The sequence below is a fragment of the Somniosus microcephalus genome, unplaced genomic scaffold (genome assembly GCF_052327205.1).
Source record: "Somniosus microcephalus isolate GS21.2 unplaced genomic scaffold, FLI_Smic_1.0 unresolved_chr1, whole genome shotgun sequence".
Classification (NCBI taxonomy): domain Eukaryota; kingdom Metazoa; phylum Chordata; class Chondrichthyes; order Squaliformes; family Somniosidae; genus Somniosus; species Somniosus microcephalus.
In genome coordinates this window covers 94731608-94803696 of record NW_028225179.1, presented here as the reverse complement: position 1 = coordinate 94803696, position 72089 = coordinate 94731608, and positions in this window count along the sequence as shown.

Sequence of the window (72089 nt, the reverse complement as noted above, 5' to 3'; positions counted from 1 at the left end):
CAAACTGACCAATCACACGAACTACCCCATCAACACAAAGTGACACATCAATACAAACTGAGGAATCACCCGAACTGACCAATAAACCCAAACTGATCAATCGAACCCAAACTGACCCATTCACAAAAAATGAACCATCATCTGCAATCTGACACATCACCCCAAATTGACACGTCACACCCAATCTGAACAATCAACCCCAAAATGACCCATCAACACAAATTGACAGGTCAATACAAAATGACTAATCAACCCAAAACTGACCCCTCAACAAAAAATGACCAATCACCCCCAAATGGACCCATCTCACCCATACAAACCAATCACCCCAATCTGAACAATCACCAGAAAATGAGCAATCACACCAAACTGACACAGCAAAATAAACTGATCTATCACCCCAAACTGACCCATCAACATAAACCGACCAATCAACCCCAAACTGACCAATCACCCCCAAGTTTACCTGTCACCACAAACCGACCACTCACCAGCAAACTGAACCATCAACACATAGTGGCAGATCATCACAAACTGACCAACACCCACAAAGTAAACCATCACCAAAAATTAATCATACAATCAAAACTTAAAAATGCAACAGAAACTGACCCATCAACACAAACTGACCAATCATCACAAAGCTGAACATTCTTCCCCAAACTGACCCATCATCCCCAAACTGAAACATCAACACAAACTGACCAATCACCCCCAAACTGACACAAGAATACAAACTGACCAATCAACCAAACTGACCCATGAACATTAAATGAACCATCAATACAAACTGAGGAATCACCCAAACTGATCCATCGCACACAAACTGACCCATCAACACAAACTGACTCATCATGTGCAATCTGACCCATCACCACAAACTGACGCATCACTCCCAAACTGACCTATCAACCCCCAAAATGACCCACCAACAAAAATTGACCCATCAACACAAACTGAAAAATCAACCGCAAACTGACCCATCAACAAAAACTGACCAATCACCCCCAAACGGACACATCTCCCCATTCTATCTAATCACACCAAACTGACTAATCACCAGAAAATGGCCAATCACACCAAACAGACACATCAGCACATACTGATCAATTTGCCCAAACTGACCCATCAACAGAAACCGACCAATAACCCCCAAACTGAACAATCACACCAGGTTAACCCATCACGACAAACTGACCAATCGCCACCAAACTGCCCCGTCAACACAAACTGAAAAATCGCCCCAAGCTGAACCATCTACAAAAACTGACCAATCACCCCACACTGACACATTAGCACAAGCTGACCAATCTCCCCAAACTGAGATAGCATCACAAACTGACCAATCACACGAACTGCCCCATCATCACAAACTGATGCATCAATATAAACTGAGGATTCACCCGAACTGACCAATTACCCCGAACTGATCAATCGCACCCAAACTGACACATTCACAAAAAATAACACATCATCTGCAATCTGAACCATCACCCCAAACTGACACATCACTCACAAACTGACCAATCAAACCCTAAAATGTCCCATCAACACAAACTGACAGATCAATACAAAATGACCAATCAACCCAAAACTGACCCCTCAACAAAAAATGACGAATCACTCCCAAACGGACCCACCTCACCCATACTAACCAATCACCCCAATCTGACCAATCACCAGAAAATGACAAATCACACCAAACTGATACATCAAAAAAAACTGATCAATCACCCCAAACTGACCCATCAACACAAACCGACCAATCAACCCCAAACTGACCAATCACCCCCAACTTTACCTGTCACCACAAACAGACCACTCAATAACAAACTGACCCTTCAACACAAACTGACTGATCATCACAAACTGACCAACACCCACAAAGTAAACCATCACCAAAAATTAATCATACAACCCAAACTGAAAAATCACCCCAAACTGACCCATCAACACAAATTGACCAATCATCAAAAAGCTGAACATTCTCCCCCAATCTGACCCATCATCCCCAAACTGAAACATCAAAACAAACTGACCAATCACCCCCAAACTGACACAAGAATACAAACTGACCAATCAACAAACTGACCCATCAACATAAACAGAACCATCAATACAAACTGAGCAATCACCCAAACTGATGAATCACACAAAAGTTGACCAATCAACAAAAACTGACCCATCATGCGCAATCTGACCATCACCCCAAACTGACGCATCACCCCAAAACTGACCTATCAACCCCCAAAGTGACAAGACAAAAATAAAAATTCCAATCACCCCCAAACGGACCCATATCCCCATTCTATCTAATCACCCCAACCTGAGCAATCAACAGAAAATTTTAAATCACGTCAAACATGCACAACAAATACTGATTAATCACCCCAAACTCACATCAACAGAAACCGACCAATAACCTCCAACTGACCAATCACCCCAAGTTAACGCATCACAACAAACTGACCAATCAACACCAAACTGACCCATCAACACAAACGGAACAATCATCGCAAAGTGACCAACAACTGCAAAGTAAACCATCACCAAAATTTGCCAAACACCCCAAACTGAACAAATACCCACAAACTGAACAATCGCCAGAAAATGACCAATCACCCCAAACTGAAACTTCAACACAAACTGATCAATCACCCCAAACTGACCCATCAACACAAACCGACCAACCAACCCCAAACTGATCAATCACCCCCAAGTTTACCTGTCACCACAAACAGACCACTCAACAGCAAACTGACCCATCAACACAAACTGACTGATCATCACAAACTGACCAACGCCCACAAAGTAAACCATCACCAAAAATTAATCAAAGAACCCAAACTGAAAAATCACCCCAAACTGACCCATCAATAAAAACTGTCCAATCACCACCAAAGGGACCCATCTCCCCATTCTAACTAGTCACCCCAAACTGATCAATCACCAGAAAATGGCCAATCACACCAAACAGACACATCAACACATACGGATCAATTACCCCAAACTGACCGATGAACAGAAAGCAACACAAAAAAACCAAACTGACCAATCACCCCAAGTTAACCCATCACGACAAACTGACAAACCACCAAACTAACCCATCAACACAAACTGAAAAATCGCCCCAAACTGAACCATCTACAAAAACTGACCAATCACCCCAAACTGACACATTAACACAAACTGAACAATCTCCCCAAACTGACATAACATCACAAACTGACCAATCATCCGAATTGCCCCATCAACACAAAGTGACCCATCAATACAAACTGACGAATCACCCGAACTGAACAATAACCCCAAACTGATCAATCACACCCAAACTGACCCACTAACAAAAAATGACCCATCATCTGCAAACAGACCCATCACCCCAAACTGAAAGGACACCCCCAAACTGAACAATCAACCCCCAAAATGACCCATCAACACAAACTGACACATCAATCAAAAATGAACAATGAACTCAAAACTGACCACTCAACAAAAAATGACCAATCACTCCCAAACGGACCCATCTCACCCATACTAACCAATCACCCCAATCTGAACAATCACCAGAAAATGACCAACCACTTCAATATGACACATCAAAAAAAACTAATCAATCACCCCAAACTGACCCATCAACACAAACCGACCAATCAACCCCAAACTGACCAATCACCCCCAAGTTTACCTGTCACCACAAACAGACCACTCAACAGCAAACTGACCATTCAACACAAACTGACTGATCATCACAAACTGACCAACACCCACAAGTAAAGCATCACCAAAAATTAATCATACAACCCAAACTGAAAAATCACCCCAAACTGACCCATCAATAAAAACTGTCCACTCACCACCAAAGGGACTCATCTCCCCATTCTATCTAGCCACCCCAAACTGACCAATCACCAGAAAATGGCCAATCACACCAAATTGACACATCAACACATACGGATCAATTACCCCAAACTGACCGATGAACAGAAAGCAACAAAAAAAAAAAAAACTGACCAAGCACCCCAAGTAAACCCATCACGACAAACTGACCAATCACCCCAAACTGACACATTAACACAAACTGAACAATCTCCCCAAACTGACATAACATCACAAACTGACCAATCACCCGAATTGCCCCATCAACACAAAGTGACCCATCAATACAAACTGACGAATCACCCGAACTGACCAATCAACCCAAACTGATCAATCACACCCAAACTGACCCACTAACAAAAAATGACCCATCATCTGCAAACTGACCCATCACCCCAAACTGAAACGACACCCCCAAACTGACCAATCAACCCCAAAATGACCCATCAACACAAACTGGCACATCAATACAAAATGACCAATGAACTCAAAACTGACCCCTCAACAAAAAATGACCAATCACTCCCAAACGGACCCATCTCACCCATACTAACCAATCACCCCAATCTGAACAATCACCAGAAAATGACCAATCACATCAAAATGACACATAAAAAAAACTGGTCAATCACCGCAAACTGACCTATCAACACAAACCGACCAATCAACCCCAAACTGACCAACACCCCCAAGTTTACCTGTCACCAATCATACAAACCAATCTGACCCATCAACATAAACTGACCCATCAGTAGAAACTGAGCCATCACCCAAACTGATGAATCACATACAAGTTGACCCATCAACAAAAACTGACCCATCATGTGCAATCTGACCCATCACCCCAAACTGACGCATCACCCCCAAACTGATCTATCAACCACCAAAGTTACCCATCAACAAAGATTGACCAATCAACACAAACGGACCAATCAACCCCAAACTGACCCATCAACAAAACTGTCCAATTACCCCCAAACGGAACCATCTCCCCATTCTATCTAATTACCCCAACCTGACCAATCACCAGAAAATGGCCAATCACGCCAAACAGACACATCAACACATACTGATCAATCACCCCAAACTCACCATCAACAGAAAACGACCAAATACCCACAAACTGAACAATCACCACAAACTGACCAATCACCACAAACTGAAACTTCAACACAAACTGACCAATCACCCCAAACTGAACCATCAACACAAAATGAAAAGTCAGCCCCAAACTAACCCATCAACAAAAAGTGACCAATCACCCCCAGATGGACCCATCACCCCATACTAACCAGTCACCCAAAAATGACCACTCACCAGTAAATGACCAATCACGCCAAAGTGACACATCAACACAAACTGATCTATCACAGCAATCTGACTCAGCATCACAAACCGACCAATCAGCCCAAAACTGAACCTCACCACCAAACAGACCCATCAACACAAACTGACGAATCTCCCAATCTGACCCATCATCCCAAACTGACCAATCACACCAAACTGACCAATCAGCACAAAATGACACATCAACACAAGCTGACCAATCACACCCAAACTGATCCATGAACACAAAGTGGCCCATCAACACAAACTGACCAATCACCCCAAACTGAACAATAACCCCCAAACTGACCAATCACGCCCAAACTGAACAATCACCTCAAACTGACCTATCACCACAAAGTGACCAATCAACACCAAACTGACCAATCAACCAAACCGACCCATCACCCCCAAAATGAACAATCACACCCAAACTGACCCATCAACACAAACCAACAGTCAACAACAAACAGATCAATCACCCCCAAGTATACCTGTCACCACAAACAGACCACTCAACAGCAAACTGACCCATCAACACAAACTGACTGATCATCACAAACTGACCAACACCCACAAAGTAAACCATCACCAAAAATTAATCATACAACCTAAACTGAAAAATCACCCCAAACTGACCCATCAACTCAAACTGACCAATCACCACAAAGCTGAACATTCTCCCCGAAACTGACCCCTCATCCCCAAACTGAAACTTCAAAACAAACTGACCAATCACCCCCAAACTGAAACAAGAAAACAAACTGACCAATCACCCATACTGACCCATCAACATAACCTGACCCATCAATAGAACATTTGCCATCACCCAAACTGATGAATCACATACAAGTTGAACCATCAACATAAACTGACCCATCATGCGCAATCTGACCCATCATCCCAAACTGACGCATCACCCCCAAACTGACCTATCAATCCCCTAAGGGACCCATCAGCAAAGATTGACCCATCAACACAAACTGACCAATCAACCCCAAACTGACCCATCAACAAAAACTGTTCAATCACCCCCAAACGGACCAATCTCCCCATTCTATCTAATTACCCTAACCTGGCCAATCACCAGAAAATGGCCAATCACGCCAAACAGTCACATCAACATATACTGATCAATCACCCCAAACTCAACCATCAACAGAAACCGAGCAATAACCCCCAAACTGACCAATCACCCCAAGTTAACGCATCACAACTAACTGACCAATCAGCACCAAACTGACCCATCAACACCAACGGACCATTCATTGCAAAGTGACCAACATCCGCAAAGTAAACAATCACTAAAATTTACCAAACACCCCAAACTGAACAATTACCCACAAACTGAACAATCACCACCAACTGGCCAATCACCCCAAACTGAAACTTCAACACAAACTGACCAATCAACCCAAAATAACGCATCACCAAAAAAGAGAAATCACCACAAACTGACCCACCAAACAAACTGACCCATCACCATAAACTGAAGAATCAACCAAACTGACACATCACCCCCAAAATCACAAATCACCCCCCAATCTGACCCATTAACACAAACTGACACTCTACCCCCAGATTTGCCATCAGTCCGAACTCTGCAATCACCCTAAACTGACTTATCAAGAAAAACAGACCAATCACACCTAACTTAACAATCAACACAAACTGCCCAGTCAACCCAATCTCATCCATCAACACAAACTGACCCATCACCCCCAAACTGGCCCATCACCCGCAATCTGACCAATCACCCCAAACTGACCCATCAACACAAACTGACCAATCAACCCAAACTGATCCATCAACATAAACTGACCAATCATCCAGAGCTGACCCATCAACACAAACAGACCCATCAACACAAACTGACGAATCACCCAATCTGACCCATCACCCCAAACTGACCAATCACCCCAAACTGACCAATCAGCACAAAATGCCCCATCACCCCAAAGTGACCAATCATCCCAAACTGACACATCAACACAAGATGGCCAATCACACCCAAACTGAACAATCACCCCAAACTGACCCATCAACACAAACTGACCTATCACCCCAAACTTTTCCATCAACACAAGCTGACCAATCACACACAACTGACTCTTCAAAACAAACAATACCATCACCCCCAAACTGTCCAAACAACACAAACTGACCAATCAGTCCCAAACTGACGCATCAACACAAACTGACCAATTACATACAAACTGTCCAATCACCCCAAACGTACCAATCACCACCAAAATAAATAAACACCCCAAACTTTCCAATCACCAAAAAATGACCAATCACCCAATCTGAACCATCAACACAAACTGACCCATCAACACCAATTGACCATTCACCCCAGTCTGATCCATCACCCCAAAGGAACCGATCACCCAAACTGACCCACCAACATAAACTGACCAATCAACCCCAAACTGACCAATCACTGCCATCTGACCCATCAAAAAAAACTGATCATTCACCCACGAACTAACCAATCACCGCAAACTGACACATCAAAACAAACAGAATAATCACCCCAAACTGAACAAACATCCCCAAACTGACCAACCAACACAAACTGATCCATCAAAACATATTGGCCAGTCACCCACAAATTGACCAATGACGCCAAATTGCCAAATGATCCCCAAACTGTCACATCATCACAAACTGACCAACCACACCAAACTGACCGACGAACACAAACTGACCAATCAGCCCCAATCTGGTCAACCGCCCCCAACATGCGCTATCACCCCTAAACTGACAAATCAACACAAACTGACCAATCACCCCAAACTGTTCCAGCAGCACAAGCTGACCAATCACACACAACTGTCTCATCAACACAAACAGAACAATGACCCGCAAACTGACCAATCACCCCAAACTGACCAATCACCCCAAACTGACCAATCATCTCAAACTGTCCAAACAACACAAACTGACCAATCATCCCCAAACTGACCAATCAACCCAAACTGATCCATCAACTCAAACTCAGCAATCACCCCAAACAGTTTCATCACCCCAAACTGAACAATCACCCCAAACTGACCCATCAACTCAAACTGCCCAATCACCCCAAAAGGACCAATCACCCCCAAAATAAATAAACACCCAAACTTTCCAATCACCAAAAAATGTCCAATAACCTAATCTGAAACTTCAGAACAAACTGACCCATCAACACAAACTGATCAATCACCCCAAACGGACCAATTACCCACAATGACCCATCAACATACACTTACCAATCAACCCCAAACTGACCAATCACCACAAACTGACCCATCAAAAAAAACTGAATAATCACCCCAAACTGAACTGTCATCTCCAAACTGACAAATCAACAAAAACTGATCCTTCAAAATAAACTGCCCAATCACCCACAAACTGGCCAATGACGCCAAACTGACCCATCAGCCCAAAATGACAAATCATTAAAAACTGACCTATCAGCCTAAACTGACCCATCATCAAAAACTGACTCATCAACACAAACTGACGAATCAACACCAAACTGACCAATCACCCCAAACTGACCCATCAACACAAACTGACCAATCGCCCCAAACTGTTCCATCAACACAAGCTGACCAATCACACTCAACTGACTCATCAACACAAACAGAACCATCACCCCCAAACTGAACAATCACCCCAAACTGACCAATAATCCCAAACAGACCAATCATCCCAAACTGCCCAAACAACACAAACTGACCAATCAGGCCCAAACTGACGCATCAACACAAACTGACCAATTACGTACAAACTGTCCAATCACCCCAAACTGACCAATCATCCCAAAATTACCATTCATCACAAACTTTCCAAACAACACAAACTGACCAATCATCCCCAAACTGACCAATCACCCCAAACTGACCCATCAACTCAAACTGATCAATCACCCCAAACTGTTCCATCAACACAACTTGAACAATCACACACAACTGACTCATCAACACAAACAGAACCATCACCCCCAAACTGACCAATCACCCCAAACTGACCAATAATCCCAAACAGACCAATCATCCCAAACTGTCCAAACAACACAAAATGACCAATCAGGCCCAAACTGATGCATCAACACAAACTGACCAATTACGTACAAACTGTCCAATCACCTCAAATGTACCACTCACCCCCAAAATAAAAAAACACCGCAATCTTTCCAATCACCAAAAATTGACCAATCACCCAATCTGAACCATCAACACAAACTGACCCATCAACATCAACTGACCATTCACCCCAATCTGTTCCATCACCCCAAAGGGACCGATCACCCAAACTGACCCATTAACATAAACTGACCAATCACCCCCAAACTGACCAATCACTGCCATCTGACCCATCAAAACAAACTGATCATTCTCCACCAACCTGAACAATCACCGCAAACTGACCCATCAAAAAAAAGCAGAATAATCACCCCAAACTGAACTTTCATCCCCAAACTGACCAATGACGCCAAACTGACAAATGATCCCCAAACAGAAGAATCACCACAAACTGACCCATCAGCCTAAACTGACACATCAACAAAAACTGACCCATTAAAACAACTGAGCAATCAACCCCAAACTGAACAATCACCCCAAACTGACCCATCAACACAAACCGACCAATCACACCAAACTGATCCATCAACACAAGGTGACCAATCAAACACAATTGACTCATCAACACAAACAGAATAAACACCCCCAAACTGACCAATTACCAAAAACTGACCAATCAGCCCAAACTGACCAATCATCACATACTGTCCAAATAACCAAAACTGACCAATCATCCCCAAACTGACCCATCATCACAAACTGACCCATTAACACAAATTGAAAATCAGCCCAAACTCTCCCATCACTCCAAACTGACCAATCACTCCCAAACAGACCCACCAGCCTAAACTGAACTATCATCCCCAAACTGACCAATCAACACAAACTGATAAATCACCACCAAACTGACAAATTACCTACAAACTGCGCAATCACCCCAAACGGACCAATCCCCCCCATCTAAATAAAAACCCAAACTTTCCAATCACCAAAAAATGACTAATTACCCTTATCTGAACCATGAACACAATTTGACCATTCATCCCAAACTGACGCATCACCCCAAACTGACCAATCACCCAAACTGACCCATCATCACAAACTGACCAAGCACGCCAAACAGAAGAATCATCCCAAACAGACCCATCAACACAAACTGACCAATAAACCCCAAACTGACCAATCACTGCAAACTGACCCATCAGGAAAACTGACCAATCATCAACAAACTGACCAAACCCCACAAGCTTCCCAATCACCCCAAACTGTCACATCATCACAAACTGACCAATCACACCAAACTGAATGATGAACACAAACTGACCAATCAGCCCCAATCTGATCAATCGCCCTCAAAATGCGCTATCACCCCTAAACTGACAAATCACAACAAACTGACCAATCACCCCAAACTGTTCCAGCAACACAAGCTGACCAAGCACACAAAACTGTCTCATCAACACAAACGGAACAATCACCCCCAAACTGACCAATCACCACAAACTGACCAATCATCCCAAACTTACGAATCACCCCAAACTGACCAACCATCACAAACTGTCCAAACAACACAAACTGACCAATCATCACCAAACTGACCAATCACCCCAACTTGATCCATCAACTCAAACTGATCAATCACACCAAACAGTTTCATCAACACAAACTGATCATTCACCCCAAACGGTTCCATCAACACAAACTGACCATTCACCCAAACTGTCCCATCACCCTAAACTGAACAATCACCCCAAACTGGCCCATCAACTCAAACTGCCAAATCACCCCCAAAAGACCAATCACGCCCAAAATAAATGAACATCCCAAACTTTCCAATCACCCAAAAAAGTCCAAGCACCCAATCTGAAACATCAAAACAAACTGACCCATCAACACAAACTGAACAATCACCCCGATCTGAGCCATCAGCACAAACTGACCATTCACCAAAAACTGATCCATCACCCCAAACTGAACAATCACCCACAATGACCCATCAACATAAACTTACCAATCACCCCAAACTGACCAATCACCACAAACTGACACATCAAAACAAACTGAATAATCACCCCAAACTGAACTGTCCTCTCCAAACTGACAAATCAACACAAACTGATCCACATAAACAAACTGTCCAATCACCCACAAACTGGCCAATGACGCCAAATTGACCTATCAGCCCAAACTGACACATCAATAAAAACTGACTCATCAACACAAACTGATGAATGAACACCAAACTGACCAATCACCCCAAACTGTTCCATCAACACAAGCTAACTAATCACACACAACTGACTCATCAACACAAACATAACCATCACCCCCAAACTGAACAATCATCCCAAACTGACCAATCATCCTAAAATGACCAATCATCACAAACTTTCTAAACAACTCAAACTGACCAATCAGGCCCAAACTGATGCATCAACAGAAACTGACCAATCACCCCAAACTGACCAATCACCCCAAACTGACCAATCACCCCAAACTGACCCATCAACCAAAACTGATCAATCACCCCAAACTGTTCCATCAACACAAAATGAACATTCACCCAAAACTGACCCATCACCCAAACTGACCAATCTCCCCAAACTGACCAATCATCCCAAACCGACCCATCAACTTAAACTGATCAATCACCCCAAACTGACCAATCACCCCAAACTGGCCTATCACCCCAAAATGACCAATCATCACAAACTGTCCAAACAACATAAAAGCGACCCATCAACTCAAAATGATCAATCACACCAAACTGTCTCATCAACACAAACAGAACAATCACCCCAAACTGACCAATCACCCCAAACTGACCAATCACCCCACCATGACGAATCATCACAAACTGTCTGAACAAAACAAACTGACCAACCATCCCCAAACTGACCAATCAACACAAACTTAACAATCACCACAAAATGACCAATTACCTACAAACTGCCCAATCACCCCAAATGGACCAATCACCCCCAAATAAAATAAACACACCAAACTTTCCAATCACCAAAAAATGACCAATCACCCAATCTGAACCATCAACACAAACAGACCCAACAACATAAACTGACCAATCGCCCCAATCTGAGCCATCAACACAAACTGACCAACGACACACAACTGTCACATCAACACATACAGAACAATCATCCCCAAACTGACAAATCACCACAAACTGAACAATCACCCGAAACTGGCCAATCACCCCAAAATGACCAATCACACCAAAGTGACCCATCAACTCAAACTGATCAATCACCCCAAACTGTTCCATCAACACAAACTGACCCATTAACACAAACTGAAAATCAGCCCAAACTCTCCCATCAATCTAAGCTGACCAATCACTCCCAAACAGACCCACCAGCCCAAACTGAACTATCATCCCCAAACTGACCAATCAACACAAACTGATCAATCACCACCAAACTGAACAATTACCTACAAACTGCGCAATCACCCCAAACGGACCAATCACCCCGATCTAATTAAAAACCCAAACTTTCCAATCACCAAAAAATGACTAATTACCCTTATCTGAACCATGAACACAAACTGACCATTCATCCCAAACTGACGCATCACCCCAAACTGACCTATCACCCAAACTGACCCATCAACACAAACTGACCAATCACCCCCAAACAGATCAATCACCCAAACTGGCCCATCATCACAAACTGACCAATCATGCCCAAACTGAACAATCATCCCAAACTGACCCATCAACACAAACTGACCAATCAACCCCAAATTGAACAATCGCTGCAAACTGAACCATCAGCAAAACTGACCAATCATCAACAAACTGACCAAACCCCACAAGCTTCCCAATCAACCCAAACTGTCACATCATCACAAACTGACCAATCACACCAAACTGAACGATGAACACCAACTGACCAATCAGCCCCAATCTGATCAATCGCCCTCAAAATGCGCTATCACCCCCAAAACTGACAAATCACAACAAACTGACCAATTACCCCAATCTGTTCCAGCAACACAAGCTGACCAAGCACACAAAACTGTCTCATCAACACAAACGGAACAATCACCCCCAAACTGACCAATCACCACAAATTGACCAATCATCCCAAACTGACCAATCGTCCCCAAAGTGACCAATCATCCCAACTTGATCCATCAACTCAAACTGACCAATCACCCTAAACTGACGAACCACCCCAAACTGACCAACCATCACAAACTCTCCAAACAACACAAACTGACCAATCATCCCCAAACTGACCAATCACCCCAACTTGATCCATCAACTCAAACTGATCAATCACACCAAACAGTTTCATCAACACAAACTGATCATTCACCCCAAACGGTTCCATCAACACAAACTGACCATTCGCCCAAACTGTCCCATCACCCTAAACTGAACAATCACCCCAAACTGACCCATCAACTCAAACTGCCAAATCACCCCAAAAGATCCAATCACGCCCAAAATAAATGAACATCCGAAACTTTCCAATCACCCAAAAATGTCCAAGTATCCAATCTGAAACATCAAAACAAACTGACCCATCAACACAAACTGAACAATCACCCCGATCTGAGACATCAGCACAAACTGACCATTCACCAAAAACTGATCCATCACCCCAAACTGACCAATCACCCACAATGACCCATCAACATAAACTTACCAATCACCCCAAACTGACCAATCACCACAAACTGACCCATCAAAACAAACTGAATAATCACCCCAAACTGAACTGTCCTCTCCAAACTGACAAATCAACACAAACTGATCCATCAAAACAAACTGTCCAATCACCCACAAACTGGCCAATGACGCCAAACTGACCTATCAGCCCAAACTGACACATCAAAAAAACTGACACATCAGCACAAACTGACGAATCAACACCAAACTAACCAATCACCCCAAACTGACCCATCAACACAAAATTACCAATCACCCCAAACTGTTCCATCAACACAAGCTAACTAATCACACACAACTGACTCATCACCACAAACAGAACCATCACCCCCAAACTGAACATTCATCCCAAACTGAACAATCATCCTAAGATGACCAATCATCACAAACGTTCCAAACAACTCAAACTGACCAATCAGGCCCAAACTGATGCATCAACAGAAACTGACCAATCACCCAAAACTGAGCCAACAACCCAAACTGACCAATCTCCCCAAGTCTAAACAATCACTTCCACTGACCAATCACCCCAAACTGACCAATCACCCCAAACTGACCCATTAACCAAAACTGACCAATCACCCCAAACTGACCAATCACCCCAAACTGACCCATCAACCAAAACTGATCAATCACCCCAAACTATTCCATCAACACAAACTGAACATTCACCCAAAACTGACACATCACCCAAACTGACCAATCTCCCCAAAACTGACCAATCACCCCAAACCGACCCATCAACTTAAACTGATCAATCACCCCAAACTGTTCCATCAACACAAACTGACCAATCTCACACAACTGACTCATCAACATAAACAGAACAATGACCAGCAAACTGATCAATCACACCAAACTGTTCCATCAACAAAATCTGACCATTCACCCATACTGACCCATCACCCCAAACTGAACAATCTCCCCAGTCTGAACAATCACACAAACTAACCAATCACCCCAAATTGACGATTCACCCCAAATAGACCAATCATCCCAAAATGACCAAACAACGCAAACTGACCAATCAACCCAAACAGACCAATCATCCCAAACTGACCAAACAACACAAACTGACCAATCAGGCCCAAACTGACGCATCAATACAAACAGTCCAATCACCCTGAACAGACCCATCATCACAAACTGAACAATCACATACAAACTGACCCACCAGCCCAAAATTAGCGATCATCCCCAAACTGACTCATCAACAAAAACTAACCCATCAGACGAATAAACTCCAAACTGAAAAATCACCCCAAACTGACCAATCAACACAAACTGACCAATCACCCCAAACTGTTCCATCAACACAAGCTGACCAATCACACACAACTGTCTCATCAACACAAATCGAACAATCACCCCTAACTGATCAATCACCCCAAACTGACCTATCACCCCAAAATGACCAATCATCACAAACTGTCCAAACAACATAAAACTGACCCATCAACTCAAACTGGTCAATCACACCAAACTGTCTCATCAACACAAATCGAACAATCACCCCAAACTGACCAATCACCCCAAACTGACCAATCACCCCACCATGACGAATCATCACAAACTGTCTGAACAAAACAAACTGACCAACCATCCCCAAACTGACCAATCAACACAAACTTAACAATCACCACAAAATGACCAATTACCTACAAACTGCCCAATCACCCCAAATGGACCAATCACCCCCAAATAAAATAAACACACCAAACTTTCCAATCACCAAAAAATGACCAATCACCCAATCTGAACCATCAACACAAACAGACCCAACAACATAAACTGACCAATCGCCCCAATCTGAGCCATCAACACAAACTGACCAACGACACACAACTGTCACATCAACACATACAGAACAATCATCCCCAAACAGACAAATCACCACAAACTGAACAATCACCCGAAACTGGCCAATCACCCCAAAATGACCAATCACACCAAAGTGACCCATCAACTCAAACTGATCAATCACCCCAAACTGTTCCATCAACACAAACTGACCCATTAACACAAACTGAAAATCAGCCCAAACTCTCCCATCACTCTAAGCTGACCAATCACTCCCAAACAGACCCACCAGCCCAAACTGAACTATCATCCCCAAACTGACCAATCAACACAAACTGATCAATCACCACCAAACTGAACAATTACCTACAAACTGCGCAATCACCCCAAACGGACCAATCACCCCCGATCTAATTAAAAACCCAAACTTTCCAATCACCAAAAAATGACTAATTACCCTTATCTGAACCATGAACACAAACTGACCATTCATCCCAAACTGACGCATCACCCCAAACTGACCTATCACCCAAACTGACCCATCAACACAAACTGACCAATCACCCCCAAACAGATCAATCACCCAAACTGGCCCATCATCAAAAACTGACCAATCATGCCCAAACTGAACAATCATCCCAAACTGACCCATCAACACAAACTGACCAATCAACCCCAAATTGAACAATCGCTGCAAACTGACCCATCAGCAAAACTGACCAATCATCAACAAACTGACCAAACCCCACAAGCTTCCCAATCAACCCAAACTGTCACATCATCACAAACTGACCAATCACACCAAACTGAACGATGAACACAAACTGACCAATCAGACCCAATCTGATCAATCGCCCTCAAAATGCACTATCACCCCCAAAACTGACAAATCACAACAAACTGACCAATTACCCCAATCTGTTCCAGCAACACAAGCTGACCAAGCACACAAAACTGTCATCAACACAAACGGAACAATCACCCCCAAACTGACCAATCACCACAAATTGACCAATCATCCCAAACTGACCAATCGTCCCCAAACTGACCAATCATCCCAACTTGATCCATCAACTCAAACTGACCAATCACCCCAAACTGACGAACCACCCCAAACTGACCAACCATCACAAACTGTCCAAACAACACAAACTGACCAATCATCCCCAAACTGACCAATCACCCCAACTTGATCCATCAACTCAAACTGATCATTCACCCCAAACGGTTCCATCAACACAAACTGACCATTCACCCAAACTGTCCCATCACCCTAAACTGAACAATCACCCCAAACTGACCCATCAACTCAAACTGCCAAATCACCCCAAAAGATCCAATCACGCCCAAAATAAATGAACATCCGAAACTTTCCAATCACCCAAAAATGTCCAAGTACCCAATCTGAAACATCAAAACAAACTGACCCATCAACACAAACTGAACAATCACCCCGATCTGAGACATCAGCACAAACTGATCATTCACCAAAAACTGATCCATCACCCCAAACTGACCAATCCCCCACAATGACCCATCAACATAAACTTACCAATCACCCCAAACTGACCAATCACCACAAACTGACCCATCAAAACAAACTGAATAATCACCCCAAACTGAACTGTCCTCTCCAAACTGACAAATCAACACAAACTGATCCATCAAAACAAACTGTCCAATCACCCACAAACTGGCCAATGACGCCAAACTGACCTATCAGCCCAAACTGACACATCAAAAAAACTGACACATCAGCACAAACTGACGAATCAACACCAAACTAACCAATCACCCCAAACTGACCCATCAACACAAAATTACCAATCACCCCAAACTGTTCCATCAACACAAGCTAACTAATCACACACAACTGACTCATCACCACAAACAGAACCATCACCCCCAAACTGAACAATCATCCCAAACTGACCAATCATCCTAAAATGACCAATCATCACAAACGTTCCAAACAACTCAAACTGACCAATCAGGCCCAAACTGATGCATCAACAGAAACTGACCAATCACCCAAAACTGAGCCAACAACCCAAACTGACCAATCTCCCCAAGTCTAAACAATCACTTCAACTGACCAATCACCCCAAACTGACCAATCACCCCAAACTGACCCATTAACCAAAACTGACCAATCACCCCAAACTGACCAATCACCCCAAACTGACCCATCAACCAAAACTGATCAATCACCCCAAACTATTCCATCAACACAAACTGAACATTCACCCAAAACTGACACATCACCCAAACTGACCAATCTCCCCAAAACTGACCAATCACCCCAAACCGACCCATCAACTTAAACTGATCAATCACCCCAAACTGTTCCATCAACACAAACTGACCAATCTCACACAACTGACTCATCAACATAAACAGAACAATGACCAGCAAACTGTTCCATCAACACAATCTGACCATTCACCCATACTGACCCATCACCCCAAACTGAACAATCTCCCCAGTCTGAACAATCACACAAACTAACCAATCACCCCAAATTGACGATTCACCCCAAATAGACCAATCATCCCAAAATGACCAAACAACACAAACTGACCAATCAACCCAAACAGACCAATCATCCCAAACTGACCAAACAACACAAACTGACCAATCAGGCCCAAACTGACGCATCAATACAAACAGTCCAATCACCCTGAACAGACCCATCATCACAAACTGAACAATCACATACAAACTGACCCACCAGCCCAAAATTACCGATCATCCCCAAACTGACTCATCAACAAAAACTAACCCATCAACACATCTGACGAATAAACTCCAAACTGAAAAATCACCCCAAACTGACCAATCAACACAAACTGACCAATCACCCCAAACTGTTCCATCAACACAAGCTGACCAATCACACACAACTGTCTCATCAACACAAATCGAACAATCACCCCTAACTGATCAATCACCCCAAACTGACCTATCACCCCAAAATGACCAATCATCACAAACTGTCCAAACAACATAAAACTGACCCATCAACTCAAACTGGTCAATCACACCAAACTGTCTCATCAACACAAACAGAACAATTACCCCAAACTGACCAATCACCCCAAACTGACCAATCACCCCACACTGACGAATCATCACAAACTGTCTGAACAAAACAAACTGACCAATCATCCCTAAACTGACCAATCAACACAAACTTACCAATCACCACAAACTGACCAATTACCTACAAACTGCCCAAACTCCCCAAATCGACAAATCACCCCCAAATTAAATAAACACACCAAACTTTCCAATCACCAAAAAATGACCAATCACCCCAATCTGAACCATCAACACAAACAGACCCATCAACATAAACTGACCAATCACCCCAATCTGAGCCATCAACACAAACTGACCAGTCACCCAAAATGACCCATCAACTTAAACTGACCAATCACCCACAAACTGACCAATGACGCCAAACTGACAAATCATCCCCAAACTGAAGAATCAAAACAAATTGACCTATCAGCTTTAACTGACCCATCATCAAAAACTGACTCATCAACACAAACTGACCAATCAACACCAAACTGACCAATCACCCCAAACTGACCCATCAACAAAAACTGACCAATCACCCCAAACTGTTCCATCAACAGAAGCTGACCAATCACACACAACTGACTCATCAACACAAACAGAACCATCACCCCCAAACTGGCCAAGCACTCCAAACAGACCACTAATCCCAAACTGACCAGTCATGCCAAACTGTCCAAACAACACAATCTGACCAATCAGGCCCAAACTGACGCATCAACACAAACTGACCAATTACGTACAAACTGCCCAATCACCCCAAACGTACCAATCACCCCCAAAATAAATAAACACCCCAAACTTTCCAATCACCAAAAAATTACCAATCATCCCAATCTGAACCATCAACACAAAATGACCCATCCACCCCAACTGAACATTCACCCCAAACTGATACATCACCCCAAAGAGACCGATCACCCGAACTGACCCATCATCATAAACTGACCAATCACCCGCAAGCTGACCAATCACTGCCATCTGACCCATCAAAACAAACTGGTCATTCACCCCCAAGCTGACCAATCACCGCAAACTGACCCATCAAAACAAACAGAATAATCACCCCAAACTGAACAATCTTCCCCAAACTGACCAACCAACAAAAACTGATCCATCAAAACAAACTGGCAAAACACCCACAAACTGTCCAATGACGCCAAACTGACAAATTATTACCAAACCGATGAATCAACACAAACTGACCCATCAGCCTAAATTGACCAATCAAAAAAAACAGACCCATCAACACAAATGACCAATCAACCCCAAACTGAACAATCACCCCAAACTGACCCATCAAAACGAACTGACCAATCACCCCAAACTGTTCTATCAACACAAGCTGACCAATCACACACAAGTGACTCATCAACACAAACAGACCAATCACCCCGAAGCTGACCAATCACCACAAACTGACCAATCACCCCAAACTGAGCAATCATCACAAACTGTCCAAACAACATAAACTGACCAATCAGGCCCAAACTGACACATCAACACAAACTGACCAATTACCCCAAACAGACCCATCAAGTCAAACTGACCAATCACTCCCAAACTGAGCCATCATCACAAACTCACCCACTAACTCAAACTGAAAATCACTCCAAACTGACCAGTCGTGGCAAACTGACCAATCACTCCCAAACTGACCCACCAGCCCAAACTGACCAATCAACACATACTGAGCAATCACCACCAAACTGACAAAATACCTACAAACTGCCCAATCATGCCAAACAGACCAATCAGCCCCAAACTAAATAAAAACCCAAACTTTCTAATCATCAAAAAATGACTAATCACCCGTATCTGAACCAACAACAAAAGCTCACACATCAACACAAATTGACTAATCACCCCATCTGAGCCATGAACACAAACTGACAATTCACCCCAAACTGATGCATCAGCCCAAACTGACCAATCACCCAAACTGACCCAACAACACAAACTGACCAATCAACCCCAAACTGAGCAATCACTGCAAACTGTCACATCATCACAAACTGACGAATCACCCAATCTGACCCATGAACACAAACTGACCAATCAGCCTCAATCTGATCAATCGCCCCCCAAAATGCACTATCACCCCTAAACTGACCAATCACCCAAAACTGTTCCATCAACACAAGCTGACCAAGGACACACAACTGTCACATCAACACAAACAGAACAATCACCCCCAAACTGACAAAACACCACAAACTGACCAATCACCCGAAACTGACCAATCACCCCAAACTGCCCAAACATCACATAACTGTCCAAACAGCGCAAACTGACCAATCATCCCCAAACTGACCAATCACACCAAAGTGACCCATCAACACAAATTGATCAATCACCCCAAACTGTTCCAACAACACAAACTGACCATTCACCCAAAACTGACACATCACCCCAAATTGAACAATCTCCCCCAGTCTGAACAAACACACCAAACTGACCAATTACCCCAAACTGACCAATCACCGCAAACTGACCCATCAACTCAAACTGATCAATCACCCCAAACTGTTCCATCAACAGAAACTGACAAATCTCACACAACTGACTCATCAACATAAACAGAACAATGACCCGCAAACTGATCAATCACCCCAAACTGTTCCATCAACAAAAACTGAACATTCACCCAAAACTGACCCATCACCCCAAACTGACCAATCACCCCCAGTCTGAACAAACACACCAAACAGACCAATCACCCAAAATTGACGATTCACCCTAAACAGACCAATCATCCCAAACTGACCAGTCATCCGAAACTGACCAAACAATACAAACTGACCAATCACCCCAAACAGACCAATCATCCCAAACTGACCAAACAACACAAGCTGACCGATCAGGCCCAAACTAATGCATCAACACAAACAGTCCAATCACCCCGAACAGACCCATCAATCCAAACTGACCAATCACATACAAACTGATGCACCAGCACAAACTGACAAATCATCCCCAACTGACCCATCAACAAAAACTGACCCATCTACACATCTGACCAATTAACCCCAAACTGAAAAATCACCCCAAACTGACCAATCAACACAAACTGACCAATCACCCCAAATTGTTCCATCAACAAAAGATGACCAATCACACACCACGGTCTCATCAACACAAACAGAACAATCACCCCAAACTGACGAATCACCACAAACTGACCAATCACCCCAAACTGACCAATCATCACAAACTTACCAATCACCACAAACTGACCAATTATCTAGAAACTGTCCAGTCACCCCAAAAGGACCAATCACCCCCAAACTTTCCAATCACCAAAAAATGTCCAATCACCCCAATCTGAACCATCAACACAAACAGACCCATCAACACAAACTGACCAATCACCCCAATCTGAGCCATCAACACAAACTGTCCAATCACCCAAAATGACCCATCAACATAAACTGACCAAACACCCCCAAACTGAACAATCACCACAAACTGACCCATGAAATCAAACTGAATATTCAACACAAACTGAACAGTCATCTCCAAACTGACCAATCAACACAAACTGATCCATCAAAACAAACTCTCCAATCATCCACAAACTGACCAATGGGGCCAAACTGACAAATCATCCCCAAAATGAGGAATCAACAGAAACTGGCCTATCAGCTTAAACTGACCCATCATCAAAAACAGACTCATCAACTAAAACTGAAAAATCAACACCAAAGTGACCAACCACTCCAAACTGACCCACCAACACAAACTGACCAATCACCCCAAACAGTTCCATCAACACAAGCTGACCAATCACACACAATTGACTCATCAAAACAAACAGAACCATCACCCCCAAAATAACCAATCACCCCAAATTGACCAGTCATCCCAAACAGACCAATCATCCCAAGTTGTCCAAACAACACAAGCTGACGAATGAGGCCCAAACTGACGCATCATCACAAACTGACCAATTAAGTACAAACTGCCCAATCACCCCAAACATCCCAATCCACCCCAAAATATATAAAGACCAAAAAACTTTCCAATCACCAAAAAATGACCAAATATCCCAATCTGAACCTTCAACACAAACTGACCCATCAACACCAACTGACCATTCACCCCAAACGGATCCATCACCCCAAAGAGACCGATCACCCAAACTGACACATCAACATAAACTGACCATTCACCCCCAAATTGAACAACCAATGAAATCTGTTCCATCAAAACAAACTGGCCAATCACCCACCAACTGACCAATGACGCCAAACTGACAATGATCCCCAAACCGACGAATCAACACAAACTGCCCCATCAGCCTATACTGACCCATCAACAAAAACTGACCCATCAACACAACTGACCAATCAACCCCAAACTGAACAATCACCCCAAACTGTCCCATCAACACAAACTGACCAATCACCCCAAACTGTTCCATCAACACAAGCTGACCAATCACACACAACTGACTCATCCACACAAACAGAGCAATCACCCCCAAACTGACCAATCACCCCAAACTGACAAATCAACAAAAACTGACCAATGAACCCCAAACCAATCCATCAACAAAAACTGACCAATCAGCCCCAAACTTGCCAAACACCCCAAAAATGACCAATCAACCCCAAAATGAACAATCACCCCATAACTGACAAAGCACAGCCAAACTGACCAATCAACACAAACTGACCAATCACCCCAAATTGCCCAATCACCCCAAACTGACTTATCACCTCAAACTGAGCAATCATTACAAACTGACCAAACAACACAAACTGACCAATGAGGCCCAAACTGATGCATTAACACAAACTGACCAATCACCCCAAACAGACACAGCAACACAAACTGACCAATGACCCCAATCTGAGACATCAACACAAACTGACCAATCACCCAAAATGACCCATCAACATAAACTGACCAATCACCCCCAAACTGACCAATCACCACAAACTGACCCATCAAATCAAACTGAACAATCATCCCCAAACTGACCAATCAACACAAACTGATTCATCAAAACAAACTCTCCAATCACCCAAAAATTGACCAATGACGCCAAACTGACAAATCATACGCAAACTGACGAATCAACTGAAACTGACCTATCAGCCTAAATTGACCCATCATCACAAACGGACTCATCAACACAAACTGACCAATCAACACCAAACTGAACAATAACCCCAAACTGACCCATGAACACAAATTGAATAATCACCCCAAACTGTTCCATCAACATAAGCTGACCAATCAGAGACAACTGACTCATCAACACAAACAGAACCATTACCCCCATACTAACCAATGACCCCAAATTTTACAATCATCCCAAAATTATCAATCATCCCAAATTGTCCAAATAACACAAACTGACCAATCAGGCCCAAGCGGATACATCATCACAAACAGACCAATTACGAACAAACTGCCCAATCACCCCAAAAGTACCAATCAACCCCAATATAAATAAACACCAAAAAACTTTCCAATCACCAAAAAATGAAAAATCATCCCAATCTGAACCGTCAACACAAACTGACCCATCAATACCAACTGACTATTCACCCCAAACTGATCCATCACCCCAAAGAGACCGATCACCCAAAATGACACATCAACATAAACTGACCATTCACCCCAAACTGACAAATCACCGCAAACTGACCCATCAAATCAAACAGAATAATCACCCCAAACTGAACATTCATCCCCAAACTGACCAACCAACACAAACTGATCCTTCGAAACAAACTGGCCAATCACCCACAAACTGACCAATGGTGCCAAATTAAAAATGGTCCCCAAACAGACGAATCAACACAAACTGCCCCATCAGCCTAACCTGACCCATCAACACAACTGGCCAATCAACCCCAAACTGAACAATCACACCAAACAGTTCCAGCAACACAAGCTGACCAATCACACAGAACTGAGGCATCAACACAAACAGAACAATCACCCCCAAACTGAACAATCACCCCAAATCGACCAGTCATCCCAAACTGACCAATCATTACAAACTGGCCAAACAACACAAACTGACCAAGCAGTCCCAAACAGATGCATCAACGCAAACTGACCAATTACCCCAAACAGACCCATCAAGTCAAACTGACCAATCAGACCCAAACTGACCAACCAGCCCAAATTGACCAATCATCCCCAAACTGACCCATCATCACAAACTGACCCATTAACACAAACTGAAAATCACCGCAAACTGACCAATCACTCCAAGCTGACCAACCACCACCAAACTGACCCATCAGCCCAAACTGACCAATCTTCCCCAAACTGACCCATCAACACAAACTGACACATTAACACAAACTGACTAATAACACCCAAACTGACCCACCAGCTCAAACTGACCAATAATCCCCATACTGACCAATCAACACAAAATGAGCAATCACCACCAAACTGACCAAATACCTACAAACTGCCCAGTCACCCAAAATGGACCAATCACCCCCAAGCTAAAGAAAACACAAACCTTCCAATCACCAAAGAATGACTAATCACCCTTATATGAGCCATGAACACAAACTGACCATTCGCCCCAAACTGACACATCACTCCAAACTGACCAATCACCCAAACTGATCCATCAACACAAACTGGCCAATCACCACCAAACTGACCAATCACCCAAACTGACCCATCAACACAAACTGACCAATCAACCCCAAACTGAACAATCATCCCAAACTGACCCATCAACACAAAATGACCAATCAACCCCAAACTGAACAATCACCGCAGACTGTCCCATCAATAAAACTGACCAATCATCAACAAACTGACCAATCCCAACAAACTGCCCAATCACCCCAAACTGTCACATCATCACAAACTGAACACTCACCACAAACTGACCCATGAACACAAACTGACCAATCAGCCCCAATCTGATCAATCGCCCCCAAAATAGCCTATCACCCCTAAACTGACCACGCACACCAAACGGACCAATCACCCTAAACTGACCAAGCAGCACAAAATGAACAATCGCCCCAACTGACCAATCACACCCAATATGAACAATCACAGCAAACTGACCAATTACCCCAACTGAGCAATCACCCCAAACTGACCCTTCAACCCAAGCTGATCAATCATACACAACTGACTCATCAACACAAACAGAACAATCACACACAAATTGAACAATCACCACAAACAGACCAATCACCGCAAACTGACCAATTATCCCAAACTGACCCATCAACACAAACTGATCAATCATCTCAAACTGACCCATCATCCCAAACTGACCAATCACCGCAAACTGACCCATCACTCCAAACTGAACAATCACACGAAACTGAACAATTAACACAAAATGACCAATCACCAGAACCCGACCAATCACCACAAACTGACAAATCAACACAAACTGACCAAACCACCCCAAACTGGCCCTTCAACATTAACTGACCATTCAGCCCCAAACTGACCAATCAACCCCAAAATGACCAATCGCCCCTAAACTGAAAATCACAGCAAACAGACCAATCACCCCAAACTAACCAGTCACACCAAACATACCCATCACCGCAAACTGATAATATCCCCCAGTCTGACCAATCTGCCCCAGTCTGATCAATCACCGCAAACTAATCAATCACCCCAAACACACCCAAAAACACAAAATGACCAACCAACCAAACTGTTCCATCAACACAAGCTGACCAATCTCACACAACAGACTCATCAACACAAACAGAACAATCACAGCAAAACTGACCAATCACCACAAACTGACCAATCACCACAAATTGACCAACACCCCAAACTGACCAATCACCCCAAACTGATCAATCATTACAAACTGACCAAACAACACAAACTGACCAATCAGGTCCAAACTGATGCATTAACACAAACTGACCAATCACCCCAAACAGAGCCATCAACAAAAACTGACCAATCACCCAAAATGACCCATCAACATAAACTAACCAATCACCACAAACTGACAAATCACCACAAACTGACCCATCAAAACAAACTGAATAATAACCCCAAACTGAACTGTCATCACCAAACTGACAAATCAACACAAACTGATCCATCAAAACAAACTTTCCAATCACCCACAAACTGGCCAATGACGCCAAACTGACAAATCTTCCCCAAACTGACGAATAAATACAAACTGACCTATCAGCCTAAACTGACCCATCATCAAAAACTGACTCATCAACACAAACTGACGAATCAACACCAAGTTGAACAATCACCACAAACTGACCCATCAACACAAACTGACCAATCACTCGAAACTGACCAATCATCCCAAACTGACCAATCATCCCAAACTGTCCAATCAACACAAACTGACGAATTAGGCCCAAACCAATGCATCAACACAAATTAACAAATCACCCAAAACTGACCCATCACCCCAAACTGACCAATGTCCCACAGTCTGAACAATCACACCAAACTGAACAATCACCCCAAACTGACCGATCACCCCAAACTGACCCATTAACAAAAACTGATCAATCACCCCAAACTGTTCCATCAACACAAACTGATCAATCACACACAACTGACTCATCAACATAAACAGAAGAATGAAACGCAAAATGACCAATCACCACAAACTGACCAATCACCCCAAATTGACGAATCATCCCAAACAGGCCAATCATCCCAAGCAGACCAATCATCACAAACTGACCAAACAACACAAACTGACCAATCAGGCCCAAACTGACGCATCAACACAAACAGTCCAATCACCCCGAGCAGACCCATCAACACAAACTGACCAATCACATACAAACTGACCCACCAGCCCAATTTATCAATCATCCCCAAACTAAGCCATCAACAAAAACTGGCTCATCAACACAACTGACCGATCAACCCCAAACTGAAAAATCACCCCAAACTGACCAATCAACACAAACTGACCAATCACCCCAAACTGTTCCATCAACACAAGCTGACCAATCACACACAACTGTCTCATCAACACAAACCGAACAATCACCCCCAAACTGACCAATCATCCCAACTGACCAATCATCCCAAACAGACCAATCATCACAAACTGTCCAAACAACACAAACTGACCAGTCATCCCCAAACTGACCAATCAACACAAACTTACCAATCACCAGAAACTGACCAATAATTACAAACTGCCCAATCACCCCAGAAGGACCAATCAACCAGAAAATAAATAAACACCCCAAATTTTCCAATCACCAAAAAATGACCAATCACCCCAATCTGAACCATCAACACAAACAGACCCATCAACACAAACTGACCAATCACCCCAATCTGAGCCATCAACACAAACTGAACAATCATCCAAAATGACCCATCAACATAAATTGACCAATCAGCCTAAACTGACCCATCATCAAAAACTGACTCATCAACACAAACTGAACAATCAACAACAAACGGACTAATCACCCCAAACTGACCAATCATTCGAAACTGACCAATCATCCAAAACTGTCCAAGCAAGACAAACTGACCAATCAGGCCCAAACAGACGCATCAACACAAACTGACCAATTACGTATAAACTGCCCAATCACCCCAAACGTACCAATCACCCCCAAAATAATTAAAAACCCCAAACATTCCAATCACCAAAAAATGACCAATCATCCCAATCTGAACCATCAGCACAAACGGACCGAGCAACACAAACTGACCATTCATCCCAAACAGATCCATCACCCCAAAGAGACCGATCATCCAAACTGACCCATCAACTTAAACTTACCAATCAGCCCCAAATTGACCAATCACTGCCATCTGACCCATCAAAAAAAACAGAATAATCACCCCAAACTGAACAATCATCCGCAAACTGACCAACCAACAAAAACTGATCCATCAAAACAAACTGGCCAATCACCCACAAACTGACCAATGACGCCAAACTGACAAATGATCCCCAAACCAAAGAATCACACAAAGTGACCCATCAGCCTAAGCTGACCCATCAACAAAAATAGACCCATCAACACAACTGACCAATCAACCCCAAACTGGACAATCAACCCAAACTGACCCATCAACACAAACTGACCAATCACCTCAAATATTTCCATCAACACAAGCTGACAAATCACACACAATTGAATCATCAACACAAACAGAACAATCACCCACAAACTGACTAATCACTACAAACTGACCAATCACCCCAAACAGACCAATCATCACAAACTGTCCAAACAACAGAAACTGACCAAAGAGGCCCAAACTGACGAATCAACACAAACTGACCAATTACCCCAAACAGATCCATCAAGGCAAACTGACTAATCACACCCAAACAGACCAACCAGCCCAAACAGACCAATCATCCCCAAACTGACCCATCATCAAAAACTGACCCATTAACACAAACTGAAAATCACCCCCAAACTGACCAATCACTCCAAACTGACCAATCACTCCCATACTTACCCAGCAGCCCAAATTGACCAATCATTCCCAAACTGAAACATCAACACAAACTGACCCATTAACACAAACTGACAAATAAAACCCAAATTGACCCACCAAAGAAAACTGACCAATCATTCCCAAACTGTCCAATCGACACAAACTGAGCAATCACCACCAAACTGACCCTTTACCTACAAACTGCCCAATCACCCCAAACAGACCAATCACCCTCAAACTAAATATAAATCCAAACATTCCAATAACCAAAAAATGACTAATCACCCTTATCTGAACAATCAACACAAACTGACACATCAAAAGAAACTGACAATCACCCTTATCTGAGTCATGAACACAAACTGACCATTCACCCCAAACTGACGCATCAACCGAAACTGACCAATCACCCAAACTGACCCATCAGCACAAACTGACCAATCACCCCCAAACTGACCATTCACCCAAATTGACCCATCAACACAAACTAACCAATCACCCCCAAACTGAACAATCATCCCAAACTGACCCATCAACACAAACTGACCAATCAACACCAAACTGATCAATCACCGCAAACTGATCATCAAAAAAACTGACCAATCATCAACAAACTGACAAATCCCCACAAACTGCCGTGTCACCCCAAACTGTCACATCAACACAAACTGACAAATCACCCCAAACTGACCCATGAACACAAACAGACCAATAAGCCCCAATCTGATCAATCGCCCCCAAAATGCTCTATCGCCCCTAAAAGGACCAATCACACCAAACTGACCAATCAACACAAAATGAACAATCACCCCAACTGACGAATCAACCCAAATATGAACAATCAGAGCAAACTGACCAATCACCCTGAACTGAGCAATCACCCCAAACTGACACTTCAACACAAGCTGACCAATCATACACAACTGACTCATCAACAAAAACAGAACAATCACAGCCAAACTGACGAATCACCACAAACTGACCAGTCACAACAAACTGACCAATCATCCCAAACTGACCCATCAACACAAATTGATCAATCATCCCAAACTGTCCCATCATCCCAAACTGAACAATCACCCAAACTGACCCATCAACACAAACTGAAAAATCAAACCCAAACTGACCAATCACCGCAAACTGACCCATCACTCCAAACTGAACAATCATCAACAAACTGAACAATCACTGCAAACGGACCCATCAACACAAACAGGCCAATCACACCAAACTGACCTATTAACACAAAATGACCAATCAACCCAAACGGACAAATCAACAAAAACTGACCAATCAACCCCAAATTGACTCTTCAACAAAAACTGACCAATCAGCCCCAAACTGGCCAATCACCCCAAAAATGAACAATCAGCCCCAAACTGAACAATCAACCCCAAAATGACCAATCACCCCTAAACTGACAAATCACGGCAAACTGACCAATCACCCCAAACTGACCAATAACCCCAAACAGACACATCACCGCAAACTGATAATCTCCCCGAGTCTGTCCAATCTCCCCCAGTCTGATCAATCACCCAAACTGACCAATCACCCCAAACTGACCCATCAACACAAACTGACCCACCAACCAAATAGTTCCATCAACACAAGCTGACCAATCTCACACAACTGACTCATCAACACAAACAGAACTATTACAGCCAAACTGACCAATCACCACAAACTGACCAATCACCCCAAACTGACCAATCACCTCAAGCTGACCAATGATTACAAACTGACCAAACAACAAAAACTGACCAATCAGGCCCAATCTGATGCATTAACACAAACTGACCAATCACCCCAAACAGACCCATCAACAGAAACTGAACAATCACATAAAAACTGACCCGCCAGCCCAAACTGACCAATCATCCCCAAACTGACACATCAACACAAACTGACCAATCATCCACAAACTGAACAATCAACACAAACTGACCAATCACCAGCAAACTGACCAATTACCTAGAAACGGTCCAATCACTCCAAATGGAGCAAGCACCCCCAAAATAAATAAATACCCCAAACTTTACAATCAACAAAAAATGACCAATCACCCCAATCTGAACCATCAACACAAACTGACCCATCAACACAACCTGCCAATTACCCCAATATGAGCCATCAACACAAACTGACCATTCACCCCAAACTGATCCATCACCCCAAACAGACCGATCAGCCAAACTGACCCATCAACATAAACAGACCAATCACCCAAAAACTGACAAATCACTGACATCTGACCCATAAAAACAAATTGACCATTCACCCCCAAACTGACCAATCACCGCAAACTGACCCATCAAAACAAACTGAATAATCACCCCATACTGAACAATCACTCATCAGCACAAACTGACCCATCCACACAAACTGACCAATCACCCCAAAGCGTCCCATCAACACAAGCTGACCAATCACACACAACTGACCCATCAATATAAATTTACCAATCACCCCCAAAATGACCAATCACCCCCAAACTGACCAATCAGCTCAAACTGACAAATCACCCCAGCTGTCCAATCACCCCAAACGGACTGATCAGCACAAACTGACCAATAACAACCAAAGCAGTTGCACCAGCCCAAACTGATAAATCGTCCCCAAATTGATCCATCCGCACAAACTGATCCATCAACACAAACTAGCAAATTACCCCAAACTTCTCCATGAAAACATATTGACGAATCACCCCAATCTGAACCATCAACACAAACTGACCTATCACCCCAAACTGACATACCACCCCAAACTCACCAATCACCCAAACAGACTCATCAACACAAACTGACAAATCACCCTCAAACTGACCAATCACACAAACTGAGCCAATCACCCGCAAACTGAACAATTAACACAAATTGACCCATCAGCACAAACTGACCAATCACCCCAAACTGACCAATCACCCCAAAGCGACCCATCAACAAAAACTGACCAATCACCCCAAAGCGTGCGATCAATACAAACTGACCAATCAACCCCAAACTGAACAATCACCCCCAAACTGACCAATCGCCCCCAATCAACTCCAGCTGACAAATCACCCCAACTGACCAATCACCCCAAACTGGCCCATCAGTACAAACTGACCAAAAAAAACCAAACTGCTCCACCAGCCCAAATTGATAAACCATCTCCAAGTTGATACATCCACACAAACTGACCCATCAACACAAACTGACCAAACACCCCAAACTGACCAATCATCCCAAACTCACCAATCACCCAAACTGACTCATCAACACAAACTGACCAATCACCCTCAAGCTGACCATTCACACACACTGAGCCAATCACCCCCAAACTGAATAATCAACACAAACTGACCCATCAGCACAAAGTGACCAATCACCCCAAACTGGCCAATCACTCAAACAGACCCATGAACAAAAACTGACCGATAACCCCATAGCATCCCATCAAGACAAGCTGACCAATCACACACAACTGACACTTCAATAGACACTGACCAATCACCCCCAAACTGACCAATCACCCAAAAACTAGCCAATCGCCCCCAATCAACTCAAACTGACAAATCACCCCAACTGACCAATCACCCCAAACTGACCCATCAACACAAACTGACCAAAAAACCCCAAACTGATCCACCAGCCCAAACTGATGAATCATCCCCAAATTTATACATCCACACAAACTGACCCATCAACAAAAACAGAACAATTACCCCAAACTTCTCATCACCTCAAACTCACCAATCACACAACCGACCAATAAACACACACTGACCAATCACCCCCAAACTGGCCAATCACCACAAACTGACCCATCACTCCAAGCTGAACAATCAATACCAATCTGAACAAACAGCGCAAACTGACCCATCAACACAAACTCATTCATGAAAACAAATTGATCAATCACCCCCAATCTGAACCATCAACACAAACTGACCAATCACCCAAAACTGGCCCATCACCACAAACTCACCAATCACCCAAACTGACCCATCAACACAAACTGTCCAATCACCTTCAAACTGACCAATCACACAAACTGACCCATCAGCACAAACTGACCAGTCACATTCAAACTGACCAAAAACTACAAACTGACCCATCACTACAAACTGACCAATCAACACCAAATTGAAAAGAAATCCCAAACTGACCAATCATCCCCAAACGGACCAATCAACACAAACTGACCCATCAGCACAAAGTGTACACTCACTCCAAAATGACCAATGACCCCAAACAGACCCAACAACACAAACTGACCAATCACCCCAAACAGTCCCATCACCCCAAATTGACCAATCACCCCAAACTGAAAAATCAACACAAAACTGACAAATCATCCCCCAACTGCCCAATCAACACATACTGACTCATCAGGCCAAACAGAACCATCAACAAAAACTGACCATTCATCCCCAAACTGTTTCATTAGCAAAAACTGACCAATCACCCCCAAACTGATCAATCACTGCAAACTGACACATCACTCCAGACTGACAATCATTAAAAAACTGACATATCACTGCGAACTGACCAATCAGCACAAACTGATCCATTAAAACACTGACCAACCACCGCAATCTGACCAATCAACACACTGACCAAGCACTCCAAACTGCCCAATCACCCAATCTGAACAATCAACACAAGCCTACCAATCAAGCCCAAACTGACACATCAACACAAACATACCAATCAACACAAACTGAACAATCAACCCAAACTGACCAATCATCCCAAAACTGATCAATCAACACAAACTGACCCATAAGCACAAACTGAACAATCACCCCAAACTGACCAATCAACCCAAACAGACCCACCAACAAAAACTGAAAAGACACCCAAACTGATAAATCAACACAAAACTGACCAACCATCCCCAAACTGAACAATCAACACAAACTGACCAATCATCACAAAACTGACCCATGAGCAAAAACTGACCAATCACCCCCAAACTGACCAATCACCACAAACTGACACATCACTCCAGACGGACCAATCATCAACAAACTGACTTATCACTGCGAACTGACCAATCAACACAAACTGATCCATCAAAACAAACAGACCTATCACCGCAATCTGACCAATCAAAGCACTGACCAATCACCCCAAACTGACCAATCACCCAAACTGACCAATCAACACAAGCTGACCAATCACCCCCAAACTGACGCATCACCACCAAACTAAGCCATCACTCCAAGTTGACCCATCAACTCCAACTGACCTATAACCCAAACTGGCCGAGCACCCCAAACTGACCAACCACCCAAACAGACCCATCAACACAAACTAACCAATCAACACAAACTGTACAATCACCCCAAACTGACCAATCACCCAAACTTACCCAACAACACAAACTGACCAATCGCCCCAAACTGTCCCATGACCCCAAACTGACCAATCACCCAAATTGACGCATCAGCACAAACTGACCAATCATCGCAAACTGACACACCAACACAAACTGACCAATCACCCCCAAACTGAACCAGCAGCCCAAACTGGTCAATCATCCCAAACTGACTAATCAACACAAAATTACCAATCACCCCCAAACTTCCCTATCACACACAAACTGATCAAACACATCCAAACTGACCAATCACCCTAACAGACCAATCAAAACAACCTACCCAAACACCCCAAACTAACCAAACACCCCAAACAGACAAATCACCACAAAATGACCAATTATCCCCATTCTGAACGATCAGCACAATCTGACTCAACTACACAAACTGACCAATCACCCCAAACTGACCAATCACCCAAACTGACCAATCAACACAAACTGACCAATCAGCACAAACTGACTCATCCACACAAACTGACCAATCACCCCCAAACTGAACCATCACCCACAAACTGAGCCAGCACTCCCAGCTGACACATCAACACAAACTGAACAATAACCAAAACTGACCCATCGACACAAACTGACCAATCACGCCCAAACTTGCCCTTCACTCCAAACTGAATGATCAACACAAACTGACCATTCAACCCCAAAATGATGCATCACCCCAAACTGAGCCATGCACACATTCTGACAAATCAGCCATAAACTATCCAATCACCTCCAAACTGACCAATCACAACAAACTGACCAATCACCCGAAATTGACCAATCACACCAATCTGACCAATCACCCCCAAACTAACCAATCACCCAAACTGACCAATCACACCAACTGACCCATCAACACAAATTGATCAATCACCCGAACTGACGCATCAACACAAACTGACCAATCACACAAACAGACCCATCAACACAAACTGACCATTCAACCCAAGCAGACCCATCACTCCAAACTTAACCATCAACACAAACTGACCAATCACCCCAAATTGACCCATCAACACAAACTGACTCATCAACACAAACTGACCAATTACCCCCAAACTAATCCATCACCCCAAACTGGCTAATTAACAAAAACTGACGAATCACCCCCAAACTGACCCATCAACACAAACTGACCATTCACACACAAACTGACCCATCACCCCAAACTGACCCATCATCGCAAACTGACACATCACTCCAAAGTGACCAATCACCAGCAACTGACCCAACAAAACAAATTGTCCAATCACCCCAAAATGATCACTCAGCCACACTGCCAATCTCCGCCAAATCAACCAAACACCCCAAACTGACCAGTCACCAGTAAATGACCGATCAGCCCTATCTGAACCATCAACAGAAACTGACCAATTTTCCCAAATGACCCATGACCTCAAACTGACCAATCACCCCAAAATGACCCATCAGCACCAACTGACCCATCAACACAAACTGCCCAATCACCCAGGCTGACCCATCAAAACAAACTGACTCATCACCACAAACTGTCCAATCATCGCAAACTGACCAATTAACATAAACTGACCAATCACTCCAAAATGACCCATCAACACAAACTGTCCAATCACCCCAAACTGATCAATCACACCCAAACTGACCAATCACATTAAACTGATCAATCGCCCCAAGCTGACCAGTTAACATAAAAAGACCAATATCCCTGAAACTGAACAATCAACCACAAACTTACCAATCACATCCAAACTGACCAATCGCATCAAACTGACCAATCACTCCAAACTGACCAATCACACCAAACTGAACAATCACCCCCATACTGACCAATCACACAAACTGATGAATCACCCCAAACCAATCAAAAAACTCAAACTTACCAATCATCAAAAAAGACTGATCAACCCCTATCTGAACCATGTAGACAAACTGCACAACCACCCCAAAGAGACCCATCACCGCAAACTGATCAATCATCAAAAATAACAATCACCCCAAAATGTCCCATCGCCACAAACTGAACAATCGCCCCTAATTTGACCCATCCAAACAAACTGACCAATGATCCACAAACTGAGCCTTCACCCTAAACTGACACATCAACAAAAACTGAAGAATCACCCCAAACTGACCCATCACTGAAAACTGGCCAATCACTGCAAATTGAACCATCACCCCGAACTGACCATTCACCCAAACTGACCCTTCAACACAAACTGACCAATCACTCCAAACTGACCAATCAACAGAAACTGACCAATCACCCCCAAACTGGGAGTGGGCCTTTGGCATAACGGTAGCATCCCCGCCGCTGGGCCAGAAGGCGTAGGGTTTCGAACCCCGCTCCAGACAGTCCAATCAAGTGGAGTCGGAGCTCTGGCTCTAAATTCTGTGTTGACATCCAGCGGGATACTTGCGTCCATGGGTGTGGGTGATCCCCCCTCGTATGGGTTGTGGGAGCCCATAAAACCTTCCCGCCATAGGACTAACCACCCTAATGGCTGGTACGAAGATGGTTATGGTCATGGAAGGAGCGTTAATCGTGGCCAGAAATCCTTCCACCACTTCATACAGTTCCCCCAAAAAAACAGTATGAAGACACGTACGACGACGACCCCCAAACTGACACATCACCTTAAACTGACACATCAACACAAACTGTCCAATCAACCAAACTGACTCATCAGCACAAACTGACCATTCACCGCAAACTGACCCATTTTCACAAACTGATGAATCATCCTCAAACTGATAAATCACCCAATCTGACTCATCAAAGCAAACTGACCATCAACTCAAACTGACCCATCAACACAAACGGACCAATCACCCTCAAAATGCAGCATCACAGCAAACTGACCCATCAACACAAACTGATAAATCACCCCCAAACTGACCCATCACTCCAAACTGAAAAATCACCAACAAACTGACCAATCAGCCCAAACTGATCCATCAAAACAAAATGATCAATCACCCCAAACTGCCCCATCAACACAATCTGAACAATAACCCAAATCTGAACTATCACCCCAAAAAGACCCATCAACACAAACTGATCAATCACATCCAACTGACCAAATACAAACTGACCAATCGCTCCAAACTGACCAATCAACATAAAATGACCAATTACCCCCAAACTAATCAATCACCCAAAACTGACAAGTCAATAGAAACTGAACAATCTCAACAAACTGACCAATCAACACAAACTGACCAAACACCCCCAAACTGAACCATCAACAAAAACTGAACAATCACCCCCAAACTGACCCATCACTGCAAACTGACTAATCTCTGCAAACTGACCCATCAAGCAAAACTGAGGAATCCCCCAAACTGAAACATAACCACAAATTGACCAATCAACACAAACTGACCAATCACCCCCAAACTGAAGCATAACTCCAAACTGTCCCATCAACACAAACTGACCAACCAACCCAAACTGACCCATCAACACAAATTGGCCAATCACCCCACTCTGACCAATCAGCTCAAAATGAACCATCAACACAAACTGTACATTTACTGTAAACAGACCCATCAACACAAACTGACTGATCACACAAACTAACACAGCAACACAAATTGGCCAATCGCCCCTATATGACAAATCACCCCAAACTGACCCCATCAACACAAACTGACCAATCACCCCCAAAATGATGCATCACTGCAAACTGACCCATCAACACAAACTGAAAAATCACCCCCAAACTGACCCATCACTCGAAACTGACAAATCACCAACAAACTGAGCAAACAGCCCAAACTGATCCATCAAAACAAAATGACACAATCACCCCAATCTGCCACATCAACACAAACTGAACAATCACCCCAATCTGAATAATCACCCCAAAAAACCCATCAACACATACTGACAATCATATCCAAATCCCCACTCAAAACAAACTGACCAATCGCCCCAAACTGACCAATCAACATAAAATGACCAGTCACCCCCAAGCTGATCAATCAACCAAAAACTGACCAATCACACCAAACTAACCAATCACAACAAACTGACCAATCAACACAAGCTGACTAATCACAACCAAACTGAACAATCAGCCACAAACTGACCAATCACATCCGATCTGACCCATCAAAACAAACAAAAGCATCACCCCAAACTGACAAATCACCAAAAATTACCAATCACCCCAAACTGTCGGATCACCACAAACTGACCAATCGCATTCAATCTGACCCATCAACACAAGCAGACCTGTCACACAAAAGACCCATCAAAAAAAACTGAACAATCATAAAATGACTAATTACCCCAAACTGACCCTTCAACACAAACTGACCAATCCTCAAACTGACCCATCACTGCAAACTGACCAATCACTGCAAACTAACCCATCAGCCAAAACTGACGAACCATCCAAACTGACCCACCAACAGAAACTGACCAATCATCAAAAACTGACCAATCACCCCAAATTGACGCATCTCTCCAAACTTTCCCATCGACACAAACTGACCAATCACCCCAAACAGACCCATCAACACAAATTAACCAATCATCACAAACTGCCCCATTAGCACAAACTGGCCAATCACCGCAATCTGATCTATCACCCCAAACTGACCCATCAACACAAACTGACCTTTCACATCAATCTGACCAATAAACACAAATTGACCAATCACCCCAAACTGAGCAATCAACCCCAAATTGAACATTCACCTCCAAACTGACCAATCACTCTAAACTGAACATTCGCCCCAAACTGACCAATCAACAAAAAATGACCAATCACCACCAATCTGAACAATCACCCAAAAACTGACCAACCACTCCAAACTGACCAATCACAACAACCTGACCAATCAGCCACAAACTGACCAATCGCAACCAATGTAACCCATCAAAACAAACTAAGCCATCACCCCAAACTGAACAATCACCAATAAATTAGCAGTAACACCAAACTGTCCCATCACCACAAACTGACCAACCGCATTCAATCTGACCCATCAACACAAACTGACAAATCTCCACAAACTGACACATCACAAAAAATGACCCTCCAATGCAAACTGACCAATCACCTCAAACTGACCTATCACCCCGAACTGACCGATCAGCACAAACTGACCAATAACCCCCAAACTGACCCATCACTGCAAACTGACCACTCACTGCAAACTGACCCTTCGCCACAAACTGACCAATCACATCCAATCTGACCCTTAAACACAAACTGACCATTCACCGCAAACTGACCCATCAACACAAACTGACTGATCACACAAACGGAGCGATCAACACAAACTCACCAATCGCCCCAAAATGACAAATCACCCCAAACTGACCCTATCAACACAAACTGAACAATCACCCCCAAACTGACCCATCACTGCAAACTGACCAATCACTGCAAACTGATCCATCCCCACAAACTGACGAATCACACAAACTGAGCCATCAACCCAAACTGACCCATCAACACAAACTGGCCAATCACACCAAACTGACCCATCAACACAAACTGAACAATTTCCACAAACTGACGCATCACTTGAAACTGACCCATCAACACAAACTGACAAATCATCCCAAATGACCCATGAACAAAACTGACCAAACACTGCAAAATGACCCATCAACACAAACTGACCATTCACCCCCAAACCGAGGCATCACTCCAAATTGACCCAGCAACAGAAATCGACCAATCAACCAAACTGACCCATCAAACAAACTGATCATTTACTGCAAACTGACCAATCAACCCAAACTGATGTATCACGACCAAACTGACCCATCACCCCAATCTGACCCATCAGCATAAACAGACGACTCATCCCAAACTGACGCATCACTCCAAACTGGCCCATCAACACAAACTGACCAATCTCAACAAACTGACCAATCAACATAAACTGACCAAAAACCACCAAACTTACCATTCACCCACAAACTGACAAATCGCATCCAATCTGATCCATCAACAGAAACTGACCCATCACCCCAAACTGAACAATCACCAAAAAATTACTTGTCACCCCAAACAGGCGCTTCACCACAAACTGACCAATCGCATCCAATCTGGCCCATCAACACAGACTGAACATTCACTGCAAACTGACCCATCAACACAAACTGGCGAATCACCCCAAACTGACCAATCATCCCAAACTGACCCACCAACAAAAACTAGCCAATAACCCCCAAACTGACCTTTCACTGCAAACTGACTAATCACTGCAAACTGAACAATCACCCCAAACTGACTAATCGCATTCAATGTGACCCATCGACACAAATCGACCAATCACCCCAAACTGACCCATCCACACAAATTGACTAATCACCCCAAAACTGACCCACCAACACAAACTGACCAATAATCACAAACTTGCCCATCAACACAAACTGGCCAATCATCCCAATCTAAACAATCCCACCAAAATGAACCATCAACACAAACTGACCAATAACCCCCAAACTGACCCATCACTGCAAACTGACCATTCATCGCAAACTGACCCATCAACAAAAATTGACCGATCACACAAACTGATACATCAACACAAAATGAACAATTGCCATAAACAGACCAATCAACAAAAAATGACCAATCACCCAAAACTGATCAATCACCCAAAAACTGACCACTCACACTAAACTAACCAATCACAATATACTGACAAATCACCCCAAACTGACCCATCGACACCATCTGAACAATTACACCCAAACTGACCCATGACTGCAAACTGACCAACCTCTGCAAACTGACCCATCACCCAAAACTGACGAATCACCCAAGCTGACCCATCAACACAAACTGACCCTTCAGCACAAACTGACCATTCACCGCAAACTGACACAGCAGCACAAACTGACCGATCACACAAACTGACACATCAACACAAACAGACCAATGGCCCCAAATTGACAAATCACCCCAAACTGTCCGCATCAACACAAACTGAAAAACCACCCCCAAACTGACCCATCACTCCAAACTGACAAATCAGCAACAAACTGAGCAATCAGCCCAAACTGATCCATGAAAAAAATGTCCAATCACCCAAAACGGCCCTATCAAAAGAAAGTAACAATCACCCCAATCTGACCAATCACCGCAAAAAGACCCATCAACACAAACTGACCCATCACTCCAAACAGACCAATCAACCCAAACTGGCACGTCTCCACAAACTGAACAATCGCATCCAATCTGACCCATCAACACAGACTCACCATTCACTGCAAACTGAAAAATCAAAAGAAACTGACCAATCACACTAACTGACCCATCAACAAAAACTGACCAATCACCTCAAACTGACCCATCACCCCAAAATGAACCATCAAAAAAAACTAACCAATCACAGCAAACTGACCAATCAACACAAACTGACCAATCACCCCAAACTGAGCAATAATCCCCAAATTGAACATTCACCTCCAAACTGAACAATCACACTAAACTGACCATTCGCCCCAACCTGACCAATCAACAAAAAATGACCAATCACCCCCAAACTGAACAATCACCCAAAAACGGACCAATCACTCCAAACTGACCAATCACAACAACCTGACCAATCAGCCACAAACTGACCAATCGCATCCAATGTGACCCATCAAAACAAACTAAGCCATCACCCCAAACTGACCAATCACCAAAAAAGTACCAATTACACCAAACTGTCCCATCACCACAAACTGACCAATCGCATTCAATCTCACCCAGCCACACAAACTGATAAATCTCCACAAACTGACCCATCAATGACCCTGCAACACAAACTCACCAATCACCCCAAACTGACCTATCACCCGAACTGACCGATCAGCACAAACTGACCAATAACCCACAGCTGACCCATCACTGCAAACTGACCACTCACTGCAAACTGACCCTTCACCACAAGCTGACCAATCGCATCCAATCTGAACATTCATCGCAAACTGACCATTCACCGCAAACTGACCCATCAACACACACTGACTGATCACACAAACTGACCCATCAACACAAACTCACCAATCGCCCCAAATTGACAAATCACCCCAAACTGACCCCATTAACACAAACTGACCAATCAGCCCCAAACTGACCCATCACTGCTAACTGACCACTCACTGCAACCTGATCCAACCCCCCAAACTGACGAATCACCCAAACTGAGCCATCAACCCAAACTGGCCAAACAACATAAACTGACCAATCACCCCCAAACTGATGCAGCACACCAAACTGAACAATCAACACAAACTGACCAATCACCCCAAACTGACCCATCAACACAAACTGACCAATCACACCAAAGTGAAACATCAACACAAACTGACCAATCTCCACAAACTGAGCCATCAACATATACTGTCCAATCATGCCAAGATGACGCATCACTTGAAACTGACCCATCAACACAAACTGACAAATCATCCCAAATAACCCATGAACAAAACTGACCAATCACTGCAAAATGACCCATCAACACAAACTGACCATTCACCCCAAACCGAGGCATCACTCCAAATTGACCCATCAACACAAATCGAACAATCAACCAAACTGACCCATCAACACAAACTGAACATTCACTGCAAACTGACCAATCAACACAAACTGATGAATCACGACCAATCTACTCAGCCTCTCCTCATATGTCCAACCCCTCATCCCCGGGATTAACCGAGTGAACCTTCTTTGTACTGACTCGAGAGCAAGTATGTATTTTCTTAAGTTTGGAGACCAAAACTGTATGCAGTATTCCAGGTGTGGTCTCACCAATACCTTGTACACCTGAAGCAATACATCCCTATTTTTATATTCTATCCCCCTAGCAATCAAAGCCAACATTCCATTGGCCTTCTTAATCACTTGCTGCGCCTGCACACTAACCTGACCAATCATCAAAAAATGACCAATCACCCGAATCTGAAGCAACACAAACTGACCAATCACCCTCAAACAGACCCATCACACCAAACTGAAAAATCACCCATTTGACGCATCAAATCAAACTGACCATTCACCACAAACTGAACCATCACCGCAAACTGAACCATCAACACAAACTGACCAATCACACCAAATTGACCCATCAACACAAACTGGCCAACCACCCACAAACTGACCAATAACCCACAATTTTACCAATCAGTCCAATCTGACCAATCACTGCCAAAATGGCCAATTACCCCAAACAGAACAATTACCCCCAAATTATCCAAACACCCCAAACTGACCATTCACCAAAAATGACAAATCACACCAATCTGAACCATCAACACATACTGACCAATCACCATAAAATTAAAAATAACCCCAACCTGAACCTTCAACACAAACTGCCCCATCAACACATACAGACCAATCACCCCCAACCTGACCCAACACAAACTGACAAATCACCCCAATCTGACCCATCACCCCAAACTGAAAAATCAGCCAAATTGACGCATCAACACAAACTGACCAATCACCCCCAAACTGAACAATAATCCCAAACTAAAACATCATTCCAAACTGAACCAATAAAAACCAAACTGATCAATCACTGCAAACTGACCCATCAAAACAAACTTAGCAATCACCCCAAATTGACCCATCAGCACAAATCGACCAATCACTTAAACTGACCCATCAACAGAAACTGACCATTCACTGCAAACTGACACATCAACACAAATTGATCAATCTCCACAAACAGAGCCATCATTCCAAACTGACCCATCATCACTAACTGACCAATCACCACAAACTGACGCATCAACACAAACTGACTATTCACCACAAACTGCCCTGTGGTGTATGTGCCTTTAAGAGCCCCAGGTGTGCGTAATGCCGGTAATTGCCACTTGGGCTATATAAGGCTGTGTATTGTGTATATCCTTTAGAAACCCCCCCCAGACTTGCTTAGTAAATACCTATGAACCAACTCCTGTCTTCAGTGTCTTTATCTACACACGGACACAACAGTGGCGACGAAGTGGAAACGGACTTACCTGCAATTCGGCAGCACCTCAAGGACATCGATTCCTCCAGCGTCCAGAAGACTCAAGGAAGTAAGAGAAACTGTGGTTTCACCAGCTGGCATAGCTGGTGAAAGGTACTGCGCTAATCCTTCCTGGGCATCAGACTGGAGCTCCAGCGGCGGGCTCTACAGCTGAGACAGGCAGCGAAATCGGAGGCAAGCAATAACGGACTGGGAGGGTGCACTCGAGAGACGGCCGGCGCGGCAAGCAGGTCAGCGTTTAGACCTCCGTCGGGAACGAGTCTCCAACAGTGAATAAACGGAAACCACAGTAAAACAGCGTTGTTATCGGTACCAGCGGCGGGGAAGGCGCAGGAAGTGCCATATCGTTGCTACAGAGAGAAAAAAAAAGCGCGGGAAGCGCCATATCTTTTCTGAAATGCCTAAATCTGGTAATTTTGAGGCTTTTGATGGCGAAATAGAAGATTGGACCACATACGTGGAAAGAGTAGAGGTTTATTGCACTGCAAATGGAATAACAGATGAAAAAAAAGCTTCAGTACTTCTGAACTTAATGGGCGCGAAGACATACGGGCTGTTATGAAATTTAATCACTCCAGCCAAACCAAAGGACAAGACTTTTAAAGAAATTGTTGATACCCTGCAGGAGCATTTAAACCCAACACCACTGCTGATAGCGGAACGATTCACGTTCTTCAAGAGAAATCAACACAAGAATGAAAGTAACGCTGATTACCTAACCGAATTAAGAAAGCTATCAAAGTACTGCCAATTCGGAGCAGGACTATCGGATTATCTTCGAGACAAATTTGTTTGCGGTCTCTTAAGTGAAGGAACACAAAAAAGACTGCTTTCTGAAAAAGATTTAACATTGGACAAAGCTTTCAGTATGGCTGTATCATACGAAGCAGCAGCAAAAGGAGCTGCAGAGATACAACAAGAGACACAGGACTTCGGCACCCATAACATGACACAGGAGTTCGGAAGATGTTATCGCTGCGGCAGATCCACCCATAACCAGAGGGACTGCTGGTTCAAGGGCAAAGCATGCAGGCAATGTGGTAAGATTGGACACATTGCACGGGTATGCCAATCTGGACAAAATAAATCCACTGACAGAAAACAAAAAATCAATAAAGAAAAGTACAGGAAGGTACAAATGATGACGGACAATAGCTCCGAAGACCAGAATAGCGATAGCGACTCCGGAAACAAGAGACAAAGCTGTCTCAAATTACATAATGTACTTGCCAAAGAGGATTACCAAACCATTTGGGTTACCCTCACAATAGCATGGTCCCCAGTTAAAATGGAGCTAGATACAGGATCAGCTCTAACCGTAATAAATCAACGAGATTACGAGAGGCTATTTTCGCATATACCTCTAAAAGACACATCCATTATCTTAAAAACATATACGGGGCAGAAAGTCTACCCCAAAGGAAAAATAAGGGTGCCTGTGGTATACAACGGCAAAGAAATATAAAAGTTGTATTTATACATTCTACAAGATGGTGGTCCACCGTTGTTGGGACGTGAATGGATAAGGAAGATACGTTTAGACTGGCACTCCATTCAGGCACTGACGGTGACCATTAAGGAAAGAAACAATGATGACATCATACCTGAACGATTAAAAGACATCTTGGCCAACGCCAAAGAAGTGTGTCAAGAGAAACTAGGAACCTTGAAAGGCATCACCGCCTCAATAAAAGTGGAAGATACAGAAATTCCAAAAATTTTTAAGGCAAAACCGGTGCCATACGCAATACGTCCAGCAGTCGAGGCAGAGCTGAAGAATTTGGAAAAGGCAGGCGTATTATCCAAAATAGATTGGAGCGAATGGGCAACACCCATCGTTCCAGTCATGAAAAAAACATTGAAAAATAACTCTGAGGAACAGAAAAAAATTCGCATCTGTGGGGACTTTAAGGTGACTGTAAACCCGGTCCTTCACACGGTACAGTATCCTCTTCCGAAGATAGAAGATATTTTCGCCTCACTATCCGGAGGGAAACGTTTCACAAAAATTGACTTGGCACAGGCATATCTACAGATGGAGGTTGAGGAGACCTCTAAAAAGTATCTCACAATAAACACACACAAAGGCCTGTACCAGTACAATCGACTGGTTTTTGGAGTAGCATCAGCTCCAGCTATCTGGCAAAGAGCTATGGAGCAAGTCCTGCAAGGGATTCCGGGGACTCAATGCTACCTAGACGACATCCTTATAACAGGAGAAAACGACAACGAGCACCTTGCCAATTTGGAGCAGGTGCTCACTAGGCTGAAAGAACGGGGCCTACGAGCAAATCGCCCCAAGTGCGAATTTTTCCAAAATCAGATATCATATTGTGGCAACATAATTAATAAGGAAGGGTTGCATAAGTCACCTGAAAAAATTGAAGCAGTTATAAAAGCCCCAGCATCTAAAAATGTTTCACAATTAAGGTAATTCCTGGGATTAATAAATTACTATCATAAATTTTTACCGAACTTATCAACTATTCTACACCCTCTTAATGATCTTCTACAGACAGGAGTGATTTGGATAAGAAACGAAGATTGTAAACGTGCCTTCCAGAAATGTAAAGACTTAATCACATCCGAGAAAATTTTGGCTCATTACAACCCATCACTACCAATCAGACTGGTGTGCGATGCATCCCCTTACGGCATAGGAGTGGTATTGCCCCATAGATTCCCTGATGGCTCGGAACGGCCGATAGCTTTTGCGTCACGCTCATTGAACTCAGCTGAGCGTAACTATGCCCAGATAGACAGGGAAGCACTCAGCCTAGTATGGGGAGTGAAGAAATTCAACCACTACCTACACGGACAAAAATTTACCTTGCTGACTGACCATCAACCCCTCATCTCCATATTCAACCGAAAAAAAGGTGTCCCCATTATGACGGCACAAAGACTACAGAGGTGGTCCCTTTTTCTAGGGGCACACCAATACAACATTGAATACAAAGGGTCAAAACAGCATGGGAATGCTGACGGTTTATCACGCCTACCGTTGCCAACGATAGAAGAGGCACCTACAGTAGACCCAGTAGAGATATTCCACTCTACCATAGTGGAATGTCTACCGGTGACAAATTCTGCCATTCAAAGGGAGACAAGAAATGACCCTACTCTCTCACGGGTCTACGATTTAACAGTGAAGGGATGGCCAGCACATGGCGAACCACTGTTGCCAGCATTCTCGCAAAGAAGAGAACAGCTGTCAGTGTGCCGAGGAACCTTGATGTGTGGATCCAGAGTGGTGATTCCACCCAAACTCCAGGATAAAGTGCTAAAGGAGCTTCACGAGGGGCATCTGGGTGGAGTGAAAATGAAGAACCTAGCTAGGGCGTTTGTATGGTGGCCAGGTATCGATGGAGACATCGAAGACATGACCAAGAGCTGCCTAGGATGCCAGAAGGTCCAAAATGCCCCGCCACAGGCCCCTCTACATCCATGGGAGTGGCCCTCATCTCCCTGGCAAAGGGTGCACATCGACTTTGCTGGTCCATTTATGGACTCAATGTTCTTAATCGCAGTTGATGCACACTCCAAGTGGCCGGGGGTAATAAAGATATCCTCCACCACCACGGAAAAAACCATCACAGTATTAAGGACCATATTTGCCAGGAATGGGCTGCCGGAGCAGATATGTTCTGATAATGGACCGCAATTTGTGTCCGAAGATTTCAGAAAGTTCTTAAAGAACAATGGGGTAAAGCACTACACGTCCGCCCCATACCATCCCGCCACCAATGGATTGGCTGAAAGGTTTGTCCAGACCTTCAAGAAGGCTATCAAGGCCATGGGTAATGAAGACATAAAACTTCAGCACAAGGTGAATAACTTCTTATTTGCATATAGGAATGCAACGCATATGGTTACTAACCAAACTCCCGCCATGATGTTCTACAATAGAAACCTAAGATGCTGGCTGGATTTGGTCAAGCCCAACATCCGAAGGGACGTGGAGAACCGGCAGTTTCAGGGCATGAATGAAAGGCCAACTAGGGCCTTCCAGATAGGCCAAGCGGTTTTGGCCCGGGACTACCGTACCGAGAAATGGCAGCCTGGAACTATCTGCACACGATTAGGACCACGGATGTATACCGTGGACATCGGAGACAGCATAACAAGGCGCCATGCTGACCAAATCATCAAGTCATCCGAAAAGGGACAACCTACACCACCACTACACCACCACTACACCATCTAATGATGAAGTAGAGATACCCATATCTACCTCCGATCCGGTGATACTGGAGCCCGATGAACCCGACACTGGCCTTCAAGCCGAATCAGCCTTGCCAGAAGAACCTACTACACCACCAGAAACTATTACACCCCGAGGCGTTATCCGGACCGAGTCAGGAAGCCTCCTGAGAGACTAACTTATAATTAATTAATACAGCAATGTATATTATTTTGCATATAACATGTAATTAATAATTACTTAAAATATGATGTACTAGTTAGTTAGAAGGGGAGGAATTGTGGTGTATGTGCCTTTAAGAGCCCCAGGTGTGCGTAATGCCGGTAATTGCCACTTGGGCTATATAAGCCTGTGTATTGTGTATATCCTTTAGAAACCCCCCCCAGACTTGCTTAGTAAATGCTTATGAACCAACTCCTGTCTTCAGTGTCTTTATCTACACACGGACACAACAAATCAACACAAATTGACGAATCACCCCCAAACTGAACAATCACCCCAAAATGACCCATCAACACAAACTGACGAATCATCCCAAACTGATGCATCTCTCCAAATTTACACATCAAAACAATCTGACCAATCAGCCAAACTGATATCAACACAAACTATCCATTCACCACAAACTGTACCAGCAACACAAACTGACGAAACTCCCCCGAACTGACCAATCACCCCAAACTGACCTATCACCCAAACTGACACATCAACACAAATTGACCACACAAACCCAAACTGACACACCAGCCCAAACTGACCAGTCATCCAGATCTGACCAACAAACACAAACTGACCAATTATTCCCAAACTGACCAATCACTCACACATTGACCAATCACACTAAACTGACCAACCACTGCCAAGTTGACCAATCGCCACATACTGACCAATCACCCTAAAAACTAACCAAACACCCCAAACTGACCAATCATCAAAAAATAACCAAACACCCGAATCTGAAGCAACACAATCTGACCAATCACCCTCAAACCAGACCGATCACCCCAAACTGAAAAATCACCCAATTGACGCATCAAATCAAACTGACCATTCACCACAAACTAAACCATCAACGTAAACTGACCAATCACACCAAATTGACCCATCAACACAAACTGGCCAAACACCCAAGAACTGAACAATAACCCACAAAATTACCAATCAGACAAACTGCCCAACCACTGCCAAAATGACCAATCACCCCAAACAGACCAATCACACCCAAATTAACCAAACACCCCAAACTGACCATTCATCAAAAAATGACCAATCACCCCCAAACTGAACAATCACCAAAAAACTGACCAATCACACAAAACTGACCAATCACAACAAACTGTCCAACCAACACAAACAGACCAATCATCACCAAACTGACCAATCATCACCAAACTGACCAACCACATCCAATCTGACCCATCAAAACAAACTAAGCCATCACCCCAAACTGAACAATCACCAAATAATTTCCAATCACCAGAAACTGTCCCATCACCACAAACTGACCAATCGCATTCAATCTGACCTCTCAGCACAGACTTTCCAGACACCACAAACTGATCCATCAACAAAAACTGACCAATCACAATAAACTGACACACCAACAGAAACTGTCCAATAAACCCCAAGCAGACCCATCACTGCAAACTGACCAATCACTGCAAACTGAACCATCACCCTAAACTGACCAATCGCATTCAATGTGACCCATCAACAAAAACTGAACATTCACTGCAAACTGACCCATCAACACAAACTGACCAAACACACAAACTGATCCATCAACACAAACTGGCCAATCAGCTCAAATTGACCAATCACCCCAAAATGACCCATCAACAAAATCTGACCAATCAACCCAAACTGTCCAATCACCCCAAACTGACCCACCAACAAAAACGAGCCAATAACCCCCAAACTGACCTATCACTGCAAACTGACCAATCACAGCAAACTGAACCATCAGCATAAATTCACCAATCACCACAAACAGTCCCATCAATCCAGACTGATCCATCAACACTAACTGAACAATCACCACAAACTGACGCATCTTTCAAAACTGACCCATCAACACAAACTGACCAATCACCTCTACTGACCCATCAACACAAACTGACCAATCACCTCAAACTCTCCATCAACAAAAACTGACCAATCACCCCAAAATGACCCATGAACACAAACTGACCATTCACCGTAAACAGACCCATCAACACAAACTGAACAATCACCCCGAAAGAGACGCATCACTCCAAACTGACCCATCAACTAAAAGAGACCAATCACCCCAAACTGACCCATCAACACAAACTGACCAGTCACCCCAAACTGATCCATCAACACAAACTGACCAATCTCCGCAAACTGACCCATCAACATAAATTGACCAATCATCACAAACAGACCCATCAATCCAAAATGACCCATCAACACTAACTGACCAATCACCACAAACTGACGCATCACTCAAAACTGACCCATCAACACAAACTGACCAATCACCCAAACTGATCAATCACCCAAACTTACCCATCAACACAAACTGACGAATCACCCTCAAACTGACCCATCACCACAAAATGGCCCATCAACACAAACTGACGTATCAACACAAACTGACGCATTTCTGCACACTTACCCATCAACACAATCTGACCAATCACCCAAACTGATATCAACACAAACTGACAAATCACCGCAAACTGATACATCAACACAAATTGAACAATTACCACAAACTGACGCATCACTCCAAACTGACCCATCAACACAAACTGACCAATCACACAAACTGACCCATCTATACAAACTGACCAATCACACAAACTGACCATTCACCACAAACTGCCCCATCAACAGAAACTGACGAATCGCCCCCAAACTGATCCATCACCCCTAAATGACCCATCAACACAAACTGACAAATCATCCCATACTGACACATCACTCCAAACTGACCCATCAACACAATCTGACCAATCACCCAAACTGACATATCAACACAAACTGTCCAATCACTGCAAACTGAGACATCAAACAAACTGATCAATTAACCCAAATTGACGCATCACTCCAAACTGACCCATCAATACAAACTGACAAATCATCCAAACTGACCCATCAAACAAACTGACCAATCACCCAAACTGACCCATCAACACAAACTGACAAATCATCCCAAACTGACGCATCACTCCAAACTGACCCATCAACACAATCTGACCAATCACCCAAACTGACATATCAACACAAACTGTCCAATCACTGCAAACTGAGACATCAAACAAACTGATCAATTACCCCAAATTGACGCATCACTCCAAACTGACCCATCAATACAAACTGACAAATCATCCAAACTGACCCATCAAAACAAACTGACCAATCACCCAAACTGACCCATCAACACAAACTGACCATTCACCACAAAGTGCCCCATCATCACAAACTGACCAAACACCACCAAACTGATCAATCACCCACAAACTGACCAATCGCATCCAATCTGATCCATCAACATAAACTGACTCATCACTGCAAACTGACCAATCAACAAAAATTACCGATCACTGCAAAGTGTTGCATCACCACAAACTGACCAATCACATCCAATCTCATCCACAACACACCCACAACACACACTGTCCATTAACCACAAACTGACCCATCAACAAAAACTGACCAATCACCCCAAACTGACACATCACTGCAAACTGACCAATCACTGCAAACTGAACCATCACCCTAAACTGACCAATCGCATTCAATGTGACCCATCAACACAAACTGAACATTCACCGCAAACTGACCCATCAACACAAACTTACCAATCATCCCCTAACTGACCCATCACTGCAAACTAACCAATCACTGCAAACTGACCTATCACTCCAAACTGAGCAAACACAACAACTGACCAATCTACACAAACTAACCAATCAACACAAACTGCGCAATCACCCCCAAACTAAAGCATCACTCCAAACTGACCAATCAACACAACCTGACCAATCACAATAAACAGACCCATCAACACAAACTGAACAATCACCGCCAAAGAGAGGCATCACTCCAAACTGACCCATCAACTAAAACAGACCAACCACCCCAAACTGATCCATCAACACAAACTGTCCAATCACCGCAAACTGACCCATCAACACAAATTGACGAATCACCACAAACAGACCCACCACTCCAAACTGACCCAACAATACTACCTGACCAATCACCACAAAATGACGCATCACTCAAAGCTGACCCATCAACACAAACTGACCAATCACCCATACTGACCCATCAAAACAAACTGACCAATCACCCAAACTGACCATTCACCCAAACTTACCCATCAACACAAACTGACCATTCACCACAAACTGCCCCATCAACACAAACTGACGAATCACTCTCAAACTGACCCATCACCAGAAAATGACCCATCAACACAAACTGACGAATCATCCCAAACTGACGCATCTCTGCAAACTTACCCATCATCACAATCTGACCAATCAGCCAAACTGATATCAACACAAACTGTCCATTCACCACAAACTGAACCATCAACACAAACTGACGAAACTCCGCCGAACTGACCAATCACCCCAAACTGACCTATCACCCAAACTGACACATCAACACAAATTGACCACACAACCCCAAACTGACACACCAGCCCAATCTGACCAGTCATCCAGAACTGACCAACCAACACAAACTGACCAATTATTCCCAAACTGACCAATCACTCACACATTGACCAATCACACCAAACTGACCAACCACTTCCAAATTGACCAATCGCCACATACTGACCAATCACCCGCAAACTAACCAAACACCCCAAACTGATCATTCATCATAAAATGACCAATCACCCGAATCTGAAGCAACACAAACTGACCAATCACCCTCAAACAGACCCATCACCCCAAACTAAAAAATCACCCAATGAAGGCTTCAAATCAAACTGACCATTCAACACAAACTGAACCATCAACACAAACTGACCAACCACACAAATTGACCCCTCAACACAAACTGGCCAACCACCCACAAACTGACCAATAACCACAAATTTACCAATCAGTCCAAACTGACCAATCACTGCCAAAATGACCAATCACCCCAAACTGACCAATCACCCCCAAATTAAACAACACCCCAAACTGACCATTCATCAAAAAATGACCAATCACCCCCAAACTGAACAATCACCAAAAAACTGACCAAATCACACAAAACTGACCAATCACAACAAACTGACCAACCAACACAAAAAGACCAAACATAACCAAACTCACCAATCACCCACAAACTGATCAACTACATCCAATCTGACCCATCAAAACAAACTAAGCCATCACCCCAAACTGACCAATCACCAAAACATTTCCAATCACCCGAAACTATCCCACCACCACAAACTAACCAATCGCATTCAATCTGACCCATCAACACAGACTTTCCATACACCACAAACTGACCCATCAACAAAAACTGACCAATCACACCAAAATGACCAATCACACCGAACTGACCCACCAACAAAAACTGACCAATAAACCCGAAACAGACCCATCACTGCAAACTGACCAATCACTGCAAACTGAACCATCACCCTAAACTGACCAATCGCATTCAATGTGACCCATCAACAAAAACTGAACATTCACCGCAAGCTGACCCATCAACACAAACTGACCAAACACACAAACTGATCCATCAACACAAACTGGCCAATCAGCTCAAATTGACCAATCAACCCAAACTGACCCATCAACATAAACTGACCAATCACTCCCTAACTGACCCATCACTGCAAACTAACCAATCACTGCAAACTGACCCATCACCCCAAACTGCCCAATCACCCAAACTGACCCATCAGCACAAACTGACCAATCACCCGCAATCTAATGCATCAGTCCAAACTGAACCATCAACAAACACTGAACAATCACCTCAAACTGACCAATCAACACAAACTGACAAATCACCCCAAATTGACTCATGAACACACACTGACAAACACGATAAACAGACCCATCAACAAACACTGAACAATCACCCCCAAAGAGACGCATCACTGCAAACTGACCCATCAACTAAAACAGACCAATCACCCCAAACTGACCCATCAACACAAACTGACCAATCACCCCAAACTGATCCATCAACACAAACTGACCAATCACCGAAAACTGACCCATCAACACAAATTGACCAATCACCACACACTGACGCATCACTCCAAACTGACCCACCAACACAAACTGACCAATCACCCAAACTGACCCATCAGCACAAACTGACCAATCACCCAAACTGACCCATCAACACAAACTGACCATTCTCCACAAACTGCCCCATCAACAAAAACTGACGAATCTTCCCAAACTGATGCATCACTCCAAACTGACCCATCAACATAAACTGGACAATCACCCAAACTGACCCATCAACACAAACTGATCAATCACCGCATACTGACCCATCAAGACAAACAGACCAATCACCCCAATCAGACACATCACTCCAAACTGACCCATTATCAGAAATTGACCAATCACCCAAACTTACCCATCAACACAAATTGTCAAATCACCCAAACTGACACATCAACACAAACTGACTAATCAACCCAAAACGATCCATCAACACAAACTGACCAATCACCGCAAACTGACCCATCAACACAAATTGACCAATCACCACAAACAGACCCATCACTCCAAACTGACCCATCAACACTAACTGACCAATCACCCCCAACTGAAGCATCACTGAAAACTGAACCATCAACACAAACTGATCAATCACCCCAAAATAACCCAACAACTCAAACTGACCAAACACATCAAACTGACCAATCAACACAAACTGACAAATCACCCCAAACTGACCAATCCAAAAAAAATGTTGAATCATCCCCAAACTGAACAATCACCCAAAAACTGACGCACACTCGAAACTGACCCATCAACACAAACTGATCAATCACCCCAAAATAAACCATCAACAAACACTGACAAATCACCACTAAATGACTCATCAACACAAACTGACCAATTACCCCAAGCTGACCCATCAACACCAACTGACCAATCACCCAAACTGACCCATCAATATGAACTGACCATTCACCGCAAACTGACCAAACAGAAACTGTCGAATCACCCACAAACTGATCCATCACCCAAAACTGTTCAATCACCCAAACTGTCCCATCAACAAAAATTGACCGAAGAAACCAGACTGACACACCAGCCCAAATTAACCAAACACCTCAAGCTGACCATTCACCAAAAATGACCAATCACACCAATCTGAACCATCAACACAAACTGACCAATCACCAAAAAATTAACAATCACCCCAACCTGACCCATCAACACAAACTGCCCCATCAACACATACAGAACAATCACCCCCAATCTGACCCATCAACACAAACTGACAAATCACCCCAATCTGACCCATCACCCCAAACTGACCAATCAGCCAAATTGACACATCAACACAAACTGACCAAACACCCCCAAACTGAACAATAATCCCAAACTGACCCATCATTCCAAACTGAAACAATCACCACCAAACTGATCAATCACAGCAAACTGACCCATCAAAACAAACTTACCAAGAACCCCAAAATGACACATCAACACAACTGACCAATCACCCCAAACTGAGCAATCAACCCCAAATTGACCAATCGCCCCAAAATGACCAATCAACGAAAATGACCAATCACCCCCGAACTGAACAATCACCCAAAAACTGACCAATCACACCAATCTGACCATTCAAAACAAACTGACCCATCACCACAAACTGACCCATCACCAAAAAATTAATAATCACCCCAATCTGTCCCATCAGCACAAACTGACCAATCGCATCCAATCTGACCCATCAACACAAACTGACCCATCAACACAAACTGACCCATCAACTCAAACTGACCAATAACAGCCAAACTGATCCATCACTGCAAACTGCCTATCACAGCAAACTGACTCATCACCACAAACTGAACAATTGCATCCAATCTGACCCATCAACACAAACTGACAATTCAGCACAAACAGACCAATCAACACAAAGTGAACAATCACACAAACTGACCCATCAACACAAACAGAGAATCCCACCAAATTGACCAATCACCCCAAACTGATCCATCAACAAAAACTGAACAATCACCCGCAAACTGACCCATCGCTGCAAACTGACCAATCACTGCAAACTGACCCATCAGCCAAAACTGACGAATGTCCCAAACTGAACCATCAACACATTCTGACCAATCAACACAAACTGACCAATCACCCCGAAATTGTCGCATCACTACAAAATATCCCATCAAAACAAACTGCCCAATCAACACAAACTGGCCAATCACCCCACTCTGCCCAATCATCCCAAAATGACCCATCAACACAAACTGACCGACCACATCAAACTGACCAATCAACACAAACTGAACAATCACCACAAACTGAGCAATCAACCCCAGATTGAACAATCACCTTCAAACTGACCAATTACACTAAACTGAACTATCGCCCCAAACTGACCAATCAAAACAAAATGACCAAACACCCCAAACTGAAAAATCACCCAAAAACTGACCAATCACAGCAAACTTACGAATCAACAAAAACTGACCAAGCACCCCCACACTGAACAATCAGCCACAAACTGTCCAGTCGCATTCAATTTGACCCATCAACACAAACTGACACATCACTCCAAACTGACAAATCACCAAAAAATTACCAATCACACCAATCTGTCCCATCAGTGCAAACTGACCAATCGCATCCAATCTGAACAATCAACACAAAATGACCATGCACCACATACTGACCCATCAACACAAAATGTCCACACACACAAACTGACCCATCAACACATACTGAACCATCAAAGTAAACTGACCGTTCACCACAAATTGACCAAGCACCCCATACTAACCCATCAACACAAACTGACCATTAAACCCAAATTGAGCTATCACTGCAAACTGACCAATCACTGCAAACTGACCCATCACCGCAAACAGACCAATCAGAAAAACTGACCAATCTCTCCAAATTGACCAATCACCCCAAATAGACGCATCATGCCAAACAGTCCCATCAACACAAACTCACCAATCACCCCAAACTGACCCATGAACAAAACTGACCAATCACTGCCAACTGATGCATCAACACAAACTAACCAATCACCCCCAAACCGAGGCATCACTCCAAACTGAAGCATCAACACAAAGCGACCAATTACCCAAACTGACCCGTCAACACACATTGACCATTCACTGCAAACTGACCAATCAACCACAAACTGATGCATCACTGCAAAATATCGCATCAACACAAACTGCCCCATCAACACCAACTGACCAATCACATCAAACTGACCAATCATCACAAACTGACCAATCACCCCAAACTGAGCAATTAACCCCAGATTGACCAATCACCTTCAAACTGACCAAATACACCAAACTGACCAATCGCCCCAAACTGACCAATCAACAAAAAATGACCAAATACCCCAAACAGAATTATCACCCAAAAACTGACCAATCACACCAAACTGACCAATCACAACAAACTTACCAATCAGCACAAACTGACCAATCACACCCACACTGATCAATCAGCCACAACTGTCCATTCGCATCCAATCTGACCCATCAACAGAAACTGACCCATCACTCCAAACTGACCAATCACCAAAAAATTACCAATCACCCCAATCTGTCCCATCAGCACAAACTGACCAATCGCATCCTACCTGAACAATCAACACAAACTGAACATGCACCGCAAACTGACATATCAACACAAACTGTCCACACACACAAACTGACTCATCAACAAGAACTGACCAATCAAACACACTGAACCATCAAAATAAACTGACCATTCACCCCAAACTGACCAATCACCCGAAACTGACCAATCACCCACAAACAGATGCATTACTCCAAACTGACCCATCAACACCAACTGACCAATCACCCAAACTGACCCATCACACAAACAGACCATTCACCACAAACTGACCCATCAACAGAAACTGACGAATCACCCCAGAACTGAGCCATCACCCCAAACTGATCAATCACCCCAAACTGTCCAATCAACACAAATTGACTAAAGAAAACCAAAGTGACTCACCAGACCAAACTGACCAGATATCCCCATACTGACCAATCACCACAAACGGACCAACCACCACCAAACTAAACAAACTCCACAAACTGACTATTCATCAAAAAATTTACAATCACCCCAATCTGAAACAACAACCCAAACTGACCAATCTCCCTGGAGCAGACCCATCACACAAAACTGACCAATCACCCAAATTGACGCATCAAAACAAACTACCCATTCACCAAAACGGATCCATCAATACAAACTGACCAATCACCCCCAAACTGATCATTCACCGCAAATTGACCCATAAACACAAACTGACCAAGCACACAAACTGACCCATCAACACAAACTGACCAATTGCTCCAAATTCACATATCCCCCCAAACTGAACCCATCAACACACACTGACCAATCACCCCCAAACTGACCCATCACTGCAAACGGACCAATCACTGCAAACTGATCCATCCCCCAAACTGACGAATCACCCAAACTGACCCATGAACACACACTGACCAATCACCCCAAACAGACCCATCAACAAAAACTGACCAATCAACATAAACTGACCCCCAAAATGAAGCATCACTCCAAACTGTCCCATCAACACAAACTGACCAATCACCCCCAACTGACACATCAACACAAACTGAACAATCACCTCAAACTGACCCATCAACCAAAACGGACCAATCACTGCAAACTGACGCATCAACACAATCTAACCAATCACCCCCAAACCGAGGCATCACTCCAAACTGATGCATCAACACAAATCGACCAATCACCCAAACTGACCCATCAGTACACACTGACCACTGAAAACTGACCAATTAACAGAAACTGACGAAGCACCCGCAAACAGACCCATCACCCCAAACTGACCTATCAACACAAACAGACGAATCAACCCAAACTGATGCATCATTCCAAACAGACACATCAACATATAATGACCAATCACAACAAACTGACCAAACTCACCCAAACTGACCAATCACACACAAACTGACCAATCGCATCCAATCTGAGCCTTCAACACAAACTGACCCATCACCCCTTACTGAACAATCACCAAAAAATTCCTGATCATCCCAAACTGTCGCATCACCACAAACTGACCAATCGCATCCAATCTGACCCATAAACACAAACTGACCAATCACACAAACTGACTCATCAAGACAAACTGACCAATCACCCCAAAAAGACCAATCACCCCAAACTGCTGCACCAAAACAAACTGAACAATAACCCCCAAACTGACCCATCACTGCAAACTGACCAATCACTGCAAACTGAACCATCACCCCAAACTGACCAATCACATTCAATATGATCCATCAACAAAAACTGACCATTCACCACAAACTGACCCATCAACACTAACTGAAAAATCAACCCAAGCTGACCCATCACTCCAAATTGACACATCAACCCAAACTGACCAATCCTCCCCAAACTGAACAATAATCCCAAACTGACCCATCATTCCAAACTGAACCAATCTCCACCAAAGCGACCAATCACTGCAAACTGACAACAACTGACCAATCAAGGCAAACTGACACATCAGCAGAAACTGACCAATCACATCCAATCTGACTCTTCAACACAAAGTGACCAATCACCGCAAACTGACCCATCAACACACACTGACCGATCACACAAACTGACCCATCAACACAAAGTGACCAATCACCACCAAACTGATGCATCACTCCAAACTGACCCATCAACACAAACTGACCAATCACCCCAAACTAACCCATCAAAAAAACTGACAAATCATTGTAAATTGACGCATCAACACAAACTAACCAATCACCCCCAAAACAAGGCATTACGCCAAACTGACGCATCAACACAAATCGAACAATCACTCAAACTGACCCTTCAACACAAACAGACCATTCACTGCAAACTGAACAATCAACACAAACTGACAAAGCACCGCCAAACTGAACCATCACACAAAATTGACCCATAAACACAGTCGAATCATCCCAAACTGACGTATCACTCCAAACTGACCCATCAACACAAGCTGACCAATCACAACAAACTGACCAATCAACACAAACTGACCAAACACTCCCAAACTGACCAATCACCCACAAACTGACCAATCGCATCCAATCTGATCCATCAACACAAAATGATCCATCACCCCTGTAAAGTCTGTGGGTTGTGCAGTTAATAAATACACAGACTTCCGAAGTAACAAACAAAACAGGTCTTTACTATTCGAAGGTCCGGGCGAATCTGCCCAATAACTCCTGGCACAACACTTATATACTGGTGTGGTCACTATCGGTATTACAGTATACAGAAGCCAAACAAATAGTGCCACACCTAAAGTAGTTCCCTTAAAGGTGAACGATTACATTCAATAGTTCCCTTAAAGATAGACGGGTACATACACTACAATCCTCCCTTTTTAGCTTATTACTTACAGAGTCCCCGTTAAACATACATATCTTCAACTTCCTATAAAACAAATTACAGATATAATCTCGGTGGAGTCAATGTCATATAAAACAATTTACAAATATAATCTCGGTGGAAACAGTTCACAGGTTCAGTCTCTGCGTAAACAGTTCATAGTTTCAGTCTCTGATCTTGACTCGTTCCGAACAACATTTCTTTTGTGTAGCCGGATTACCTGGCTAGCGTGACTCCTCCATAGCCTTTTTCTTAACGTAACAGCTTGAACCTTCGTCCTGTTGAACCAGCAGTGCGGACTTTTACAACCAACTTGCTGTCTTGACATTTTCCAGTTTTTCAACTAATTTAGCTCCTTTCGTAATGTCCCACCTGGAATGGTAGAAGTGCTGATATTTTAGACAGTTATTATCTTCTGCTTCTTCTTTTTCTTTTCTGCCTTTTTGAAACTCTCAGCGCTCCTTTCTCGGCTGCCAGCTGTAGCGCCACCAACTCTCTATGTTCCTTAGACCTTAAGTGCTTCCTCCGGATTTCAGCACTTTGAGAGTTTTCATCACAAGCTGGGCAGACCACATCCTCGTAATATTCAGTGTCACTCAACAGGTCATGGTAATATTTGGGTTCGTCCTGAGTTAGGACAGCGAGAGAGACTTCTTCTTCCTCCTCACCCGTCTGGACGTTAGCTGATGGTTGTTCCTTCCCTAAACATCTTTCTTGAAAAGCCTTCTTCATGCATTCATATTCATCCCGCTCTTCCTGGGTTATCTGCCATTCCTTCACGACGGATCTCATTTGTGAGTTCAATACCTTCCTTTCCATCGGTAATTGTGTTATCAGGCTATTTAACCCTTCTACTGAAGTAACGGTTTCCACATTCTTCTGTTCACCTTGACGTGATTCAACGTACTTTTGGCATCCTTGTAAAATTTGTGTTACCACCTCAGCTATCTCCGTGACTTTTGAGAGCTCCGAACTCGTTCCCCCTGAAGATTGAAGCTCGTGTTCAGATTGTTCCCCTTGCAGAGTCTTGTCCTTCAGCATATGAAGGAGTTGGCTGACCGTTAACTCTTCCCTGGGAACACGGTGGATCAGAGTCTTCTCCACTTCCTCCACCTCTTTCTCCAATACTTCCACCTTATGTTCCTCTTGAACTTTGGCTTTCAGCGCTCGGAAAAGTTGCGCCCTGATGCTCTCTAGTTCATGTTCAGGGACCATTCTTAGTGTCCTGTTCTTCCACTGAAAGGATTCCCAGTTGAATCTGTTCTTCAAGTTGTTGAACCTCGGTCATTGCCGCCTCATATTTGTCTTGGGTGTCCTTCAATGTTTTTATAAGTTCTTGGACATCCTGTCTTTCATGCTCTGCCATGATTTTCACCTCTAATTTCTCATCTATGGATGGATCTCCTACCGATGAGTCTGTCTTGGCCTTGAGCTCATCAAGAATTTCCTGCAGCCTTTGGACTTCTTGCTCATGTTCAACCTTTAGTTGTTCATATGCTTCTACTGAAACTAACTTTTCGGAGGCTGCCGAGTTAACCCCCTCCAGAATTGTAGCCTGGGCCTGTTCATACTGTTCTTTCAACTTCTCACACTCTGCTTGTAAGGAGTCGTAGAGAAGAACTGGAATAAAATCCTGCCTCCCTGAAGATTCCTCTTCCTTTGGTTCATTCTGTAAATTTTCTAGTTCCTGAACGGCATCAGGGGAATGTGATTGGTATTTGACCACGATGGTTCTATGGTCGCTCTCTGCTTGAGCTAGCTGTCTCTGTAGTCTTTCCAGGTTCTCCCATTCGGTGTCCCAGAACCTTTCCATATTTTTCATCTCTTGTACGAGACGGTCACTCAACTGTTCTAATTGTTGTCGTACTTTGACATAAGTTTGCGTCCGAGCTCGGTGTTCTTCCATCATGGATGAAGCCTTTGCTTGAACAGGCTCAGAATTCTCTGTCAACCTGGAGTTCTGCTCTGCAGCTTTATTCTTCTTGGTACCATAAGTCCTTCTGCATGTCTTCGTTTTCTTTCCCATCGTCGGCAAGTCCCTTTTAGCCTTGTCTTCCATATTCGACTTGGTCTTATCATCATCCATTTCAGAATCTGAGCTAATAGCTTGCACCGAGGTTCCCTCATTATGGCTTTTAGGTAATGCCATTCCATGTCTATTTTCTTAATCCACTTCCGTCCTAGACGTGGTGGTCCTCCCTCAGGTAATACGTACAAGTTCATTCTTGGGTGTTCTTTACCCCTATCTCTCACCTTGACTCTTATTTCCCCCACGGGGTATACGTTATGCCCCGTGTATGTCTGTAATACGAACTTGGTATTTCTTAAAGGTATGTGAGAGAATAGCCGGTGGTAGTCCCTTCGGTTGATGACTGATAGAGCTGATCCAGTGTCCAGCTCCATTCTTACTTGGACTCCAGCTATTTTTAGTATGACCCAGATGGCCTGTAGATCCGTTTCCTTACCCACATTGTGGATTCTCAGCCTACCCAGCTCCTGGTTGTTTGGGTCTGAGTCTGAATTCTGTTCGTCTGAACTCTTCTCAGCCACCTTGTGTACCTTGTTGTACTTTTCTTGTGGTGGCTTCCTTTGATTATTGGTCTTTTTCCCGGACCGGCATACCTTCGCGATGTGACCCAGTTTGCCACATTTCCTACACTCTTGGTTCTTAAACCAGCATTGATTCTGGTCATGCGTGGTCTTCCCACAACGGTAGCATTTGTTGTGCTTGAAGTAATTTGGTCCACCCCAAGTGCCGCTGCCTTTAGTTGCATTTCCGCCGTTCCTTTCACTGCGGCTTCGTGTGATGCAGCTTTAAGGACAGCCCTGTCCAGTGTGAGGTCGTTCTCTTCCAGTAGTCGCTTCTGCGTCCCTTCCTTGGACAATCCGCATACGAACTTGTCCCGCAGCGCTTCTGGCGGATTCCCTCCGAACTGGCAGTATTTCGCTAGCCTACGCAGTTCGACCAAGTATTCCGCATTACTTTCGTCTTTCTTCTGCGTTCTTGCGTAGAATTTGAATCGTTCAGCCAGCATCAGCGGTGTGGGGTTCAAATGGTCCTTCAGCACAGCCACAATCTCTTCGAAGGTCTGATCCGCTGGTTTATTTGGTGCTATTAGATGCTTCAAGAGCCCGTATGTTTTTGCCCCCATCGAGTTTAGCAATGTTATCGCCTTGTCGTCTTCCTCTATTTTGTTGGCTTCGCAATAGATCTCTATGCGTTCCACGTACGTGGCCCAGTCATCTATTTCCGAATTAAAGTCGTTAATATTCCCTCGCTTAGGCATTTTTCTTCCCTTGGGAGCAGCACCAGTATTTCTTTAAGTATTCTTATTTATTTGTTTGTTTCTAAGATGGCGGTTTTCCCGCGAAATCGGCGGTTTCCCGCTCTTTCCTTTCTCGCCCCGCCCCCTTCAATGACGGTTTCCCGCTTCTGGCGTCTTCTCCGCCTAATGGCGGCTTCCCGCGTTTCTTCCCGGTGGAAGGGGTACGCTTCCCCCACAGCGGACAGGTTCAGCCGCTGGCTGGCTTCCGCACAGCTCCCCTTACTCGGCTATGTCTTTTCCTCCCGCCCGCACGGCCCAACCGGCGCTGGGTACACCCCGTTAACGGAGGACAGTTCAGCCGCTGGACTGGCTCTCGCGCAGTCTCTCTCTCCGTACCCGGCTCTGTCGCTCTCTCACCCGTAAGTTCGTTGCTACCGGCCCTGGGTACCCCGTTGGTGGAGAACAGTTCAGCCGCTGGACTGGCTCTCGCGCAGTCTCTCACCCCGTTTTCGGCTGTGTCTCTCACCCACTCCCGCACGTTCGGTTTTGCCGGCTCTGAGTACCCCGTTGGTGGAGAACAGCTCAGCCGCTGGACTGGCTCCTCGCAGTCTCTCTCTCCACACCCGGCTCTCACCCGCATGGTTCCCGTTCGCCTCCCCAGCCCTCTCGCAGACCGGTGTTTCCCTCCCCGGCTGCGGCTGGGATTCTCGTCCCGCGCCTACTCGCAGGCTCAGCGCTTTGTGACTGCGGTCGCTGCCCGTATTGTTCCCGCCGATCGCGGTCCGGCTGTCACCCGACGCCGTTGGACCCGACTTTTGACCGGCGCAGCTCCCCCTCGACCGAGGTCGAGTGCTCTGCCCTTATCCTCCGGATACTTCTACCCCTTCCCCTACTCACAGTCTCTTCAGCCGCCTTGTTTCTTGCTGGTCTGCTCACTCCGCACCGTGGCAGAAGGGTAGTCAGTGCCTGTTACTGATACAGCTTATGTTGTTAGTCTTCCTGCTTTCTGTTGTTGCAGCCTCGTGTTTTCTTTTGGTAGCACGACGAGGGCGGTTGTCTCTCTTCGACGCTCTTCGTTGCTTTTGGTAATCTTTCCACAGGGTACGATCGGACTCGTCGCCACTGTAAAGTCTGTGGGTTGTGCAGTTAATAAATACACAGACTTCCGAAGTAACAAACAAAACAGGTCTTTACTATTTGAAGGTCCGGGCGAATCTGCCCAATAACTCCTGGCACAACACTTATATACTGGTGTGGTCACTATCGGTATTACAGTATACAGAAGCCAAAAAAATTGTGCCACACCTAAAGTAGTTCCCTTAAAGGTGAACGGTTACATTCAATAGTTCCCTTAAAGATAGACGGGTACATACACTACAACCCCTAACTGACCAATCACCAAATAATTACCGATCATCCCAAAATGTTACATCGCCACAATTTGACCACTTGCATCCTATCTGACCCATCAACACAGACTGAACATTCACCACAAACTGACCCATCAACACAAACTGACCAATCATACAAACTGAAACATCAACATAAACTGACCAATCATCCCAAACTCACCAAACACCCCAAACTGACGCACCAACACAAACTGACCAAAAGCCCCCTAAGCTGACCAATCACTGCAAACTGACCAATCACTACAAACTGAACCATCACACCAAACTGATCAATCGCATTAAATGTGACCCATCAACACAAATTGACCATTCACCGCAAACTGACCCATCAACACAAACTGACCAAACACACAAACTAACCCATCATCACAAACTGCCCAATCAGCCCAAATTGACCAATTCGCCAAACTGACCCATCAACCGAAACTGACCAAACACCCCAAACTGTCCCATCAACACAAACTGACCCATCATCAAAAACAGACCCATCAACACAAACTGAACAATCACCCCCAAACAGACGCATCACTCCAAACTGACCCATCAACTAAAACTGACCAATCACCCCAAACTGACCCATCAACACAAACGGACCAATCACCCCATACTTACCCATCAACACAAACTGACCTGTTGTGTTTGTACCGCTATACACAACTACATAAAATGCTAAAGCAGCAGAGACAGAGTAACTTCAAGTGATCTTTACTGGTTAACTGGAACTTCGGCACTGATTATACAAATCGATACGCGTCTGTTATATATGCTCGCAACTAAGGATGTACATCCACAAAACAAAGTAGTCCCTTCAATGTTGTATGCATTACACTTCCTCCCCCTTTAGTTTAATAGTATGTTAACGCAAAATTTCTATAATAAACAGACAGAGCCTGTCTTTACAGCAACTTTTTTTTTCATAAAAGTGACAAAATTCAAATTCCAACATAACATTTTATTTTGTCAACAGCCCTTTTACAAGTAAAGTCTCTGGGGAGGCCTCCTCTGCCTCTCTGGGTAACGTCTCTCCAGACTCTTTTGCTTTGGGGAATCAGACTGTACAGGTACAGGTGCACCAGGTGAGCTATCAGCACAGGTACAGCTCTCAGCTGTGGATGAGACTGGTGCCGATGCTGATGAATCAGTAGTGTCTGTTTCCATGTCAGGTGAGTCTGGACGAGGTATAGGGGTGTTTTTCACCTGAACATCCAGAATTTGGACCACATGACGTCTCAAAACGTTCTCTCCCGCATCCACAGTATACATCAGCGAACCCTCTTTTGTGGATATTGTCCCTGGTTGCCACTTTTCCGTCCGGAAATCACGAGCAAGAACTGACTGTCCCACACTGAAGCTTCTTGTTGGCATTCAAATGTTTGAAAAGTTTATTCTCTACATCACGACGTACATTCGGTTTAAGAAGGTCCAAGCGAGATCTCAGGTTCCTGTTCAGAAACATCATCACTGCCGCCTGATTAGTGGCTGCATGTACTGCGTTCTGATAAGCAAAGAGGAAATTGTCTATCTTGTGTTTCAGTGGTAGATTCTCGTTGTACATTGCTTTGATGGCCTTCTTAAAAGTCTGTACGAATCTTTCTGCCAAGCCATTTTTAGATGGATGGTACGGGGCAGATCTGTAGTGCTTGATTCCATGTTTCCTCATGAAACCTTGGAATTCTTCAGAGACAAATTGTCGTCCATTGTCTGTGCAGATTTGTTCTGGTAGGCCATTTCTAGCGAACATGGTCCTCAGAACTGAAATGGTCTTTTCAGATGTGGTTAATTTCACTTTAATGACCTCGGGACATTTGGAATGTGCATCGACTGCAATCAAGGATATGGAGTCCATGAACGGTCCAGCAAAGTCGAAGTGCACACGTTGCCATGGTGATGTGGGCCATTCCCATGGATGAAGAGGGGCTTGTGGTGGTGCATTCTGGACCTTTTGACATCCTGAGCAGCTCTTTGTCAGGATCTCGATCTGTTTGTCAATTCCCGGCCACCAGACGTATCCACGTGCAAGACTTTTCTTCTTTACCATACCTAAGTGGCCTTCATGCTGTTCATCTAGCACTCAGTTATGAAGCTTGGGAGGAATCACAACTCGTGAGCTGCTCATCAGTGTTCCCCAACACACTGATAACTGCTCCCTCCTAGCTGAGAATGCTGGAAGCAATGAGTCACCATGCGCTGGCCATCCCTTCACAGTGATGTCATAAACTTTTGACAATACAGGGTCATTGCATGTTTCTCTTTCAATGAGGGAGTTTGTCACTGGTAGCTGCTCAACTATTGTTGTGTGAAATACCTCTGCTGAGTCAACTGTTGTAGTCCTCTCGGAGGTCGGCAGTCGTAAACGTGACAAAGCATTGGCGTCGCCTGATGCTTCGTCCCCTTGTATTCAATGTCACACAGTTGAGCCCCTAGGAAGAGTGACCATCGCTGCAGCCGTTGTGCCGTCATCAATGGAAAGCCGTTCCTTGGTTTGCAGATTGAAACGAAAGGCTGGTGGTTAGTTAACAGCGTAAACTATTGACCATACATGTAGTGGTTGAATTTATTGACTCCCCACACAAGGCTGAGGGCCTCTCGGTCAATCGGTGCATAATTGCGTTCAGCTGTAATCAATGATCTTGAGGCAAAGGCAATTGGACTCTGAGCTGTGTGGGAACTTATGTGACAACACGGCACCAATGCCATGGGGTGAAGCATCACATGCCAGTCGAAAAGGTAAGGATGGGTCAAAGTGAGCTAGCACCTCTTCTGAAGTAATGAGTCTTTTGCTCTCTTGAAAAGCTTGTTCACAGCTGTCACTCCACTTCCATTGTGACCCTGTCTGCAGCAATGCATTTAGTGGATGTAACACTGTGGATAGGTTGGGCAAGTACTTGTGATAGTAGTTCACCAGTCCAAGATATGATCTCAAATGAGACACATTTTCAGGTGTTGGTGCATTAATCACAGCTTCAATCTTGTCTGGAGACTTGTGTAATCCGTCCTTGTCAATCACATGTCCACAGTATGAGATTTCCTTTTTTAAAAACTCACACTTGTCTCGGTTCACTCGGAGCCCATACTCCCGTAACCTGATGAGCACATGTTCGAGGATGGAAAGGTGGTCGTTGTCACTCTTGCCAGTAATGATGATGTCATCAAGATAACACTGAGTACCTGGGATCCTCTGCAGGACTTGGTCCATTGCCCTTTGCCAGATTGCCGGAGCTGATGCTATTCTGAATACCAGCTGATTGTACTGGTAAAGGCCTTTGTGCATATTTATTGTCAGGTACTTTTGATGCATCATCGATTTCCATTTGGAGATAGGCCTGGGCCAAGTCAATTTTTGTGAAGCGTTTCCCTCTTGAAAGGGAAGCAAAGATTTCCTCAATGCGAGGCAATGGGGACAGTACTGCGTGGAGGAAAGGGTTAACAGTCACTTTAAAGACTCCACAGATGCGCACTTTTCTTGGCTTTCCTGGTTTTGTGCTGTAGGTTTTCTTCATCACTGGAACTATAGGTGTGGCCCATTCACTCCAATCCACTTTGGACAGTTCGCCTAACTGCTCCAAGTTCTCCAGCTCTGCTTCTACTGAAGGGCGAATTTCATAGGGCACAGGTCTGGCCTTGTGGAACTTTGGATTTGCGTTGTCCTCAATCTTAATTTTTGCTTTCATGCCCTTAAGAGTTCCTATTCCCTTCTTGAACACTTCCTGAGAGTCAGAGAGTATTTGTGACAGTCTCTCAGGAGTAGCGTTGCTGTCCTCCTTTGCTGACACAAACAGTGCTTGGATGGTGTGCCAATCCAACTGTCTTTTCCTGAGCCATTCGCATCCCAGCAAAGGTGGTCCTCCATGTTTCAGTACATAGAGTTTGAATTGCGGTATTTTTTTTTCTTTGTATTCCACTGTCACTTTTATTTAACCTTTGAGGCACACGCTTTGTCCTGTGTATGTCTTTAACAGTACTTTAGTTGGCCTTAGTGGTATGTGTGAAAACAGTCGATTGTAGTCATGTACAGAGATCACTGTTATAGCTGAGCCAGTGTCCAAATCCATTTTCAGCCTAAATCCTGCCACTCCTGGAGTAATCCATATTATTCTGTGATGCTCTGTCTCTTTCACACTGTGTAGTTTCAGACAAACGAAATCCTCTTCCTCTGAGTCGGTGTCACTTTTTTTAAATCTGAACTGTTTCCAGTCACGTGGTGTACCTTCTTGTATCTTTCTTTGAAAGGTTTCTTGATTTCAATCACTTGATGTACCTTCTTGTTACTCTGTATTGTATCAGTTTTCTGCATCTTATTTGCTTTGCAGACTCTTTCAATGTGCCCTTGTCTGCCACATTTTCTGCAGTCTTTGTCTTTAAACCAACAGTCATTGTGGTCATGTGACATTTTGCCACAACGATAACACTTCTTTTCTTGTTTCAGTGACATTTTATTAGTTGAATATTCCAGGGATTTTTGTTGAATTTCTAAAGTGCCACGTGCTGCTGCTTCCATTGATATTGTGATACTCAGAGCCTTCTCCAATGTGAGGTATTTTACAGACAGGAGCTTCTTTTGCGCGCATTCATTTTGCATGCCACACACAAATCTGTCCCTCAATGCATCTGATAAGCCCACTCCAAATTGGCAATGTTCTGATAATTTGCGCAACTTTGCCAAATACTCAGAAATGCTTTCATTTTTGCTCTGGTTCCATTTATGGAATTTAAATCTTTCAGCTATGAGCAGTAGTTTGGGGCTGAAATGGTCTTGGAGTGTGTCCACTATTTGTTTGAATGTATTGTTTGCTGGCAACATGGGTTAATAAAGTACGTAGCAGCCCATATATCTTTGTGTCCATAACATTCAGCAAAACAGTGGCTTTCTTTTCTACCTCCACTCCGTTAGCCTCACAGTACAACTCCACTCTTTCAATGTAAGTTGCCCAGACTTCAATGCTGCTATGAAATGCTGCAATAGTGCCAATCATCTCCATTTTTCTTTCCAAACCCGTTTTTCTTTCTTTACCAGTTAGCTAGCGTCATGCAAGTCATTGTGCACTTTTCACTTGACTTACGTATCCCGTGCCTAGCTTAGCAAGTGCACTCTGTTTTCTCTGCATTCTCGCTCCTTTCTTCCAAGTTTCGGTGTCCTCAGGATGCGATGCCAGAATAGGAAGATGTAGGTTCATAATTCTCGTCGCCAATTTGTTGTGTTTGTACCGCTATACACAAATACATAAAATAATAAAGCAGCAGAGACTGAGAGTAACTTCAAGTGATCTTTACTGGTTAACTGGAACTTCGGCACTGACTATGCAAATTGATACGCATCTGTTATATACGCTCGCAACTAAGGATTTACATCCACAAAACAAAGTAGTCCCTTAAATGTTGTATACATTACATGATCAATCACCGCAAACAGACCCATCACTCCAAACTGACCCATCAGCATTAACTGACCAATCACCACAAACTGACACTTCAGCACAAACTGACCAATCACCACAAACTGACCCATCAAAACAAACAGAACAATCACCACAAACTGATGCATCACTCCAAACTGACCCATCAACACAAACTGACCATTCACTGCAAAATGTCCGATCAACACAAACTGACCGGTCACACAAACTGACCCATCAACCCAAGCTGGCCCATCACTGGAAACTGACCAATCAACATAAACTGACCAATCACCCCCAAACTGTTGCATCACTCCAAACTGTCCCATCAACAAAAACTGATCAATCACCCCAAACTGGCCCATCAACACAAAATGGCCTATCATCTCAAACTTTCCAATGAACAAAAAATGTCCAATCACCTCAAGCTGACGCATCAACACAAACTGACAAATCAACCCCAAACTTATGCATCACTCCAAACTGACCCAGCAACACAGACTGAACAATCACCCTAAACTGACCCAACAACAAAACTGACCAATTAGTGCAAA